At 45.2% G+C, this 72,089-nt stretch overlaps 1 long non-coding RNA gene across 1 annotated transcript; it reads left to right on the forward strand.

Annotated features, from left to right (window-relative positions):
• The first annotated feature begins 3,352 nt into the window (after positions 1 to 3,352).
• LOC138369533 (uncharacterized) lies at positions 3,353 to 51,180 on the forward strand. The gene is made up of 3 exons (XR_011229881.1): positions 3,353 to 3,442; positions 49,797 to 49,926; positions 50,163 to 51,180. It is a non-coding gene; the product is annotated as an uncharacterized lncRNA (long non-coding RNA).
• Positions 51,181 to 72,089: the final 20,909 nt, after the last annotated feature.

Genomic DNA, 72,089 nt, shown 5'->3' on the forward strand with positions numbered 1-72,089 from the left:
TGCACGAAAGAATTTCAAAAGAGATAGGACCGAAGCTAATCTAGGACTTCTTACAGCTGTCCGAGATCATGTGCATGAAGAAACAGCAAAAATCATAGAGGAAAATTGGCACAAGTGGTGAACCAAGCTAAATCAGCATACGTCTCTAGGTGATATCTGGAGGCAGATCAATAAGGCCAAAGGAAAATCGCCTCCTGCTTTGCCCCATCGTGTTCACCCAGAGCAAGAAGCAGAAAGGCAAGCAAATCTATTTGCCTCAAGAACCAGTTCCATTCAACTGCCTCAAGCAACTCTGACTCACCAACAAAGACTTCAAACAGCAAGATGGAAAAAAATTGATAATGCTTTAGCCTTACCTGACGAACTAGACCAATCTTTCAATCTGAAAGAACTCAGAAGAGGTACAAAGAAAACTAAAAACACAGCTCCAGGCGAGGACAAAATCCCTTACAACATGCTGGCCAAGTTAGGAGAAAAGGATGAAGAGAGCCATCTTGAATCTCATCAATAGAGTATGAGAGACAAGAACTCGACCACTCTCTTGGAATAGTGCAATTATAATTCCCATTCTAAACCCAAAGACCCAGGAAATTCAAGACCCATCTCATTAACAAGCTGTCTGACCAAAACTGCAGAAAGAATGGCTCTTAATTGAATTGACTGGAAACCCATTCCACTGCACCAAAATATGTTTGCTTATAGAAAAGGTGTTGGAACCACAGAATGCATTGCCTTCCTCCTTGATCAATTAAATGCCAAACCCGGAATCCTTAATCTTAAAGACCTAGAAAAAACCTTCGAGTTAGCCAATGCTCCAGCAACACTGTGCTGCCTTGTGTATAAGGAAATCATAGGGGATGCTCTTGCCTTTACCAAAGGAAGCCTGCTTAACCGAAGAGCTAAAGTCAAATTCCAAGGAATAACATACTCCTCAAAAAAGCTGGAAAATGAGACTCTGCAGCGAGGAATACTAAACCCCTTCCTCTTCAACTGTCTCATGGAACAATTCATGAAGCTCAAATTACCAAAAGTCAAAATGCTTAACTATGCAGACGACTTTGTGGTCATCATCAACGGCAAAGGAGCAACAAACCATGCACAAAAATGCCTAGATATTATCAGCAGAGAAGCGGAACGCATAGCAGTGAAAATAAACTGAAATAAAACCAAAGTAATGGCCGTTAAAATGAGAACTCAAACATCAGACTCGCAATACAAAAACATGAAATTGAGTGGGATACCTCTTTTCAATATCTAGGAATCATAACAGACAGCCAGTGGAAATTCACTCAAGAAATTTAATATCTTCGGGAACGTTATAAAGCCATAAACTCCGCTTTGCGCTCCCAGACAAATCTTAGAGATGGTGCATCTCTACCAGTACTCAAAATGTACTAAGTTCAAGCCGTTAGTTCACTCACTGACTATGCTGCTCCTGCTCTTACATCCCTCAATGATAACCAATGGGAGAAACTGGAAGTTTCTCAAAATGATGCTCTCAGAACAATGCTGGGAGCACCTATGGACGCGTAGAGAGAATCTAAGAATTAAAACCAACTTACCAGCCTTAGAAAACCGGATCAAACAAAGGATAGCCACCAAAACAGCAAAACTTGTTGGAACCACCGCCAGACTGTCAAAGATAACATAGACAGCGTTACAGAAACACAGAAACGCACAGAAACGTTCAATATGGAACAAGTGCATGGAAGAATAATCTGGTCAGGATTCTAAAGTGGACTTGAAATGGACTATTAAAAACAAAGGGGAAGATAGACCATATCAACACTTTCGGCAGCCACCTTCATGGGAAGAATCGAGTCTAAAGATAATCATTGAAGGATTATCAGTTAAAAAATCAGCATGTGACTCACAGAGGCTCAAACCAGTAATTGAACAACAAATGGAAACCATCTCAAGACCTACAAGTAACCTGGAGTAGTAATCTAGGGGAGTAACCATATATGTTAGGGAAAATTTGAAATGTAGTCTCAAAGAGGGAATCAAAACTGAGCCACACACAGAAACAATTTGGCTAGAATTAAACGAAAAAGCAAATAATCTTATAATAGGAGATATATATAGGCCACCAAATTTAGACAGAATGGAAACAAAGCATCTATTGGATGAAATATCTAGAGCATATCTAGTTTTTACAATGTCCCCAATTTATGCTACCGGATAGCAAACCCATAACTTGTTCCCCCCTGTCTCTAGCACAAAACGCTCTATCCAAAAACCTCACCTAAGAATCACCATTAACTACAAATTCGTTTACCCACTTGCTTTACCGGTGTTCATTTCATTGCCTTGCCTTTCGGGTGAACTGCAGTATCGTCTTCCAGCGGGGAGAATGAGTTGGAGATCTTTAGGATAGCAGTAGGCCGCCTTGTCAGAGTCTTCTTAAGTCTTAGAGGAGTCTTAGCTCCTCCCACAGAGAATCCAACTCTGTCCTCAGAGCTCCACATAGTTTCCTCACACCACCTTCCATTATTAGAATCAAAACATAATCGAAGTTCCAGGTAACACACTCTCACACTGGGAACATCAATGCATTAATGTTCGAAATAAGGAAAACAGGAGTACTAAGACATATTTTAGAAGTGATAGCAACAAAAACCCCTAACAATATACTTCACCAATATCTTCCTCTTGTTAGGCCCCATTTAGATTATGCATTTAAATTATGGTCATCATACTATCGAAAGGACATAAATTCAATTGAAGGCATCAACGAAGGATGACATAGTTAATCCAACTAATTAAATAATGTCAATTCGAGGTGAGACTGAAAAATCTTAATTTACATTATTTAGAAAGGCAAATAATTAAGGTGACTTGATTCAGATGCACATTCTGTGGATGAATGGGCCAAACAAGGGGAATATTAATAAGGTATTAAATATATGATCACATATGAGAACCTTATGCAATGAAAATAAATTGGATAAGTCTAGATATAAGAAAGACCTTGGTCAATACTAGTTTGAAACCAAGATTGCTAATTAATGGTAGAGATTACCAGGTAATTTAAGAAATATATGATAATTTAATTGTTTCAAGTGTAGGTCAGACGTATTTAAGAATGAGTTTGGGTGGACATGAACTGGAGTTACTACGGTTGGACCAATTGGTCTTTTGCTATATTCTATCCTTTCCTATGTTTTATTGTGAAGAGTGTGTTAACACGAAAATTCACAACGCACTGGCTTGTTTACGCAGCAAGACCCTTTTTCATGGTATTCGGATAAACTCTACTTTTTAATTCATATGTATATCATAAGATCATCGAAGGAATGACTTGACGAAACAATTTTTGTTTACAAATTTGTGCTCCTGCAGGTCAGTGTGACTTTTATCTGGCACGTGAGGAGGTCCTGCCCGTGATGTTCCCCATAGCCTGCTCCCGAGGCCACCCTCTGGTGCCCGTCTTCAGCGAGAGGTATGATTTTTATAACCTGATGTAATATACTTATTCAGTTCGTTATTACTCTTCAGTAATGCATCATTTTCGATGAACATGGGAAAACAAGAATAATTATCCTCTCACCAAATGTTCACAAATTATCCAATAAATTACCCTATATAAATAGTTCATATTTTCTATCATGAAATAAATTGTTTACTTTAGCATTAACAACTTAAAATTCTTCTCTTCATATGGCATAAGATCTGGGATCGGCACCAGCTCAAAAACAATGTTTTTTTATTTTTTATTATTTTTTTTTGGGGGGGGGGAGGGGGCTGTTTTGAATGTTATAGGAATAAATGCTAAACAATAGAGGTTGGAAGTGGTAAAAACCTTTATGGAAAGTGTTTAAAGTACAACGTTTACTGTGAAACTAAATTGAGAAGACATGTGAACTAGAAATGGTGTTAGGTAAATGCTGTCAGCGATGGAATGAAAGAATCTGTATAAATAAAAATGAAAATGTTCGTTTGTTCAAAATCGCTAATCTCCGAAAGTTCTTCACCGATTGCTTTGAAACTTTCACACAGCGTTCCATTCGCATCCGAGCGGGTTTTTATATACATATTGTATCGATATCACGTCTGTGACGGGAAAAAAAACATGCTTTTTTGAAAAACGGTGTTTTTCATGTGAGGGAAAACTTCGAAACCGCTTTATGGATTTCTTTGAAATTTTGGCACGACGTTGCATATAAACAGGCGAGTGTTTTTATATATCTATTACATACATGCCTCACCTGTGATAGGAAAAAACGTTTTTTTGAGAAACAGAGCCATCTGTAGGATGCAGGAGCAACACACGCTCTAATCCCCAAAAGTTCTTCACCGATTGCTTTGAAATTTTGACACAACGTTTCATTCGCATACATGCGTGTTTTTATATAACTAATATGTTGATGCCACACCTGTGACAGGTAAAACCATGCGGTTTTTTTAAACAGCACCATCTGTTGCACGTAAGACCAAACACAAGCTATGCAAAATATGTTACGATTCCATATCAATGTTTCCGATTGCATTGATAAATTGAATTTTCATAGATTTTTATTCATTTTAATTTTGATTTAGTTATTTTGTGTGACATTGCACTGGAATTGAGCTGTGTTGTTTTCCATACCGTTCATTTCGTGGGTATAGCTTATTTGTTCCTTTTTTAATTTTTTTCATTTCGTTCTTTTAACTGTTTTTATTTTTCAGTGCAATTGGTGGTGAAATTGAGCTGTGTCGATTGATCTGCATTTGAATTGAATTATTTCGTTAGTATTTTTGTTTTTGTTTTTGTTTTAAAAACATGAAAATGGACAACACGTTTATTTCACAGCTGCAAATGTTCAACAAACAGCTATGAATCTACCGGCTACAGCGTTAACTGCGTTCTTCACGTTATGTCAAAATGACGCGTTTGCCAAAACATTGCTTTATTCGGAAGTGCCTATCTTGAGATGATTTCGGGGCGTTTTAGTGTCCCCGCGGCCCGGTCCTGCCATCATCGAATCGATCTGCTGCTGCTTCGTTCGATGTAGAATTGCGTCATGAACAAAATTATTACACGGGTGATCTGTTGTCGTATGTTTAATCAAATATTCCTAAGTTAACGCTTGAGCGAAAAGGCATTTACAATCAAATATTTCAAACTGTCAATAATGGGTTTGGAGAAATCTTCTTAATTGCTCCAGGAGGAACTGGTAAAACATTTCTAATTAGATTAATTCTGGCAGCATTTCGATCCCAAAATGGCAAACCTTACCTTTTGCATCGTCCGGAATTGCTGCGACATTGCTACCAGGTGGATGAACTGCTACGTCGGCTTTGAAATCACCATTGAACATGCAATTCATTGAAACTCCCACGTGCAACACTTCCAACGCGTCAGACCAGGGAAAAGTATTGCAGAAAGGCAAACTTATTGTTTGGTATGAATGCACAATGCACGGCAAAAAAATCGCTCGAGGCTCTTGATCGATCATTACAAGATTTGCGTAGAAACATCAGACCATTTGTGAACGCGTTAATATTGCTTGCAGTAGATTTCTGCCAAACATTACCTGTAATTCCTTGATCGACACCAGTGGACGAAATAAATGCCGGCCTGAAATACTCTGCTTTGTGGCGCAACGTAGACATTTAAATTAACTACATATATGCAAGTAGTTATGTAGCTACTGCAAAACGATCCATCAGCTGAGATATTCTCACATCAATTTCTGGAAATTGGGAACGTGAACGTGTCGGTTGATCTGACCTCAGGACGAATTTCATTGTCTCATAACTTTTGCAAATTAGTGACGTCGAAAGAAGAATAAGTTGAAAAAGGTTTTCTCAATATTCAATCCAATTATATGAATCACGATTGTCTGAATGAACGAGCTATTCTTGCGGCCAAGAACAAAGACGTCTACGACCTTAACAATATTATTCAGTCTAACATACAAAGCGAGTCAGTCACATACAAGTCCGTCGACACTGTTGAGGAAGCACATGAAGCGGTTAATTATCCAACAGGATTTTCGAATTTACTCGATCTGCCAGGGATACCACCACACATAAGGCAACTGAAAATCGGCTTGCCAATTATCATGTTGCGAAATATCAACCAGCCAAAACTTTGTAACGCCACGCATCTTGCAGTAAAAAAAAAAAAAATCAGCGACGTCGTAGAAGCAACAATCTTGACATAACATTTCGAAGGTGAAGATGTTCTCATTCCTTGCATTCCTATGATTCCAACAGATATTCCATTTCAATTTAAGAGATTGTAATTTCCAATTCGATTGGCGTTTGCAATCACCATCAACAAAGCTCAGGGTCAATCTTTAGAATTGTGCAGTTTATTTCTAGACACGGATTGCTTCTCACATGGACAATTATATGTTGCATGTTCTAGAGTCGGCAAACCAGGCAATCTCTATATCTCCACAGACAATGGAACAACAAAAATATTGTATACCCACAAGCATTGTGAAATTAAACATATTAGAAACGTGCGCTTTCTCTTTTCTTTCTTATTGTGCACCCCATACTCATCCTGTGAGCGGTAGCGCAAAAAGCATTACAGAGGGCACAAAAGGTCTTTATCAGACCTCATCTTAGATTATTACATAAACAATTTCATCTATCATTCACACCTTATAGTTACAATGTCAGCTAGTTACAGAGAAAGGGCTATTTCAAGAGCAATATATTTACAGTAAGTCATTATACATTAATGGTAGGTCATATCGCTAATACATAATAGATTGACCAATGGAGATATTACTGAGTCATAGGAGAGCTTCTGTTTATTATTAGTCTTCACAATACACTACTTTTATTTAATCTCATATGTCGTTTATCTACTGGAAGCGAAATATGGATACAGTGCAAGGATTTCAGGTAATTTATCCATAGTAATAAGATAGGTTGCCATATCATACAGGGTGAGCTTAGATTTATCTCTAAATGGCTCCATTTTATAGAGTCCAAGATATAGTGTTCAAGTGTGTCCCTGTCTTTGTCCACACACTTTACACTTTACTTCATCTAGATCCCTATACAAGCCGAACTGCCAGAGATACTTGTAGCCAAGTCTTATACGAGCTGTGATAACATCTGTTAGTCAACTTACTTTGTTACTTGCCCCATACACATGTTTTGCTTCACACATTTCATCATTGTGATGAACAATGGACCTGCTAGTTCCAGTTTGCACTGTTCTACTTTCTTCAAATTCATCCAGGAGTTCTCGTCTAATGACACTTTTAAGGGACCTATTTGATAACTCCAGATTCCGTTCAATACTATCTTTATTTACTGCAGCCTTAGCAAGGACGTCAACTTTGTCATGTTCCGGCAGGCAAATGTGAGAAGGAATCCACAACATTTTTATATTTAACCTTTTGTTAAGGATTCTTATATATCTACGTCTTGCTTCCAAGATAAGCACGTTATTACTTGATTGCAAACTGTTTATTGCTCGTAGTGAGGAAAGGGAGTCGGAAATAATTAAGCTGTCTACTTCAGTATTGTCTATAATTACGAGTGCTACCTGTATTGCTACCAACTCAACTTGCCGAGTTGCTCCTGAGCTGCCGAGCGGTGAGGACGTGTCGTCTGACGCTCCGGCAGTTTGGGGTGGTTGCAGTTTTCGCCGGCAGGGGGTGGGTGTCTCTACCCTCCCTGCTGTCCCTGCCTGGTGTTGACGTGGTGCTTTTACGATGAGCGGCCATCTTCCCGCTGTTGAGAGGGTAAACTCCGTGGGTTTGGAGTTTACCTGCCGTGCAGGGTATCCTCTCATTGAGCAGGTCATGTGTGACGTGCTACATGTCCCGGTCGAGGAGGTCTACGGGGTTGAGCTGGTGACATCTGGTGATCATCAAGTTTGTGGGTGAGGAGGCATACCGTAAATTTCTCCGGCGGTACGAGGGCCGTACCTTGAAGTTGTTGGATGGCACTGACACTGTGGCCATATCTGATCGGAGTGGTGCCGTGACGTATGTAAGCGTCCATGGGGCCCCCATGGAATTCCCCGAGTCCCTTCTCCGGCGTTTCTTCCAGAGATTTGGCTCCGTCGTCAGTGTGAGGATGCACAAGCTGTCTTCTGGAAAATATGCGGGGTTGAAGACAAACATTCGTTCCCTCGGGATGCGCCTGAGGTCGGACATTCCATCCTCTGTCCGACTTTTAGGGTACTACGTGCGGGTATATTATGCCCGGCAACCCCGTACTTGTTTCCGGTGTGGCATGTTGGGGCATCAGGCTGCCGGATGCACTGCGGATCCGGTTGCTCCAGTCAACTTGTTCTGGGATGAAGATTTCCCTCCGCTCCCTCTGGAGGGGGTCTCCGGGGATGAAGAGGTGAGCGTTCAGTTAGCGGATGCGGCTCTCCCTACGTCGCCGGACGTCCCTCCGGTTGTTACAGACTCTCCTCCGGGTCTTGCAATGCCATCGGTTGGTCTACGTGCTCCTGTCACTGTCTCCGCTGCTCCTGACGGCCTTCCTCGTGATCATTGTGACGCGCCGCCACCTTCTCCCTCGTCTTCGGCTGCTGCGCTTGGCCCTGTGTTCTTGCCTCGGGTCCCGGATGTGCTGGGTGCTGGGGTGGCTGCGGAGCCTCCTGCTGTGTGTGGGCCAGTTCCCCCTGTGGTGGAGGCTGCTGCCGTTCTGCGTCGGGCGTCGGTTCGTCCAGCTGGTGGGACCCGTGTTTTTGGGTCCACTTCCGGCTCTGACGATCTCCGGCCGGAGCCCAAGCGTTCCAGGCGTTCGTCGTCTGCCTGGGCCGATGTTCGGGAATTCGGTGACTGTGGGTCCTTGGGTGTTGACGGTGTGGAACCGGATGTGTCGCTGTCTCCACGGTTGGTGGTGGCAGAGGTTCATGTGCCTGCTGATGCTGGTGCCCAGGTCTCGGGGGGTGCCTTCCATTCCTTCTCCGCCTGGGAATTCTCCGCAGTGGGAGGTGGTGGCTCCCGCTCCCAGGGATGGGGTGGTTGCTGGTGCTGGGCGTGGCCTGGTTGTGACTTTAAGGAAGGATGCGCGCCGCCCTGGTCCTCTGCAGTCGTCTGGTGGTGTGCCCGTGGCTGCTGGTGCCCCGGTGGTGGTGTCCTATGTCCAGCCCCCTCTTGTGAGGGTGTGTGTTGGGGACCTGGGAGACGTGTTGCCGGCGTCGGTGGGGCCACCGAGTCACTGGTCGGCGATTGCTGAGTTACTGCTGAAATACGAGCCGGGGGAATTTCATGGTGGGGGTGTTCCCTTGATGTGGGGGATTGTGGCAGTGACTCGCGTCACGAGTGATACCATTTGGGTCCCCTGCTTGCGAGTGTTTGTAGCTAGGGTTCCGGATGACATGGCGTCCCCGGTGGGTGTACAACACCCTTATCTTGAGATGATTTCGGGGCTTTAGTGTCCCCGCGGCCCGGTCCTCGACCAGGCCTCCACCCCCAGGAAGCAGCCCGTGACAGCTGACTAACTCCCAGGTACCTATTTACTGCTAGGTAACAGGGGCATTCAGGATGAAAGAAACTTTGCCCATTTGTTTCTGCCTCGTGCGGGAATCGAACCCGCGCCACAGAACTACGAGTCCTGCGCGCTATCCACCAGGCTACGAGGCCCCATCCCCTTGGGGATGGTTACGTTGGGAGGCGTTCAATGTGCGTTTCCCCCGGGCTTTGTTCCCGGGCAAGTATGTCCGCTGATTGGCCGGTGTTTTGCAGAGTGTGTATTCTCTTCATGTTTTACCTTGTTGTATTGTGTTTTCTTTTTAATTTTCCTTTTGTTTATATTTTTGATTTGTTTGTGTGTGCATTGTCTTGTGTTATGTTTCATTTTCTAAATTTTGATGTGTTTTGTTGTCCGTCCTTCTGGCCGGTGTTTGTTTTTGTTTATTTGCTTACATTATTTGCTTGTTTGTTATTGTTTTTGTTCTTTAATTTGTCTTGATGTATGCTGTTCCTCCATTTTTGCTAATTATTGTCCTGTGCTGTCGGTCCTTCTGGCCGGTAGCTTCTGTATTTTGTTTTTGGTTTCTCTGATATTTTATTGTATTTATTGTCTTTATCTTGCATGCTTGCATGTAAAAAAAAAAAAAAAAAAAAAAAAAAACTCGCATTGTGGATGCCCAGTTACTAATTCGGATATTCCTTTGAATTGTGCTGCCATCGGGCTGATGAGCAACAACAGCACTTCCTGCCCTCCCTGTGGCTGTATTGAGTGATCCGTCAGTGTATATGGTCTGTGCTATGTTGTTTTCAGCTAGTATATAGTGAATGAGTTCTATGGTGCTTAATTTAGCAGCACGCTGAGCATGAGGGTTGTTTGTGATTAGTTTCTTGTTGGGGTATGCAGGGGTCAGGATGTTAGGATGTCAAAAGGTACTATCTTCCAGGGTGGAAGGAAGTGCTGTACTCTTTCATCTGTATATACATCGTGCAGTCCCATCATTTTAATATGAGTTGCTGTTCTTTGAATCCATTTAGACTCGCTGGTACCATTTCGTATGTGTTCTAACAGTTCAACTGACACAATGTTGTTTTTGTTATCACGCAGAAGCTTTAGTCCCATCATAAGATTAATTTCAAATATTCTATCTCGAATACTAGGTATATTAAATTCTTTCCATATGTTGAGAACTTTGGTAGTTCTAGGACAGGCAAGTAAAATTCTGAGTGCTTCATTTTGCATTTTTTCCAGTCTATCAATAGTTTTCCATTTTGTAGGACTAAAGCTGGTGCATGATAGTCTATCAGAGATCTTATATATGCTAAATACATCATTTTTGCTAGTTGTGCTTCTGGGTTTTGAGCTCTGGCTCTTTGGTCCCGCCTCTCAACTGTTAATCAACTGATGTACAGGTTCCCGAGCCTATTAGTCTCTATTATATCTTCATTTGAAACTGTGTGTGGAGTCTGCGTCCACCTCCTCACTTCCTTATGAATTTCGATGTCAACTGCTCTGACACTAAAAAAGTTCTTTCTAATATCTCTGTGGCTCATATAGGCACTCAATTTCCACCTGTGTTTCTATGTGCACATGCCCCTTGTTGTAAAAATTCTTTGTGTTTATGCATGTTTACTCATCTATTTACTCACCTATTTGTGCTTGCGGGGGTTGAGCTTTGGCTCTTTGGTCCCGCCTCTCAACTGTCAATGAACTGGTGTACAGATTCCTGAGCCTACTGGGCTCTATCATATCTACGTTTAAAACTGTGTATGGAGTCAGCCTCTCCCACATCACTGCCAAATGTATTCCCCCTGTTAACTACTCTGACACTGAAAAAGTTTTTCAAACGCCCCTGTGGCTCATTTGGGTACTCACTTTTTACCTGTGTCCCCTTGTTCGCATTCCACCAGTGTTGAATAGTTTATCCTTGTCTACCCCTGTCAATTCCTCTGAGAATTTTGTAAGTAGTGATCATGTCTCCCCTTATTCTTCTGTCTTCTAGTGTCAAGTGCATTTCTCGCAGTCTTTCTTCGTAACTCAGGCCTCTTAGTTCTGGGACTAGCCTAGTGGCATATCTCTGAACTTTTTCAAGCTTCGCCCTGTGCTTGATAAGATACGGGCTCCATGCTGGGGCCGCATACTCTAGGATTGTTCTTACAACTGTGGTATACAAGGTTCTGAATGATTCCTTACACAGGTTCCTCCATTTTAATCCTCATAATTTGTGCATCATCAGCAAACAATGAGAGGAATGATTCTATACCATCTGGAAGATCATTTACATATATAAGAAACAGTATGGGTCCAAGGACTGGACCCTGATGTACCCCACTGGTTACGTCACACCAATCTGATACGTCACCCCTTACAGTGACTCGCTGCCTTCTGTTACTTAGGTACTCCCTTATCCAATGGAGTACCTTCTCTTTCACTCCTGCCTGCACCTCCAGCTTTAGTCTCTGGTGTTGCACTGTGTCAAAGGTTTTCTGGCAATCCAAAAATATGCAGGTTCCCACCCCTCTCTTTCCTGCCTGATTCTTGTTGCCTGATCGTAGAATTCAATTAATCCTGTGAGGCATGAATTGCCATCCCTGAAACCATGTAGGTGTTGTGGCACAAAGTTCCTTCGCTCCAGATGTTCAACTAGTTTTTTTCTTCATTAGTTTGCATGGTAAGCAAATTAGGAACACTGGCGTGTAGTTCAGTGCCACCTGTCTATTCCCCTTCTTGTATATCGGGACCACGTTTGCCGCCTTCCAAATTTCTGGCAGTTCACCTGTTAACAGTGATTTGTTATACACCATGGAGAGTGGCAGGCACAGTGCTTCTGCTCCTTCCTATAGTATTCATGGTGATATTCCATCCTGGCCTATAGCCTTTGTCACATCCAACTCTAGCAAAAGTTTCCCTACATCTCCACTGGTAATCTCAAATTCGTCTAGTGGTGCCTGGTTAATTATTCCTTCTCATATCTCTGGAACTTCTCCTTGCTCTAATGTGAAGACTTCCTAGAATTTCATATTGAATTCCTCGCACACTTCTTTGTCATTTGTAGTGAATCTGTCTGCCCCTATCCTCAGTTTCATTACCTGTTCAACACTGTTGTCTTTCTCCTGATGTGCCTGTGCAGCAATTTGGGCTGGGTCTTAGCCTTACTTGCTATGTCGTTTTCATATTGCCCTTCTGCCTCTCTTTTCCCCCTGATGTATTCATTCCTGGCTCTCTGGTAACCATCTCTGCTCTCAAGTGTCCGGTTATTTCTATAGTTTCTCCATGCTCTTTTACTTTGTTCCTTAGCTAGCTTACATCTCTGATTAAACCATGTGTTTCTCATCTGCATTTCAGTTTTTACCTTTTAGGCCGAGATAAACTTTTCTGCTGCCTCCTTGCACTTCTGCGTGAGGTATTCCATCATGCCTTTGGACGTCTTTCCCCTTATCTCTGATTCCCATGTTACATCCGTTAGATATTTTCTTATCTCCTCGTAATTTCCCTTATGGAATGCTAGCCTTTTGCTTTCAGTTCCCTTTCTCGAGTACTTTAGCCATTCTTCGACCAGATACTCAAACGTCAGTACACTGTAATCGCTTACTCCTACTGGGGCCTCGAAGTCAATTTCCATTATGTCGGAGTCATTCAGAGTGAAGACTAGGTAGAGTCTCGCTGGCTCATAGTTTCCCCTCATCCTAGTGGGATCCCTGACATGTTGGCTTAGAAAGCTTCTTGTCGCCACCTCCACTTGTTTGGCTCACCATGTATCCTCTCCTCCATGCGGTTCCTTGTTCTCTCAGTCTATCCTTCCGATCGATTTCTACAGGCAGCAGAGGCTGCCCTCTCAATTATGTTATTAACTGCCATGCTGTCTCTGTCATACTCTTGCCTGGGTCTTCTGTCATTTGGTGGAGGGTTATATATCACCGCAACTACTACTCTAGGTCCTCCCATCATCATGGTGCCTGATGTGTAGTCTCTAAACCCTTCACAGCCTGGGATAACCATCTCCTTGGATTCTTTTCTCATGAATAGGGCCACTCTGCTTCCTCCCCTTCCCTCCCTCTCTATCCTTATTACAGTGTAATCCTGGGGGAACACAGCATTTGTTATGATTCCTGAGAGTATTGTTTCTGTGATTCCATTTACATCTGTGTTTACTTCTTGTGCTCTTTCCCTAAATTCCCTCGCCTTGCTTGTAATCCCATCTATGTTCGTGTACATCACTTTGAAGCTGACTCTTTTCTGTCCATCCACAGTTGCTGTTGTTTCCACTGGAGTAGGAAAATATGGAGGTTCTGGGATGGGGAGGAGGAAGGGGGGGGGGGGTCCTGGGTCTTGAGGGGAGCTGAGAGTGAGGGGGGACCTGGGTTGTGGGGGGGGGGGAGAGCTGGGAGGATCTGGTTTGGATAGGGTAGGGGCAAAGTGAGAGCTTGGAAGGGTGAGGGAGAAGGGAGGGCTTGGGGGGATGGGGAGAAGAAGGGGTGATTTGGGGGGGAAGAAGGGTCTTGGAGGGTGGGGGAGAAAGGAGGGTTTGGGGGGGGAGAAGGAAGGGTTTGGGGGAGAGGGGGAGGAGAGAGGGCTTGGGGGTTGGGGGAGAAGGGAGGGCTTGGGGGGGGGTGGGGGAGGAGGAAGGGGATAGGGGGGTGGGGGAGAAGGGAGGGCTTAGAGTGGGGGAGTAGTGTATGGGCTGCAGAAGGTAGGGCTTCTATTGGTTGGAATAAGTGTGATCCTCCTCCCACTGGGGATGTTGAATTGTCTTTGGAGGGTTCCCCTACTCCCTTCTGGGGTCGTAGTTTTCTGGGTTGTGGTTCCCTGATTCCTTTCCCTCTCCTTGCGCTCGTTCCTTGCTGTCTCTCCCTTCCTTCCCTATGTCTCTCCTCCCTGGTCATATCCCTCTGCAGCAATATGTTTTTGAACCTCAGCACCTTGAGTAGACTGATCTTCTTTGCTAAAATTTCCTCTTTTGTGTTCTCGCTTTTTGAAAACCACTTTTATCAATCGATCTTTGTCCTTGTTGTACCGGCCAAGCCTAAAAACCTTTTCTATATTCAGTTCTTCCCCCTCCATCTGTACTCCTTTATGGATTTCTTTGACTGTGGATTTGTCCATATCTCTCCTCACCCTTGGAGTAGCCCCTATTTGCCCCTTAATACCATTTACGACTATTTATCTTTTCCTCTCAATCAGTCGGCTAGTGCATTTTGCTGCTTCCTGAGAAGTAGCAACTTTATGGCAATTTCCTGTACTGCAGAGGCAACTTCTGGGGTCGTTCTAAGTATGTCTGCAAATGAGGGTTGTGTTGTAGAAGTCCCTTCTATAGATACATTACCATCTTCCTGAGGGCTGGTTCGTGGCTGATAATGGGGATTCTCTTTCAGGCTTTTAATCTCCTCATTTGCCACAATCAGTTCATCCTGCAGGTTGGCTACATTTTCCCTCATTACCTATAGTTCCACCCTGATTTCACTCAACATTTGAACGAGTGCCTCCTCAAGCGAGACATTTTGTCCTCTTCCTCCCTCTGTGTTACGTCTGCTCTCTGCCATGTTTGTTTCCAATTCCAGTTCTCCAATCCAATGTGTGTGTTTGTGTGTGTGTGTGTTTGTGTGTGTTTGTGTGTGTGTGTGTGTACTCACCTAGTTGTGTCTGCAGGATCGAGCATTGACTCTTGGATCCCGCCTATCGAGCATCGGTTGTTTACAGCAATGACTCCTGTCCCATTTCCCTATCATACCTGGTTTTAAAATTATGAATAGTATTTGCTTCCACAACCTGTTCCTGAAGTGCATTCCATTTTCCCACTACTCTCACGCTAAAAGAAAACTTCCTAACATCTCTGTGACTCATCTGAGTTTCAAGCTTCCATCCATGTCCCCTCGTTCTGTTACAATTCCGTGTGAACATTTCGTCTATGTCCACTCTGTCAATCCCTCTGAGTATCTTATACGTTTCTATCATGTCGCCCCTCACTCTTCTTCTTTCTAGTGTCGTAAGGCACAGTTCCCTCAGGCGCTTTTCATACCCCATCCCTCGTAGCTCTGGGACGAGTCTCGTTGCAAACCTCTGAACCTTTTCCAGTTTCATTATATGCTTCTTCAGACGGGGACTCCATGATGAGGCGGCATACTCTAAGACTGGCCTCCCGTAGGCAGTGTAAAGCGCCCTAAATGCCTCCTTACTTAGGTTTCTGAATGATGTTCTAACTTTTGCCAGTGTAGAGTACGCTGCTGTCGTTATTATATTTATATGTGCCTCAGGAGATAGATTAGGTGTTACGTCCTCCCCCAGGTCTCTTTCGCACGTCGTCAAAGGTAGGCTGTTCCCCTTCATTGTGTACTGTCCCTTTGGTCTCCTATCTCCTAGTCCCATTTCCATAACTTTACATTTGCTCGTGTTGATTTCCAGTAGCCATTTCTCTGACCATCTCTGCAACCTGTTCAGGTCCTCTTGGAGGATCCTGCAATCCTCATCTGTCAACTCTTCTCATCAACTTTGCATCATCCGCAAACATCGACATGTAGGACTCTACGCATGTAAATATGTCGTTAACATATACAAAAAATAGAATTGGTCCCAGCACCGATGCTTGTGGTACTCCACTTGTTACTGTTCGCCAGTCAGACTTCTCGCCCCTTACCGTAACTCTTTGGCTCCTTCCTGTTAGGTAGTTCCTTATCCATGCTAGGACCTTTCCCCCCACCAACGCTGCCTCTCGAGCTTGAATAGCAGTCTCATGTGCGGTACTGTATCAAAGGCTTTTTGGCAGTCCAGAAATATGCAGTCTGCCCAACCATCTCTGTCCTGTCTTATCCTCGTTATTTTGTCATAGAATTCCAGAAGGTTTGTTAGGCACGATTTCCCTGTCCAGAACGTGTGTGTGTGTGTGTGTGTGTGTGTGTGTGTGTTTGTGTGTACTCACCTAATTGTGCTGGCGGGGGTTGAGCTCTGGCTCTTTGGTCCCGCCTCTCAACCGTCAATCAACAGGTGTACAGGTTCCTGAGCCTATTGGGCTCTATCATATCTACACTTGAAACTGTGTATGGAGTCAGCCTCCACCACATCACTTTCTAATGCATTCTATTTGTCAACCACTCTGACACTAAAAAAGCTCTTTCTAATACCTCTGTGACTCATTTGGGCGCTCAGTTTTCACCTGTGTCCCCTACTGCGTGTACCCCTTGTGTTAAATAGCCTGTCTTTATCTACGCTATCAATTCCCTTGAGAATCTTCAATGTGGTGATCATGTCCTCTCTAACTCTTCTGTCTTCCAGCAAAAAGAGGTTTAATTCCCGTAGCCTCTCTTCGTAGCTCATACCTCTCAGCTCGGGTACTAGTCTGGTGGCAAACCTTTGAACCTTTTCCATTTTAGTCTTATGCTTGACTAGATATGGACTCCATGCTGGTGCCACATACTCCAGGATTGGTCTGACATATGTGGTATATAATGTTCTGAAAGATTCCTCTAAAAGTTGAAAGAAAGTGCCTCTGCACACTTTTTCAGTACCCATGGTGAAATCCCGTCTGGACCAACAGCCTTTCTAACATCCAGATCCAGCAGGTGTCACTTGACCTCCTCTCTCGTAATTTCGAACCCTTCCAAGGCCGCCTGGTTTACTTCCCTTTCTCCTAGCACAGTGACCTCACCTCGTTCTTTTGTGAAGACCTCCTGAAACCTCCTGTTGAGTTCTTCACACACCTCTTCTCTGTATACCTGTCTTCGCCTGTTCTAAGTTTCATTACCTGTTCTTTCACTGTTGTTTTCCTCTTGATGTAACTATGGAGTATCTTTGGTTCGGTCTTGGCATTATTTGCTATATCAATTTCATAATTTTTCTCTGCTTCTCTTCTCACCCTAACATACTTATTCCTGGTTCTCTGGTATCTCTCTTTGCTTTCTGGTGTTCTGTTATTCCGGAAGTTCCTCCACGCCCTTTTGTTCAGTCCTTTTGGTTCCATAGATGCCCTATTATACCATGGACTCTTTTTTTGCTTCTCGGATTTTTCCCTTTGGGACGGGATGAACTTGTTTACTGCCTCCTGACACTTTTGGATGACATAGTCCATCATATCTTGTACAGACTTATCTCTGAGGTATGTGTCCCAAGGTATTTCCCTCAGGAAACGTCTCATCTCCTTTTATTTCCCTTTTCGGTATGCCAGCCTTTTGTTTCCTAGTTCTTTTATTGGGGAGATAATTCCTAGCTCTACCAGGTACTCAAAGTTTAATATACTGTGGCCACTCATTCCGAAGGGTGCTTCCATCTTAACTTCCCTTATATCCCACTATCCTCTATGTGTGTATGTGTGTGTGTGTGTGTGTACTCACCTAGTTGTACTCACCTAGTTGTGCTTGCGGGGGTTGAGCTCTGGCTCTTTGGTCCCGCCTCTCAACTGTCAATCAACAGGTGTACAGGTTCCTGAGCCTATTGGGCTCTCATATCTACACTTGAAACTGTGTATGGAGTCAGCCTCCACCACATCACTTCCTAATGCATTCCATTTGTCAACCACTCTGACACTAAAAAAGTTCTTTCTAATATCTCTGTGGCTCATTTGGGCACTCAGTTTCCACCTGTGTCCCCTAGTGCGTGTGCCCCTTGTGTTAAACAGCCTGTCTTTATCAACCCTGTCAATTCGCTTGAGGATCTTGAATGTGGTGATCATGTCCCCCCTAACTCTTCTGTCTTCCAACGAAGTGAGGTTTAATTCCCGTAGTCTCTCCTCGTAGCTCATACCTCTCAGCTCGGGTACTAGTCTGGTGGCAAACCTTTGAACCTTTTCCATTTTAGTCTTATGCTTGACTAGATATGGACTCCATGCTGGTGCCGCATACTCCAGGATTGGTCTGACATATGTGGTATATAATGTTCTGAAAGATTCCTTACACAAGTTTCTAAAGGTCGTTCTTATGTTAGCCAACCTGGCATATGCTGCTGCTGTTATCCTCTTGATGTGAGCATCAGGGGACAGGTCTGGCGTGATATCAACCCCTAGGTCTTTCTCTCTTTCGGACTCTTGAAGTATTTCATCTCCCAAGTGATACCTTGTATCTGGTCTCCTGCTTCCTACCCCTATCTTCATTACATTACATTTGCTTGGATTAAACTCTAACAGCCATTTGTTCGACCATTCCTGCAGCTTGTCCAGGTCTTCTTGAAGCCTCAAGCTGTCCTCTGTCTTAATCCTGTGTGTGTGTGTGTGTGTGTGTGTGTGTGTGTGTGTGTGTGTGTGTGTGTGTGTGTGTGTGTGTGTGTGTGTGTGTGTGTGTGTGTGAGAGAGAGAGAGTGTGTACTCACATATTTGTTCTCACCGAGTTGTGCTTGCGGGGGTTGAGCTTTGGCTCTTTGGTCACGCCTCTCAACCACCAATCAACTGGTGAACAGATTCCTGAGCCTACTGGGCTCTATCGTATCTACATTTAAAACTGTGTATGGAGTCAGCCTCCACCACATCACTGCCTAATGCAGCCTACTTGTTAACTATTGACACTGAAAAAGTTCTTTCTAACGTCCCTGTGGCTCATTTGGGTTCTCAGTTTCCACTTGTGTTCCCTTGTTCGCATACCAGAAGTGTTGAATAGTTTATCCTTGTCTACCTTGTCAATACCCCTGAGGATTTTGTAGGTAGTGATCATGTCTCCCCTTACTCTTCTGTCTTCCAGTGTTTTAGGTGCATCTCTCGCAGCCTGTCCCCGTAACTCATGCCTCTTAGTTCCGGGACTAGTCTAGTAGCATACCTTTGGACTTTTTCCAGCTTCGTCTTGTGCTTGGCAAGGTACGGGCTCCATGCTGGGGCCGCATACTCCAGGATTGGTCTTACATATGTGGTGTACAAGATTCTGAATGATTCCTTACACAGGTTCCTGAACGCCGTTCTGATGTTAGCCAGCCTCGCATATGCCGCAGACGTTATTCTCTTTATGTGGGCTTCAGGAGACAGGTTTGGTGTGATATCAACTCCTAGATCTTTCTCTCTGTCTGTTTCATTAAGTACTTCATCTCCTATTCTGTATCCTGTGCCTGGCCTCCTGTTTCCACTGCCTAGTTTCATTACTTTGCATTTACTCGGGTTGAACTTCAACAGCCATTTGTTGGACCATTCACTCAGTCTATCCAGGTCATCTTGTAGCCTCCTACTATCATCCTCTGTTTCAATCCTCCTCATAATTTTTGCATCGTCGGCAAACATTGAGAGGAACGAATCTATACCCTCTGGGAGATCATTTACATATACCAGAAACAGTATATGTCCAAGGACTGACCCCTGCGGGACTCCACTTGTGACGTCTCGCCAATCTGAGACCTTACCCCTCACACAGACTCGTTGTCTCCTGTTGCTTAGGTACTCCTCTATCCACCGGAGTACCTTCCCTCTCACTCCAGCCTGCATCTCCAACTTTCGCACTAGCCTCTTGTGTGGCACTGTATCAAAGGCTTTCTGACAATCCAAAAATATGCAGTCTGCCCACCCTTCTCTTTCTTGCCTTATTTTTGTTGCCTGGTCGTAGAATTCAAGTAACCCTGTGAGGCAGGACCTGCCATCCCTGAACCCATGTTGATGCTGTGTTACAAAGTTCCTTCGCTCCAGATGCTCCACTAGTTTTTTTCGCACAATCTTCTCCATCAGCTTGCATGGTATGCAGGTTAGGGACACTGGCCTGTAGTTCAGTGCCTCCTGTCTATCCCCTTTCTTGTATATCGGGACTACGTTAGCTGCTTTCCAAATATCTGGCAGTTCCCCTGTTGCCAGTGATTTGTTATACACTATGGAGAGTGGTAGGCACAGTTCTCTTGCTCCTTCCTTTAGAACCCAAGGGGAGATTCCATCTGGGCCTATAGCCTTCGTCACGTCCAACTCTAGTAAACACTTCCTTACTTCCCCACTGGTAATCTCAAACTCTTCCAGTGGTTCCTGGTTAGCTATTCCCTCACTTACCTCTGGAATTTCTCCTTGCTCTAAGGTGAAGACCTCCTGGAATTTCTTATTCAATTCCTCACACACTTCCTTGTCATTTGTAGTGAATCCTTCCGCTCCTATCCTTAATCTCATAACCTGTTCCTTTACTGTTGTTTTTCTCCTAATGTGGCTATGCAACAATTTAGGCTGAGTCTTTGCCTTGCTTGCGATGTCATTTTCGTATTGTCTTTCTGCCTCTCTTCTCATCCTGACATATTCATTCCTGGCATTCTGGTATCTTTCTCTGCTCTCCAGTGTCCTGTTATTCCTATAGTTTCTCCATGCCCTTTTACTTTGCTGCTTAGCTAGCCTACATCTCTGATTAAACCATGGGTTTCTCATCTTCATTTCTCTGTTTTCCTTTTGGACTGGGACAAACTTGTTTGCTGCGTCCTTGCACTTCTGCGTGATGTAATCCATCATATCTTGGGCCGTCTTTCCCCTGAGCTCTGTTTCCCATGCTATATCTGTTAGGAATTTTCTTATCCCATCATAGTTTCCCTTTCGGTATGCTAACCTTTTGGTTTCGGTATCCCTCCTCGAGTTCAATAACCCTTCTTCAATCAAGTACTCAAACACCAGTACACTGTGGTCGCTCATTCCTACTGGGTCCTCAAAACCGATTTCCCTTATGTCAGAGTCGTTCAGAGTGAAGACTAGGTCGAGTCTCGCTGGTTCGTCATTGCCTCTCATCCTTGTGGGTTCTCCGACATGCTGGGTTAAAAAGATGCTTGTCACCACCTCCAATAGTTTGGCTCTGCACGTATCCTCGCCTCCATGCGGTTCCTTGTTCTCCCACTCAATCTTTCCGTGATTGAAGTCGCCCATGATGAGCAGGTGGGATCTATTTCTACAGGCAGCAGAGGCTGCCCTCTCAATTATAGTGTTAACTGCCTTGTTGTTGTTTTCATACTCTTGACTGGGTCTCCTGTCATTTGGTGGAGGGTTGTATATTACTGCTACTACTATTCTTGGTCCTTCCATTGTTATGGTGCCTGCTATGTAGTCTCTGAACTCCTCACAGCCCGGGATGGCCATCTCCTTAAAACTCCATTCCCTTCTCATGAGTAGGGCCACTCCGCCTCCTCCCCTACCTTCCCTCTCTTTCCTTATTACTGTGTACTCCTGGGGAAACACGGCATTCGTTATGATTCCAGAGAGTTTTGTTTCAGTGAGTCCGATTACATCTGGGTTAACTTCTTGTGCTCTTTCCCTTAGTTCACTTGTCTTGCTTGTGATCCCATCTATGTTCGAGTACATCACCCTGAAACTGACTCTCTTCTGCTTCTTTTCTGGGGGGGGGGGGGGACCTTTGGGATCTGGGGTGAGTGGGAGCTGGGGGGACCTGGCACGGGGGGATTGGTGGAGGAGGGAGGGCTTGGGGTGGTGGGGGAGAGGGGGAGGGTACAGGGGGTGGATAAGAGGGGGAGGGTACAGGGGGTGGATAAGAGGGGGAGGGTACAGGGGGTGGGTAAGAGAGGGAGGGTTGGGGAAGCATGGGGGGAGGAGAGGCTGTGGGGGATAGGGGAGATGGGGGGGCTTGGGGGGAGAGAAAAGGGTGGAGGGCTTGGGGGGCGTGGGGGAAAAGGAAGGGCTGAGGTGGGTGAGGAAGAGGGGAGGGTTTAGGGGAGTGGGGGAGAGGGGAAGACTTAGGTGGGGTGGGGGAGAGTGGGGGGCTTAGGGGGGAGGGGGGGGAAGGGAGGGCATGGGGGTGGGAGAGACGGGAAGGCATGTGGGAGAAGGGAGGGCATGGGGGATGGGGGAGAAGGGAGGTCCTGGGGAGAGGGGTGAGGGGGAGAAGGGGGGTGAGTGGGGGGAGGGGGGTGGGTGGGGGGACGGTGCCCTAGGTGGGTACTTAGTGGGGGGGCTGACAGGGGATGGGGCAGGTTGGGTGTCTGTTGGGTAGAATGTGGGGGTGGTGCCCCAATCCCTGTGGCTGTTGCACTGTTTGAGGAGGGTTCTCCACTTCCCTCTGGGATTGTAGGGTTCTGGGTTGTGGTACCCTGATTTCCTTCTCGCTCCCTGCGCTCCTTCCTCGCGTCTGCTGTCCGTATTCTCTCTTCCCTTGTCATATCCCTCTGCAGGAATATTTTCTTGAACTTCTCTACACCTTTTAGACAACACTTCCTTGCTAACAGTTCCTCTTTCGCGATTTCGCTCATGAAAACCACCTTTATCATTCGGTCTCTGTCCTTGTTGTACTTTCCAAGCCTGAAAACCTTTTCAACATTTCGCTCAGCTCCCTCCATCCTTACCTCTTTAAGGATCTCTTTAATCAGGTTTTTGTCCTTGTCTCTCCGCTCCTTTGGTCTGGTCCCTGTTTGTTCTTTAATGCCTGCTACTACTACTGCTCTATTTCTCTCTATCAGCCGGCTAGTACATCTAGCTGCTTCCTGAGAGGAAGCCACTTCCATGGCAACTTCCTTAACTGCAGACCTAGCTTCAGGGCTCTTTTTAAGCATTTCAGCAAATGAGATCTGGGTTGTGGTGGTCCCCTCCACAGTAGCATTCCCATCTCCCTGGGGTACGGTTTGTGCCTGGTATTGTGGAAGAGTGTCCTTTAGGTATCTTATCTCCTCCTTTGCTGCCCTTAAATCATCTTGTAGGTTGGCTACTGTCTCCCTCATTACCCTCAGTCCTTCACTGAATTCATTCCGCATTTGCTGGAGTACTTCCTTCATCCAGGCTTCCTGTTCCACCCCATCCTCTGTGTTTGTTCCAGTTGCGAATGTCCTGCGTTTGGCAGTCAGAGTTCGTCTCCCTTCCATGATTTCCCTATGAGTGTGTGTGTGTGAGAGAGAGAGAGAGAGAGAGAGACAGAGAGAGAGAGGGGGGAGGAAGAGAGAGAGGGGTGGGAGCGAGAGAGGGGAGGGAGCGAGAGAGGGGAGGGAGCGAGAGAGGGGAGGGAGAGAGAGAGGGGAGGGAGAGAGAGAGGGGAGGGAGAGAGAGAGGGGAGGGAGAGAGAGAGGGGAGGGAGAGAGAGAGGGAGGGAGAGAGAGAGGGGAGGGAGGGAGAGAGAGAAGGGAGGGAGAGAGTGGGGGGGAGGGAGAGAGTGGGGGGGAGGGAGAGAGTGGGGGGGGAGAGAGAGAGAGAGGGGTGGGATAGAGAGAGAGGGGAGGGAGTGAGAGGGGGGAGGGAGAGAGAGAGGGGAGGGAGAGAGAGGGTGAGGGGGAGAGAGGGTGAGGGGGAGAGGAGGTGAGGGAGAGAGAGGGGGAGGGGGAGAGAGAGAGGGGGAGGGGGGGAGAGAGAGGGGGAGGGAGAGAGAGAGAGGGGTGGGATAGAGAGAGAGGGGAGGGAGTGAGAGGGGGGAGGGAGGGAGGGAGAGAGAGAGGGGAGGGAGAGAGAGGGGAGGGAGAGAGGGGGTGAGGGAGAGAGAGGGGGAGGGGGAGAGAGAGAGGGGGAGAGAGAGGGGGGAGGGAGAGAGAGAGGGGGGAGGGAGAGAGAGGGGGAGGGGGAGAGAGAGAGGGGAAGGGAGAGAGAGAGAGGGAGGAGGGGAAGAGAGAGGGGGGAGGGGGAGAGAGAGGGGGGAGGGGGAGAGAGAGGGGGGAGGGGGAGAGAGAGGGGGGAGGGAGAGAGAGGGGGAGGGAGAGAGAGGGGGAGAGGGAGGGAGAGGGTGAGAGGGAGGGAGAGGGTGAGAGGGAGAGAGAGGGGGAGAGGGAGAGAGAGGGGGAGAGGGAGGGAGAGGGGGAGAGGGAGAGAGAGAGGGGGAGAGGGAGAGAGAGGGGGAGAGGGAGAGAAAGGGGGAGGGAGAGAGAGAGAGAGGGGGGAGAGAGAGAGAGAGGGGGAGAGAGAGAGAGAGGGGGAGAGAGAGAGAGAGGAGGTGGGTGAGTATATGGGGAGAGGTGGAAGGTGTGTGTGTGTGTGTGTGTGTGTGTGTGTGTGTGTGTGTGTGTGTGTGTGTGTGCGTGCGCGTTTGTATATGTGTATGTTTCACTGTGTTTCAATGTGTAAATAGGTGTGTGGTTTTGTGTGAGAGAGTGTTTGTGTGTGTTTGTGTGCATGTGCGTGTAAGTGTGTGTGTGTGTGTGTTTGTGTGTTTGTGTGTGTATGTGTGTGTGCGTGTGTGTGTGTGTGCGTGTGTGTGTGTATGTGCGTGTAAATGTGTGTGTGTGTGTGCGCCTTTGTATATGTGTATGTTTCAATGTGTAAATGGGTGTGTGGTTTTGTGTGAGAGTGTGTATGTGTGTGTACTCACCTAGTTGTACTCACCTAGTTGTGTTTGCGGGGGTTGAGCTCTGGCTCTTTAGTCCCGCCTCTCAACCGTCAATCAAGAGGCGTACAGATTCCTGAGCCTATTGGGCTCTATCATATCTACACTTGAAACTGTGTATGGAGTCATCCTCCACCACATCACTTCCTAATGCATTCCATTTGTCAACCACTCTGACACTAAAAAAGTTCTTTCTAATATCTCTGTGGCTCATTTGGGCGCTCAGTTTCCACCTGTGTCCGTTTGTGCGTGTGCCCCTTGTGTTAAATAGCCTGTCTTTATCTACCCTATCAATTCCCTTGAGAATCTTGAATGTAGTGATCATGTCCCCCCTAACTCTTCTGTCTTCCAGCGAAGTGAGGTTCAATTCCCGCAGTCTCTCCTCGTAGCTCATACCTCTCAGCTCGGGTTGTCTTGTGGCAAATCTTTGAACCTTTTCCAGTTTAGTCTTATCCTTGACTAGATATGGACTCCATGCTGGGGCTGCATACTCCAAAATTGGCCTGACATATGTGGTATACAAAGTTCTGAATGATTCTTTACACAAGTTTCTGAATGCCGTTCGTATGTTGGCCGGCCTGGCTTAATGCCGCTGATGTTATCCGCTTGATATGTGCTGCAGGAGACAGGTCTGGCGTGATATCAACCCCCAAGTCTTTTTCCTTCTCTGACCCCTGAAGAATTTCCTCTTCCAGATGATACCTAGTATCTGGCCTCCTGCTCCCTACACCTATCTTCATTACATTACATTTGGTTGGGTTAAACTCTAACAACCATTTGTTCGACCATTCCTTCAGCTTGTCTAGGTCTTCTTGAAGCCTCAAACAGTCCTCTTCTGTTTTAATTCTTCTCATAATTTTAGTATCGTCCACAAACATTGAGAGAAATGAATCGATACCCTCCGGGAGACCATTTACATATATCAGAAACAAGATACGACCGAGTACAGAGCCCTGTGGGACCCACTGGTGACTTCACGCCAATCAGCGGTCTCACCCCTCACCGTAACTCTCTGCTTCCTATTGCTTAGGTACTCCCTTATCCACTGGAGCACCTTACTAGCTACACCTGCCCGTCTCTCCAGCTTATGTATCAGCCTCTTATGCGGTACTGTGTCAAAGGCTTTCAGACAATCCAAGAAAATGCAGTCTGCCCAGCCTTCTCTTTCTTGCTTAATCTGTGTCACCTGGTCATAGAATTCTATTAGGTCAGTCAGGCAAGATTTACCCTCCCTGAACCCATGTTGTCGATTTGTTACGAAGTCCCTTCTCTCCAGATGTGCTACCAGGTTTTTTCTCACGATCTTCTCCATCACTTTGCATGGTATACAAGTCAAGGATACTGGCCTGTAGTTCAGTGCCTCTTGCCTGTCGCCCTTTTTGTATATTGGGACCACATTCGCCGTCTTCCATATTTCTGGTAGGTCTCCCGTCTCCAGTGACCTACTATACACTATGGAGAGAGGCAAGCAAAGTGCGTCTGCACACTCTTTCAGTACCCATGGCGAGATCCCGTCTGGACCAACAGCCTTTCTTACATCCAGATCCAGCAGGTGTCTCTTGACCTCCTCTCTTGTAATTTCAAACTCTTCCAAGGCCGCCTGGTTTACGTCCTTTTCTCCTAGCACAGTGACCTCACCTTGTTCTGTTGTGAAGACCTCTTGGAACCTCTTGAGTTCATCACACACCTCTTTGTCATTTTCTGTATACCTGACCTCGCCTGTTCTAAGTTTCCTAACCTGTTCTTTCACTGTTTTCCTTCTGATGTGACTGTGGAGTAGCTTTGGTTCGGTCTTGGCTTTGTTTGCTATATCATTTTCATAACTTTTCTCTGCTTCTCTTCTCACCCTGACATACTCATTCCTGGTTCTCTGGTATCTCTCTCTGCTTTCTGGTGTTCTGTTATTCCGGAAGTTCCTCCATGCCCTTTTGTTCAGTTTCTTTGCTTCCATACATGCCCTATTATACCATGGATTCTTCTTTTGTTTCTCGGATTTTTCCTTTTGGGCCGGGATGTATCTACTTACTGCCTCCTGACACTTTTGGGTGACATAGTCCATCATATCTTGTGCAGACTTAGCTCTGAGGACTGTGTCCCAAGGTATTTCCCTCAGGAAGCTTCTCATCTCCTCATAATTTCCTTTTCGGTATGCCAGCCTTTTGTTTCCTAGTTCTTTTCTGGGGGGATAATTCCGAGCTCTACCAGGTACTCAAAGTTAAATACACTGTGATCACTCATTCCCAAGGGTGCTTCCATCTTGACTTCCCTTATATCCCACTGATTTAGGGTAAATATCAGATCAAGCATTGCTGGTTCATCCTCTCCTCTCATTCTTGTTGGATCCTTGATGTGCTGGCTTAGAAAGTTTCTTGTTGCCACGTCCAGCAGCTTAGCTCTCCATGTTTCTGGTCCTGCATGTGGGTCTCTGTTCTCCCAATCTATCTTCCCATGGTTGAAGTCTCTCATGATTAGTAGTCCAGATCCATTCCTGCTAGCAACAGAAGCTGCTCTCTCTATTATGTTAATGGTGGCCATATTGTTTCTATCATATTCCTGTCTGGGTTTTCTGTGATTTGGTGGTGGATTATATATGACTACGATTATAATTTTTTGCCCTCCAGTTGTTATTGTTCGTATTATGTAGTCACTGAAACCTTCACATCCCTGAACAACCAACTCCTCAAAATCCCAGCAGAGCTACACCACCACCACCTCTTCCTTCTCTCTCTTTCCTCATAACATAATAGTCCTGTGGGAACACTGCATTTGTTATTGTTTTCGTCAGCTTTGTTTCTGCGAGAGCTATTATGTCTGGGTTTTCCTCTAGTACCCATTCTCCAAGTTCATTTGCCTTATTTGTAATACCATCTGTGTTAGTGAACATTGCCTTGAGGCTCACTTTCTTCTGTCCCTTCTCAAATCTCCTCCTTGGTGAATGTTCTGCTGGTGGAGGAAGCTGTGCCATGGGTGTGAGGATTTGTGAGGTGAATGCCAGGGTTGCAGAGGATACTGGGATGAGGTGTGGGGGGTCAAGTGAAGGGGGAAGGGCAGGGAGGGTATGGGGTGAATGGGGCGGGAGGAAAGGGGGGGTTTTCTATGCAGAGGAGGGTGGTGGGGTTGCCATCCCTGCTCGTGTTACTGGGTAGCTGGTTGTGAGTTCCCCCCTCGCCTCTGGGGGTGATGTGTTGGGAGCTGTGGTTTCCTGGTTTTGTGTGTTTGTGTGTACTCACCTAGTTGTGTTTGCGGGGGTTGAGCTCTGGCTCTTTGGTCCCGCCTCTCAACCGTCAATCAACAGGTGTACAGATTCCTGAGCTATCGGGCTCTATCATATCTACACTTGAAACTGTGTATGGAGTCAGCCTCCACCACATCACCCCCTAATGCATTCCATTTGTCAACCGCTCTGACACTAAAAAAGTTCTTTCTAATATCTCTGTGGCTCATTTGGGCACTCAGTTTCCACCTGTGTCCCCTTGTGCGTGTTCCCCTTGTGTTAAATAGACTGTCTTTATCTACCCTATCAATTCCCTTCAGAATCTTGAATGTGGTGATCATGTTTCCCCTAACTCTTCTGTCTTCCAGCGAAGTGAGGTTTAATTCCCGTAGTCTCTCCTCGTAGCTCATACCTCTCAGCTCGGGTACTAGTCTGGTGGCAAACCTTTGAACCTTTCCCAGTTTAGTCTTATCCTTGACTAGATATGGACTCCATGCTCCAGGAATGGCCTGACATATGTGGTATACAAAGTTCTGAATGATTCTTTACACAAGTTTCTGAATGCCGTTCGTATGTTGGCCGGCCTGGCTTATGCCGCTGATGTTATCCGCTTGATATGTGCTGCAGGAGACAGGTCTGGCGTGATATCAACCCCCAAGTCTTTTTCCTTCTCTGACCCCTGAAGAATTTCCTCTTCCAGATGATACCTAGTATCTGGCCTCCTGCTCCCTACACCTATCTTCATTACATTACATTTGGTTGGGTTAAACTCTAACAACCATTTGTTCGACCATTCCTTCAGCTTGTCTAGGTCTTCTTGAAGCCTCAAACAGTCCTCTTCTGTTTTAATTCTTCTCATAATTTTAGTATCGTCCACAAACATTGAGAGAAATGAATCGATACCCTCCGGGAGACCATTTACATATATCAGAAACAAGATACGACCGAGTACAGAGCCCTGTGGGACTCCACTGGTGACTTCACGCCATCGGAGGTCTCACCCCTCACCGTAACTCTCTGCTTCCTATTGCTTAGATACTCCCTTATCCACTGGAGCACCTTACCAGCTACACCTGCCTGTCTCTCCAGCTTATGTACCAGCCTCTCATGCGGTACTGTGTCAAAGGCTTTCCAACAATCCAAGAAAATGCAGTCCGCCCAGCCTTCTCTTTCTAGCTTAATCTTTGTCACCTGATCGTAAAATTCTATCAAGCCTGTAAGGCAAGATTTACCCTCCCTGAACCCCTGTTGGCGATTTGTCACGAAGTCCCTTCTCTCCAGATGTGTTACCAGGTTTTTTCTCACGATCTTCTCCATCACCTTGCATGGTATACAAGTCAAGGACACTGTCCTGTAGTTCAGTGCCTCTTGCCTGTCGCCCTTTTTGTATATTGGGACCACATTCGCCGTCTTCCATATTTCTGGTAGGTCTCCCGTCTCCAGTGACCTACTATACACTATGGAGAGTGGCAAGCAAAGTGCCTCTGCACACTCTTTCAGTACCCATCTTGAGGTTATCTTGAGATGATTTCGTGGCTTTTTAGTGTCCCCTCGGCCCGGTCCTCGACCAGGCCTCCACTTTAGGAAGCAGCCCGTGACAGCTGATTAACACCCAGGTACCTATTTTACTTCCCATGGTGAGATTCAACTGGACCAACAGCCTTTCTAACATCCAGATCCAGCAGGTGTCTCTTGACCTCCTCTCTCGTAATTTCGAACTCTTCCAAGGCCGCCTGGTTTACGTCCCTTTCTCCTATCACAGTGACCTCACCTTGTTCTATTGTGAAGACCTTCTGGAACCTCTTGTTGAGTTCTTCACACACCTCTCTTTCATTCTCTGTGTACCTGTCCTCGCCTGTTCGAAGTTTCAATACCTGTTCTTTCACTGTTGTTTTCCTCCTGATGTGACTGTGGAGTAGCTATGGTTCGGTCTTGGCTTTGTTTGCTATATCATTTTCAAAACTTTTCTCTGCTTCTCTTCTCACCCTGACGTACTCATTCCTGGTTCTCTAGTATCTCTCTCTGCTTTCTGGTGTTCTGTTATTCCGGAAGTTCCGCCACGCCCTTTTGTTCAGTTTCTTCGCTTCCATACATGCCATATTATACCATGGATTCTTCTGTTGCTTCTCGGATTTTTCCCTTTGGGCCGGGATGAACCTGTTTACTGCCTCCTGACACTTTTGGGTAACATAGTCCATCATACCTTGTACAGACTTATCTCTGAGGTCTGTGTCCCAAGGTATTTCACTTAGGAAACTTCTCATCTGTTCATAATTCCCCTTTTGGTTTGCCAGCCTTTTGATTCCTAGTTCTTTTTTGGGGGAGATAAGTCCTACCTCTACCAGGTACCCAAAGTTCAATACACTGTGGTCACTCATTCCCAAGGGCGCTTCCATCTTAACTTCCCTTATATCCCACTCATTTAGGGTAAATATCAAATCAAGCATTGCTGGTTCATCTTCTCTCATTCTTGTTGGTTCTTTGATGTGCTGGCTTAGAAAGTTTCTTGTTGCCACGTCCAGCAGCTTAGCTCTCCATGTTTCTGGTCCTCCATGCGGGTCTCTGTTCTTCCAATCTATCTTCACATGGTTGAAGTCTCCCATAATTAGTAGTCCAGATCCATTCCTGCTAGCAACAGAAGCTGCTCTTTCTATTATGTTAATGGTGGCCATGTTGTTTCTATCATATTCCTGTCTCGGTCTTCTGTCATTTGGTGGTGGATTATATATGACTTCGACTATAATTTTTTTCCCTCCATTTGTTACAGTACCTGCTATGTAGTCACTGAAACCTTCACAGCCCTGAATATCCATCTCCTCAAAATCCCAGCCTTTTCTTACCAGCAGAGCTACACCACCCCCACCTCTTCCTTCCCTCTCTTTCATCATAACATAATAGTCCTGTGGGAACACTGCGTTTGTTATCGTTTTGGTGATCTTTGTTTCTGTGAGGGTTATTATGTCTGGGTTTTCCTCTAGTACCAGTTCTCCAAGCTCATTTGCTTTATTTGTAATTCCATCTATGTTAGTGCACATCGCTTTGAGGCTCACTTTCTTCTGTCCCTTCTCAAATCGCCTCCTTGGTGAGTGTTCTGCTGGTGGGGGAGGCTGTTCCATGGGTGTGAGGACCTGTGAGGTGGATAACAGGGTCTCAGAGGATACTGGAATGAGGGGCGGGGGATCCAGTGAAGGGGGAGGGACAGGGAGGGTATGGGGTGACAGGGGAGGGAGGACGGGAAGGAAAGGGGGGGAGGGAGGACTCGGGAGGAGGGGAGGGGTAGAAGGGTGGGGATTGGGTGTGGGGGGAGGGAGATTTGGCTGAACATTTGAGTGGGGGCAGGGAGGGTTTGGGGTAGGGGGGTTTTCTATGCAGAGGAGGGAGGCGGGGTTGTCCTCCCTTCTGGTGCTACTGGGTAGCTGGTTGTGGGTTCCCCCCTCGCCTCTGGGGGTGTTGTTATGGGAGCTGTGACTTCCTGGTTTTCCCCTCTCGCCCTGTGCCTCTTCCTTGCTTCTGCCGCCACGGCGCTCTCCTCCCTTGTCATGTCTCTCTGGAGGAATACATTTTTTAATTTTCCCACGTTTTTCAGGGAGCTCTTCCTTGATAGGATCTTCTCCTTTGTGCTCTCGTTTGCAAACACTATCTTTATCATTTGGTCCCGGTCTTTGTTGTTGATAAAGGGAGAGATTAGAGCCCTCAAAGGGAATGGTATCGAGGCTGAGAATCAGAAAACCATCCAGGGAGAAGGTGGTAATAGTTTTTTGGATGAGAATGCCACAATAAAAGCAACATTTGCGGAAATACTAAAAAAAGTGTGTGTGTGTGTGTACTTGCCTAGTTGTGCTTGCGGGGGTTGAGCTCTGGCTCTTTGATCCTGCCTCTCAACTGTCAATCAACTAATGTACAAGTTCCTGAGCCTACTGGGCTTTATCATATCTACACTTGAAACTGTGTATGGAGTCAGCCTCCACCTCATCACTTCCAAATGCATTCCATTTGTCAACTACTCTGACACTGAAAAAATGTTTCTAACGTCTCTATGGCTCATTTGGGCACTCAGTTTCCACCTGTATCCCCTAGTGCATGTGCCCCTTGTGTTAAATAATCGGTTTTTATCCACCCTTTCAATTCCTCTGAGAATCTTGTATGTGGTCATCATGTCCCGTCTAACTCTTCTGTCTCCCAGTGACGTGAGGTTTAATTCCCGTAGTCTCTCCTCGTAGCTCATACCCCTGAGTTTGGGTACTAGTCTGGTGGCAAACCTTTGAACCTTTTCCAGTTTAGTCTTATGCTTGACTAGATATGGACTCCATGCTGGAGCTGCATACTCCAGGATTGGTCTTACATATGTGGTATACAAATTTATGAAAGATTCCTTACACAAGATTCTAAAGGCCGTTCTTATGTTAGCCAACCTGGCATATGTCGCTGATGTTATCCTATTGATATGGGCTTCAAGGGACAGGTCTGGCGTGATCTCAACCCCTGGTCTTTCTCTCTCTTTGAGTCTTGAATTATTTCATTTCCTAAATGACACCTTGTATCTGGTCTCCAGCTCCCTTCACTTGTCTTCATTACATTACATTTCCTTGGGTTAAACTCCAACAACCATTTGTTCGACCATTCCTGCAGCTTGTGCAGGTTTTCTTGAAACCTCAAGCTGTCCTCCTCAGTCTTACTCCTTCATAATTTTGCCATCGTCAGCAAACATTGAAAGGAATGAGTCTGCACCCTCTGGGAGATCATTTACGTGTATCAGAAACAGGATAGGTCTGTTTCTGATATACGTAATCCTTTGATCTGATGATCTCTCTCTTTCTCCCTTCTTTCTTTCCCTTCCCTTCTCTCTGTATCTTTCCTTATCACTGTCTCCATCTGGCTACGTCTTTTGATTGTCTCTCTGTATCCTTGCCTCTCTGCTTCTCTATCTGCTTCTGTCTCTCTCCTTCTCTCTGTTTTATCTCTCATCTTCTCTCCGTCTCCTCACTCTGAACCTCTCTTTCCCTCTGTGTCTCTTTCTCTGTTTATTTCTTTTACAACTCTCTGTTATGACCACACATACACCAGCGTAAATATATTGTGCAAGGTATGTTGCGGTCAAACTATATAGTCACATATTACGTGTTTAGCTTACTCTCGTATTAGTAATATTTTGTGGAATAGCAGAAGCTTATGATCGTTCATACAACTATATTCTTGAAGTATGTGAATATATGGTAATTTAAGTCGTAAACGATCGATCGACTGGTAATTGCTGGAACTCATCCCATATCCCCCTTCTCTCCCTACCCCCCCTTGACCAGGTGAATCGTCTCCAGTTAGTATTGCCAGATGTACATAGAAATGAATCCTTTATGTTTTAACACATATTATTATATATTCTTATGTACCTTGAGGTTTTGTATATACTGTGATGTATTATGTATATATCGAATTTAGTACAATATGAGCCAGATGTAAATATTTATGTTTTGGCTTCTGTTATGCAAAGGAGGAAGGTTGGAGTGAGTTGCCATGTTGGCAACAAAGCCGTTCTCGGCCAGCATGGCCGTTGGCAAGTCACTACTTCCCTGATTTCCCAGAGAAAAGGACGTGACAAGTCCAGTCCTTGGGTTGTTCTATATTTTGCTGCTAATTATTACCAAGGGATATATGATAAGAGTAATGCTGTGCTAAACGGATCAGGCTAACATATATATCAGTAGGTCAGGAGGTAGGTGATTTTAGGTAACGGAAGATCATAGATTATTATTGTGTTTCAAACTGTGACAGATTCCTCACCCACTATTTGTGTCACGCTTCCAAACTGTTACTTGAGTTAGTGTACTACTGCGCCAGGTTGGAGCCTGGTGTCAGCTAGTCCTAGGTATTAGCTGTTGCTGATATTGATAGCAGTGATTAAGTTCTTGAAGTTCGTTGATGTGACTAGTTGAGCTGTGTATTGAAGCTCTTGGTTCTGATGAAAGTATCAGTTGCATACTAGTGTATATCAGTTATATATTAAAGAATGTTAGTTCCCAGTGTTTTACGGTGACCTGTTTTTATGTCCCAGTAAACTGGCGTTGTTTTAACCAGCCTCTTTAACTTACCCTAGACATTTATTGAAAATTGGCCAGGCTTTGGTTGGCCAGTGATGCTGTGGATCATGAAGTCATGACACTCGCCTTGCGTTTGTAGGTAACTATTAAGTCACGTACAGGGGTAGTTAACTCCCTGGCAGAAGTCTCTAGCAACCAACTAGCAGCAGTTCTCAGCAGATGAACACTACTGTCGTCTTGTAACTTCTCTTGGCCAAATGCCGGGTACGTTGGTCCATACAACACTACATAAATCCAGCAGCTAACACACTGCTACTACTGATGACGGCCACTTTGTCCTCTCACAGGACCAAGTCAGGAGTTCTGGACTGCCCAAGGAGAACTGCCCTCCTCAGTGCAGTCGTCTCCTCATGTCACTTATGTGAACATAAACGTCATTAGCTAGACAGACAGTATACTGGGTGACCTTAGAACATAAGAAAAAGGGAACTGCAGAAGGCCTATTTGCCCATATGAGGCAGTTCCTATTTATAACCATCCAATTATATATATATAATAGGGTGGTTATATTAGGATAACACTCTAACACAGGGGAACTAAAATTGTAATTGTATTCACATATGGGGGAGCCGGTCGACCGAGCAGAGAGCACACTGGACTTGTGATCCTGTGGTCCCGGGTTCGATCCCGGGCGCCGGCGAGAAACAAGGGGCAGAGTTTCTTTCACCCTATGCCCCTGTTACCTAGCAGTAAAATAGGTACCTGGGTGTTAGTCAGCTGTCACGGGCTGCTTCCTGGGGATGGAGGCCTGGTCGAGGACCCGGCTGCGGGGACACTAAAGCCCCGAAATCATCTCATGATAACCTCAAGATATCATCCTAGATGACGTGGATATCGTTACGCCACCAACCAGAGGTCATCATCATCGACCTCACCGCCTAACTTGGGCATGAAACAGGAGCCTTTCAGCGATGCCACACCACCGCCAACAGATGACGTGGTCTCTGTCTCGCCTAATACTTGGGAGTTGGAGTGCAGGTCCATAAATGGCGTCGAAATCGCCACTCCCCACTCCGGCGATTGTGCTGATACAGTAACAATGTGTCTCTCTGTCCTTCTCCCCTGTCTGTATCCTTCTGTCTCATTTCTTTGTTCAACTTTATTTCTGCCTTATTTTTTCTCTCCCCTTCTCTCTTTGTTTGTCTCTCCCTTTCTCTACCTCTTTCCTTCTCTCTGCCTCTCTCACTTTCTGTCTCTCTTTGTGTCTCTGTCCATCTCTCTCTGCTCCTGTCTATATTATCTCTTTTCTCTCCCTCTCTCTCTCTCTCTTTCTCTCTCCTTCTCACTTTCTCCATCTGCCCCTCTCGTTTTATTCTCTCTTCTCTCTGCCTCTCTCATTCTGTCTGTTTCTTTACTTCTGTTGCCTCTCGTTCTCTCTTCTTTCTTCTCCCTCTCTTTGCTCTTCTTCTTTCTCTCTTCACACTTTTCCACCTTATCTATCTCTATATCTCACTCTCTCTTTATTTCCTACCTCCTTATGTCCCTCTCCCTTTGTTTATCTCCTCTTTCTTTATTACCTATGTCCTTCTGTCTCACTCCTTTTGTTTTGCTCCTCTATCTTTGTCTGTTCTGCATGTCTCTCCTTTTTTCCATGTCTCTCTTTATCTTTTTAAATGCTATATAAATAAAATAAATAAACAGAAGATATACCAAACAATTATATTAATTAATAATTAGAATTAACGTTTTAAACTGGAAAACGTTATCATAACATTATATGCTCCAAAACGTTATATCATAACATTAAAAACGCGTTTTATTAAAACGTTATGACTTCTGGTTTATATTCGTTTTTATAAATTCAGAAAAACGTTAATAAAAAGTGATTTAAAACATGATTAAACAATAAATTGTCGTTTAAAATGTTTAGTGGGGTGGGCGACCAGGCCTCTGAGTCGGACCGTCCTGGAAGACCAGGATCTGTAGCCCCCATTACAGGATCCGGTTTAGGCCCAGACCGGACTCTTCCTCCCTACTCCCCTCCCTCTTCTGTGGTTGGTTCGAGCCGCCTGCTGTGGTGACCGTCTCGTCCCCTTGCACGGCTCCATCTCTTCTTGTGACTATTGCACCTTTTGACCCATCTCTCTCTAAAGGTTCTCATCGCCGTCCCCGCCACAGCCGCTCTCGTATGCTCCCTTCCCATCCTAATTCGTTCCATGCTTTGTTTGGTCCTGCTACGTGGACTAAGTACTTTGACCTCCATCCTTTGGATTCAACTCCTGACGATTTTTCCTTCATAGGCATCTTGTCGATTCCATGGATGCCTCTGTTACCTTCAACCCCACTCGTCTTGGTACCCCATGTCGTTGCTACTACTCCTCAGGATGCGCGTTGTCTCCTCCTCTTCCTCCTCCTCCGTACCCCGCCCGCCTACCTCTGGTCTGTTCTCCCACTTCCTTCCCTCCGTCTTTGCTCAGTTTACCCATGCCCCCTAACCCTGACTTTGCTGACCCTGATCCCCGACCCTGATATTCTTTAACGTGCTATGTTGCTCTTTCGCCTTTGTTTCTTCCTTGTTCTCTGTTGTTGTCCTTTCTCTTCTCGTCGATGTCTATTCTTCAATGGAACGTTCGAGATTATTACGCCAATTTCCTCGAACTCCAACTTCTAATTTTGCGGTTTTCGCCCCTTTGTGTCTGTCTCCAGGAGCCGATGCTTGGTGCTCGTCCTGGTCGTTTTCGTGGCTATTCCTTTCTCTCTCCCCCCCCCCCCCCAAGCCGTTGCTGGGGCTTCTAATTCTTCTGCTCTCTTGATTCGCGCTGATGTTCCCTTTGTCCCCTTACTTTTTCCTTCGCCTCTCCATTGTTCTGCTGCTCGTATCTTTGTGGGGAAATGGTACACAGTTTGTTCCATTTATCTCCCCCCGAGTGTCCCGCTTTCTCTTCCTGATTTGATACACCTCCTTGACTCCTTGGCAGAGCCTGTGCTCATGCTGGGTGACTTCAATTGTCTTCATTCTCTTTGGGGTGACGTTCTGACGAATACCCGGGGTCGCCTTCTTGAGCCGTTTCTCCTCTCTTCTTCCCTGTCTCTTCTGAATTCTGGTGAGCCCACTCATTTGGACTCTCGGACTCGCACCCTTTCTTGTCTTGATCTTTCTCTCTGCTCTTCTTCTCTTTACTTAGATTTCACGTGGCAGGTTCTTGATGACCTCCATTTAAGTGATCATTTCCCCATCCTTGTTACCTTTTTCTCTTTTCGCCCTTCCCTCTCTTTCCCTAGGTGGCAGTTTGCTAAGGCGGACTGGACCCTATTTACCCTCAGTGCTACTCTCTCTGACCTCTCCCTTCTGCCTCTCTCTCGCGCTCTCCTCCTTTTTCATGACACTGTCTTCAACGCTGCCCTCCGCTCTATCCCTCGCTCTTCCTCTCGGGGTCCACGGAAGTGCGTTCCCTGGTGGAATGCGGACTGAGCTCGGGCTGTCCGCTGTAAGCGTGCAGCCGGGAAGAGGCACCGCCGTAGGCAGTCGACCGATTCTTTTCTTTTCTTTCGGAAAGCGAGTGCGGTGGCCCGTAGGGCCATCCGTACGGCTAAATGTGAATGTTGGGCATCTTATATCTCGACAGTTACGTCCGAAACTCCTCTGGCCCAGATCTGGAAGCGTATCCGCAAGATAGCGGGTAAGTTCGTTCCCGATGTTTCACCGGTCCTTCGCCTCCATAATACTCCTGTGGCGGACCCGTTGCAGGTCGCTTCCGTACTGGGTTCCCTCTTTTCTTCTGTTAGCTCTGGTCTTCATCTTCCCCAATCTTTTCTTCTTCGTAAACCTGTCCTTGAGTCTCGTCCTTTAGATTTCTGCACTCATCTTCAGCTTCCCTATAATGATCCCTTCTCTCTCTCTGAACTTCGTTCTGCCCTGGCCCTCTGCGGTTCTACGGCGGCGGGCTCCGATGGTATTCATTATGAGATGCTTCGCCATCTCCCTCCGTGCACGTCTCAGTATTTACTGAGTCTGTATAATCGGATCTGGGAGTCGTCGTTAGTCCCTGAGGACTGGCTCGATGCCGTTGTCCTCCCTGTTCGCAAACCGGGGTCTCTGGGTACTTCCCCTAAGGACTTTCGCCCTATTGCTCTCACAAGTTGTGTCTGCAAACTCTTTGAACGTATGGTTAACGTTCGTCTGATGTGGTTCCTGGAACACCATCACCTCATCTCCCCTTCTCAATTTGGTTTCCGCAAGTGCCGCAGCACGACAGATGTCCTGGTGAACTTGGAGGTCTATATTCGTACTGCTTTTGCTGCGAAGACCTCCGTTGTTGCCGTCCTTTTTGACCTGGAAAAGGCTTACGACACCACTTGGCGATATCATATTCTATCTCAACTTCATTCTTTTGGCCTTCGTGGTCATCTCCCTCTCTTTCTCCGCAGCTTCCTCTCCCGTCGTTCCTTTCGGGTGCGCCTTGGTACCGCTCTCTGCCTCTTTTCAGCAATACGAAGGTGTGCCCCAGGGTAGTGTTCTGAGCACTACTCTTTTTCTGGTTGCCCTCAATGGTCTTCTTTCCTCTCTTCCTTCTGGTGTCTTCTCCGCTCTCTATGTCGATGATCTTACCCTTTGCTGTCAGAGTGATGATTCGCCTCTCCTTCAGTGCCGGCTTCAACTTGCAATTGATGCCGTGTCGTCTTGGGCCACCGATCATGGCTTCAAGTTCTCTACTTCTAAGACTTGTGCCATGACTTTTACGCGGAAACGGGTTGTTCTTCGTCCCTCTTTGTCACTTTATGGGTCATCCCCTTGAATACAAAGATTCCGCGAAACTTTTGGGGTTATTCCTTGACACTCGTTTGTCTTGGTCTCCCCATATCTCTTACCTCCGTGTTGAGTGCTCTAAGGCCCTTACCTTCCTTCGGGTCTTGTCCCATACTTCTTGGGGGGCAGATAGGAGCACTCTCCTTGCTTTACATTCCTCTCTCGTCCTGTCTAAGCTCGATTATGGTTGCCCTGCTTACTCGTCTGCTTCTCCTTCTACTCTTCGCCGTCTTGATGCTTTGCACAATACTGGGTTGTGCCTCAGTTCTGGTGCCATTCGTTCGACTCCCGTCCTTAGCTTATATGTTGACACTGGCTTCCTGTCTCTCCAGGACCGCCGTGATCGCTACTGTCTTAGCTATCTTGCGCCGTCCTTACAACATCCTTCCTCTCGCCTCTGTTGTGCTTTAACTTTTACCCCTCCTGCGGTTCCTGTTCCTCTTCACCACCTCCCTCTTTCTGTCCGGTTATCTCGCCTCCAGGATTCTCTTTCCGTTCGTATTTCTAATGTTTCTCCTCATGTTGTTCCTTCTTTGCCCCCGTGGAGAGTCCCTCTTCCGCGGTTTTGTACTTCCTTGACCCGTATCACTAAAGCTTTTACCCCTCCTACGGTTCTAAAACTCCTTTTCCTTGAGCACTTTTCTTCTCACTCCCGCTCCGTTTCTGTCTTCACCGATGGGTCAAAGTCGGTGGACGGTGTTGGCTACTCTGTTGTTTTTCCTGATCGCACTTATATGTGTCGCTTACCTCCGGAGACTAGCATCTTTACAGCAGAACTTTATGCTATTCTCTATGCTCTTCGTCTCCTGCTTTCTCGTTGTCAGTCTTCCTTTGTAGTTGTTGTTGACTCTCGTAGTGCCCTCATGGCTCTCGGGTCCTTTAATCTGGTTCATCCAGTAGTTGTCGAGATCCAGCATTGGCTGTTTCTTGTTCACAGTGAATTTAAGTCGGTTGAGTTTTGTTGGGTTCCCAGCCATATTGGTGTGTCTTTAAATGAGCGTGCGGATGCTGCCGCCAAGGAAGCTGTCCGCTCTTGTCCCGTCTCTCGTAAAGGCATTCCGTATTCTGACTTTTACATGGTTATCCATTCCTCAGTCCTTACCCGTTGGCAGGCTTCTTGGCTGTCTGTTACTGGTAACAAGCTCCGTACTCTTAAATGTTGTGTTTCCTCGTGGCCGTCCTCCTTCCACCGTAACCGGCGGTGGAAAACAGATCTGGTGAGGTTGCGTATTGGCCATACTCGCTTAACCCATGGTCACTTGATGGAGCGCCGCCCTGCTCCTTATTGTCCTAGTTGCATTGTCCCTCTTACGGTCGTGCATGTGCTTCTTGAATGTCCTGACTTCCAGGACGAGCGTGTGTCTGGCTTTCCGACCGCCCCTCGCGGTCACCTGTCCCTCAATAGAATTCTTGGTGACTCGGATACTTTTGATATCGTTCGCCTAATGCGTTTTTGTTATCGTATTGTCATCCTTGGTGATATTTAGCGCCCTCTGATTATTTTGCGCATTTGAATGTGCTACATAGCCTTCCCGGTTTGGTGCCTTCTTTTGATAATTACTTACTTACTTACTTACTTTTTCCTTCGCCTCTCCATTGTTCTGCTGCTCGTATCTTTGTGGGGAAATGGTACACAGTTTGTTCCATTTATCTCCCCCCGAGTGTCCCGCTCTCTCTTCCTGATTTGAAACACCTCTTGGACTCCTTGCCGGAGCCTGTGCTCCTGCTGGGTGATTTCAATTGTCGTCATTCTCTTTGGGGTGATGTTCTGACGAATACCCGAGGTCGCCTTCTTGAGCCGTTTATCCTCTCTTCTTCCCTGTTTCTTCTGAATTCTGGTGAGCCCACTCATTTGGACTCTTGGACTCGCACCCTTTCCTGTCTTGATCTTTCTCTCTGCTCTTCTTCTCTTTACTTAGATTTCACGTGCCAGGTTCTTGATGACCTCCATGGCAGTGACCATTTCCCCATCCTTGTTTCCTTTTTCTCTTTTCACCCTTCCCTCTCCTTCCCTAGGTGGCAGTTTGCTAAGGCGGACGGGAACCTATTTACCCTCAGTGCTGCTCTCTCTGACTTCTCCCTTCTGCCTCTCCCTCGTGCTCTCCTCCTTTTTCATGACACTGTCTTCGACGCTGCCCTCTGCTCTATTCCTCGCTCTTCCTTCCTCCGGGTCCGCGGAAGTGCGTTTCCTGGTGGAATGCGGACTGTGCTTGGGCTGTCCGCTGTAAGCATGCAGCCTGGAAGAGGCACCGCCGTCGGCAGACGGCCGATTTTTTTCTTTTCTTTCGGAAAGTGAGTGCGGTGGCCCGTAGGGCCATCCGTACGGCTAAGCGTGAATGTTGGGCATCTTATGTCTCCACAATTATGTCCGAAACTCATCTGCCACAGATCTGGAAGCGTATCCGCAACATAGCGGGTAAGTTCGTTCCCGATGTTTCACCGGTCCTTCACCTCCATGGTACTCTTGTGGCGGACCTGTTGCAGGTCGCTTCCGAACTGGGCTCCCTCTTTTCTTCTGTTAGGTCTGGTCTTCATCTTCCCCAATCTTTCCTTCTTCGTAAACCTATCCCTGAGTCTCGTCCTTTAGATTTCTGCACTGGTCTTCGTCTTCCCTATAATGATCCCTTCTCTCTCTGTGAACTTCGTTCTGCCCTGGCCCTCTGCGGTTTTACGGCGGCGGGCTCCGACGGTATTCATTATGAGATGCTTCGCCATCTCCCTCCGTGCACGTCTCAGTATTTACTGAGTCTGTATAATCGGATCTGGGAGTCGTCGTTAGTCCCTAAGGACTGACTCGATGCCGTTGTCCTCCCTGTTCGCAAACCGAGGTCTCTGTTTACTTCCCCTAAGGACTTTCGCCCTATTGCCCTCACAAGTTGTGTCTGCAAACTCTTTGAACATATGGTTAACGTTCGTCTGATGTGGTTCCTGGAATACCATCACCTCCTCTCCCCTTCTCAATTTGGTTTCCGCAAGTGCCGCAGCACGACAGATGTCCTGGTGAACTTGGAGGTCTATATTCGTACTGCTTTTGCTGCGAAGACCTCCGTTGTTGCCGTCCTTTTTGGCCTGGAAAAGGCTTATGGCACCACTTGGTGATATCATATTCTATTTCAACTTCATTCTTTTGGCCTTCGTGGTCACCCTGGAAACACAAACCGAAACTGTCTCTATTTTCCGATTGTTACAACTTGTAATAAAGTTGTCACATCTTGGCTTAACGTGTTTATGACGTATTAGAACGTTGTTACAACTTGCTATATTGGTTGTTATAACTGGTTAGGAGGTGTTAAAACGTGTTCGAACCTTGTACCAACGTCGTAGTTTCGGTGTGTGTTTGGCAGGATCTCCCTCTCTTTCTCCGCAGCTTCCTCTCTCGTCATTCCTTTCGGGTGCGACTTGGTACCACTCTCTCTGCTTCTTTTCGGCAATACGAAGGTGTGCCCCAGGGTAGTGTTTTGAGCACTACTCTTTTTCTGGTTGCCCTCAATGGTCTTCTTTCCTCTCTTCCTTCTGGTGTCTTCTCCGCTCGCTATGTCGATGATCTTACCCTTTGCTGTCAGGGTGATGATTCGCCTCTCCTTCAGCGCCGGCTTCAACTTGCAATTGATGCCGTGTCGTCTTGGGCTACCGATAATGGCTTCAAGTTCTCTACTGCTAAGACTTGTGCCATGACTTTTACTCGGAAACTGGTCGTTCTTCGTCCATCTTTATCACTTAATGGTCATCCCCTTGAGTACAAAGATTCTGCGAAGGTTTTGGGTTTATTCCTTGACACTCGTTTGTCTTGGTCTCCCCATATCTCTTACCTCCGTGTTGAGTGCTCTAAGGCCCTTACCCTCCTTCGGGTATTGTCCCATACTTCTTGGGGGGGAGGCCGATAGGCGCACTCTCCTTGCTTTACATTCCTCTCTCGTCCTGTCTAAGCTCGATTATGGTTGCCCTGCTTACTCGTCTGCTTCTCCTTCTACTCTTCGTCGTCTTGATGCTTTGCATCATACTGGGTTACGCCTCAGTTCTGGAGCCTTTCGTTCGACTCCCGTCCTTACCTTGTATGTAGACACTGGCTTCTTGTCTCTCCAGGACCGCCGTGATCGCTACTGTCTTCGATATCTTGCACGGTCCTTACAACATCCTTCCTCTCGCCTCTCTTGTGCTTTAACTTTTACCCCTCCTGCGGTTCCTGTTCCTCTTCATCACCTCCCTCTTTCTGTTCGGTTATCTCGCCTACAGGATTCTCTTTCCGTTCGTATTTCTAATGTTTCTCCTCGTGTTGTTCCTTCTTTGCCCCCATGGAGAGTCCCTCTTCCGCGGTTGTGTACATCCTTGACCCGCATCACTAAAGCTTTTACCCCTCCTACGGTTCTAAAACGCCTTTTACTTGAGCACTTTTCTTCTCACTCCCGCTCCGTTTCTGTCTTCACCGATGGGTCTAAGTCTGCGGACGGTGTTGGCTACTCTGTTGTTTTTCCCGATCGCACTTATATGTGTCGCTTACCTCCGGAGACTAGCATCTTTACAGCGGAGCTTTATGCTATTCTCTATGCTCTTCGTCTCCTGCTTTCTCATTGTCAGTCTTCCTTTGAAGTTTTTTTGACTCTCATAGTGCCCTCATGACTCTCGGGTCCTTTAATCTGGTTCATCCAGTAGTTGTCGAGATCCCGCATTGGCTGCTTCTTGTTCACAGTAAATTTAAGTCGGATGAGTTTTGTTGGGTTCCCAGCCATATTGGTGTGTCTTTAAATGAGCGTGCGGATGCTGCCGCCAAGGAAGCTGTCCGCTCTTGTTCCATCTCTCGTAAAGGTTTTCCATATTCCGACTTTTACCCGCATAACCATTCCTCCATCCTCACCCATTGGCAGGGTTCTTGGTCGTCTGTTACTGGTAACAAACTACGTACTCTTAAGTGTTGTGTTTCCTCGTGGCTGTCCTCCTACCACCGTAACCGGCGATGGGAAACAGCTCTGGCGAGGTTGCATATTGGCCATACTCGCTTAACCCATGGTCCCTTGATGGAGCGCCGCCCTGCTCCTTATTGTCCTAATTGCATTGTCCCTCTTATGGTCGTGCATGTCCTTCTTGAATGTCCTGACTTCCAGGATGAGCGTGTCTGGCTTTCCGACCGCCCCTCACGGTCGCCTGTCCTTCAATAGAATTCTTGGTTACTATCTTGATGTTATCTTGAGATGATTTCGGGGCTTTATTGTCGCCCGGTCGGCCGGACTAAAGAAGAGCACCAAGAAGGCACCTTCAAAAGAAGGCACCAAACCGGGAAGGCTATGTAGCACCTTCAAATGTGCAGAATAATCATAGGGCGTTATATATCACCAAGGATGCCAATGCGAGAACAAAAACGCATAAGGCGAACGATATCAAAAGTATCCGAGCCACTAAAGCCCCGAAATCATCTCAAGATAACCTCCCCGCGGCCCGGTCCTCGACCAGGCCTCCACCCTCAGGAAGCAGCCCGTGACAGCTGACTAACTCCCAGGTATCTATTTTACTGCTAGGTAACAGGGGCATAGGGTGAAAGAAATTCTGCCCATTGTTTCTCGCCGGCATCAGGGATCGAACCCAGGACCACAGGATCACAAGTCCAGTGTGCTGTCCGCTCGGCCGACCGGCTCCGTGACTCAGATACTTTTGTTATCGTTCGCCTTATGCGTTTTTGTTCTCGCATTGGCATCCTTGGTGATATTTAGCGCCCTCTGATTATTCTGCACATTTGAAGGTGCTACATAGCCTTCCCGGTTTGGTGCCTTCTTTTGATAATTATTTACTTACTTTGCGGTTCTACTGCAGCGGGCTCCGATGGCATTCATTATGAAATGCTTCACCATCTCCCTCCGTGCACGTCTCTGTATTTACTGAGTCTGTACAATCGGGTCTGGGAGTCGTCGACAGTCCCTGAGGACTGGCTCGATGCTGTTGTCCTCCCTGTTCGGAAACCAGGGTCTCTCGGGTCATCCCCCAAGGACTTCCGCCCTATTGCCCTCACGAGTTGTGTCTGCAAGCTCTTCGAAAGTATGGTTAACGTTCGTTTGATGTGGTTCTTAGAACACTGTCACGAACTCTCCCCTTCTCAATTTGGTTTTCGCAAGTGCCGCAGAACAACGGATGTCCTGGTGGACTTGGAGATCTATATTCGTACTGCTTTTGCTGCGAAGACCTCCGTTGTTGCCGTCCTTTTTGACCTGGAAAAGGCTTACGACACTACGTGGCGGTATCATATTCTGTCTCAACTTCATTCTTTTGGCCTTCGTGGGAATCTCCCTCTCTTCCTCCAGAGCTTCCTCTTTCGTCGTTCCTTTCGTGTGCGGCTTGGTACCACTCTCTCTGCTTCTTTTCGGCAGTATGAAGGGTGTACCACAGGGTAGTGTTCTGAGCACTACTCTTTTTCTAGCTGCCCTCAACGGTCTTCTTTCCTCTCTTCCTTCTGGCGTCTTCTCCACTCTCTATGTTGATGATCTTACCCTTTGCTGTCGGGGTGATGATTCGCTTCTCCTTCAATGGTGGCTTCAACTTGCGATTGATGCCGTGTCGTCTTGGGCCACCGATCATGGCTTCGAGTTCTCGGCGTCTAAGACTTGTGCTATGACTTACTCGGAAGCATGTCGTTCTTCGTCCCTCTTTGTCGCTTTATGGTCATCCCCTTGTGTACAGGGTTCCGCTAAGCTTTTGGGGTTAGTCTTTAACAATCGTTTGTCTAGGTCAGCCCATATCTCTTACCTCCGAGTTGAATGCTCTAAGGCCCTTAACCTACTTAAGGTTTTGTCCCATACTTCTTGGGGAGCGGATAGGCGCACGCTCCTCTATTTGCACTCCTCTCTCGTCCTGTCTAAACTCGATTATGGTTGCCCTGCATACTCTTCTGCTTCCCCTTCTACTCTTCGCCGTCTTGTTGCTTTGCACCATACTGGGTTGCGTCTCAGTTCTGGTGCCTTTTGTTCGACTCCCGCCTTCAGTTTGTATGTTGACACTGGCTTTCTCTCTCTTCAGGACCGCTGTGATCGCTACTGTCTTCGCTATCTTGCGCGGTCCTCACAACATCCTTCCTCTCGCTTCTGTTGTGCTTTGACTTTTCCTCCTCCTGTAGCTCCTGTTCCTCTTCATCGTCTCCCTCTTTCTGTCCGGTTATCTCGCTTACAGGATTCTCTTGCTGTTCATATTTCTAATGTTTCTCCTCATATTGTTCCTTCCTTGCCTCCGTGGAGAGTCTCCCTTCCCAAGATTTGTACGTCTTTGACTTGTATTACTAAAGCCTTTACCCCTCCTACGATTCTGAAAAGCCTCTTCCTTGAGCACTTTTCTTCGCACTCCCACTCTATTTCCATCTTCACCGATGGTTCTAAGTCTGCGGATGGTGTGGGCTACTCTGTTATTTTTTCTGACCGTATTTATATGTGTCGCCTCCCTTCGGAGGCTAGCGTCTTTACAGCAGAACTTTATGCTATTCTGTATGCTCTCCGTCTCTTGCTTGCTCATTATCATTTCTCCTTTGTTGTTGTAGTTGACTCTCGTAGTGCCCTTATGGCTCTAGGGTCCTTTAATCCTTTCCATCCGGTGGTCATCGAGCTTCAACATTGGCTGTTTCTTATTTCTAGTAAATTTAAATCAGTAGAGTTTTGCTGGGTTCCCAGCCATATTGGTGTTTCTCACAATGAGCATGTGGATGCTGCCGCTAAGGAAGCTATCCGTTCTTGTCCCATCTCCCGTAAAGGTATTCCTTATTCCGACTTTTATCCTGTTATTCATTCCTCAATCCTTGCCCGTTGGCAGGGTTGTTGGTCCTCTGTGGTTAGTGTTATGATCTCAGCCTACAGGAGAAACGAGTCTCCCCCTTGAGAGCTATTCAATAAACCTGACCTAACTAGAAAGTATAGGATAAGTAGAGGCGATAACACAGATGTAAAATAGTTTGTTGGATTCAATGAACAATTTAAGATTATGGGCAGTGAATAAGAAAACAGATAAATGCTGGTTAGGAGATGTGGATAATTTGCTGGAGGCGTGAGGATTGCTTCTGGAGGGTTTTGACCTCACTTGAGGCCAGACATCGCAGGGGGAAAGCCGCGCTCCGTTTGAGCTCCCGTCAGAAAGGAACCCCTAGTGATATATCTCCAAGAGAAGAGAAGTGTGCAGATGTGCCAGCTGTAGAATTGAGCTGAGAACGTTGTGGTCTCAAGTCCTGGACGGCGAGGAGAGTTTATTAAGCTGCCCAGAGACATTTTTGTGGGCTGTGTGGAGCGCCCTGACCAGTCTCCGTCAGAGGGATAGCGTCCTCGACTAGACAATCTGTGCTAAGCACGATTTAAGCCAGTTCATAGTGATTGCTTGTAGTTGGTCATGTGCCCAGCGACAGTAGCAATGTTTATTTATAAGTTAGACATGTTTTGATATGGCAGAAGGCCTAAAATAAGAGTGGAGAGGGAGGAACAGCTGGAGGGACGAGCAGCGCGTCCTCTCCCGTCGACCGCCTGAAGCCAACTTCCTGGAGGAGGAGGACCCTTCCAGAGTGAGTGAGGCCCGTCGGGCGAGGTGGAGCATGGACCAGCCCAATGAAGGAGTCCATTCTCACTGCATATAGAGAGCGGATAGATGTTAGATGCAAACACATTGTGTGGATTGTTTCGTCTATGTGTTTATAAGGAAACATTTTTATTGGAGTGTCAATGGGTTGTAGGTTTGTCTTTGGGGAAGAAGTTGCTGAGAACTTCGAAGCCAGCATAGAGGGAGTAGTTGATGAGACTCCAAGCTAGTGGAGGAGAGGACCTCGAGCGGTGAGGAGGAGCAGTGAAGAGTGTCACGTGCTTTTGTAGAGGTGTGAAGCACCATAGTTGCTCGAGGAAACTTCATGGTGTAGCAGCCAGGAGAGCTGTGGAGGACACTAGTAGAAGTAGTGAAGCACCATAGTTGTTCAAGGAAACTTCATCGTAGCAGCCTGGAGGAGCTGCAGAGGATCCTGGTAGTTAAGCCCGGAAGAACTTGAAGATATCAGGGTAGTGAACTTCCAGATGTGGAAGGGAAGTTCTAAATAATCACTTGTAGGGAGTTGATAGTGTTTGTCATTAGCGTGCGAGTCACAGTGAGAGGTGAGTGATTGTTTGCCATTTTTGTACCAAGGAGTGTTTATACTGAAGTATAGAGTTACAGTCGAAGGCTGGATTACCTACAGATGTATGTGTTCTAGGACTGATAGGGTGATCGATGGATCATTGTTGTTTATCAAGGAACGTTTATACTGATATATATATGTTATTGCACTCATACACTGATTTTCCTTGTACATGTTTATAGATATATATATTCTCTTGCTGATGTACAACATTGTATTATAAGACTTGACCTACTTGAGGAGGTTGGTAATATTAGGTGGTGAACCAGGAGATCGGATACCACTTGATAAGCTGAGGATAGAGTTCTGATGTTGGAGTGCAACCTTACTGAAATAGTGTGTAGGATTCATTATTATTATATGTGTGTATGTATTGTGTATGTGCTTCGTCCAGTAAATGTATCACAATTTGCTGGTGTTTGCCCTTGTCCTAGTGAGGCTTCCCAGGAGGTAGTAAAGAAGGAGAGAGAGAGAGAAAGAACCAAGAACCACTGCTGTGGACAGGGTAGAAGGTAATACTAGTAAGTCAAAGGGGATTGAGGAGATCATATCACATAAGGAGAGAGTGGGGAGTCACAGCGGCTCGAGTGGGTCTGTGCACGTGACAACGAGGCTAAGTATTGAAGCCACATCCCCTAAACGTGTGACGTTGAGCCCCTCTCCAAGAGCCAGAAGTGCCCAGTGTGATCTCCTGGTAAAGTATAAGCACTCTACCGAGTTGTGGGTTGGGTTGTCTGGAAAGAAGGATCAACAACGACAACACCACCAACCCACACTATAATATTAGTAAGAAGCTGCGTACTCTCAAACGTAGTGTGTCCCCGTGGCCTTCCTCCTACCACCTTAACAGGCGGTGGGAAACTGCTTTGGCACGGCTGCGGTTTGGCCATACTCGCTTAACCCACGGTCACTTAATGGAGCGCCGCCCAGCTCCTTATTATCCGAATTACGTTGTCCATCTTACAGTTGTGCATATCCTTGTTGAATGTCTTGACTTCTAAGACAAGCGTGTGTCTTGCTTTCTGACTGTCCCTCGCGGTCACTTGTCCCTCGATAGAATTCTAGGTGAATTGGATGCTTTTGATATCGTTCGCCTTATGCGTTTTTGTTCTCGTATTGGCATTCTTGGTGATATTTAGCACCCTCTGATTATTTCGCACTTTGATGGTGCTACATATATAGCCTTTCCGGTTGGGTGCCTTCTTTTGATAATTACCTTAACTTAAAACGTTTAGTAAACTATAAACTGCTTGGTGGATATAGGGTCCACTGCCGCCATTAAGATAGGTATAGGGTGCATAAAAATTGGCAAAATGAGTTAACCCTATTCTTTGTATCTCTAGCATGAATTAAACATTTGTGTCCTACATGATAATGGTTTCTAGTACCTGGAGTTAATTTTGTCCTTTTCCAATGCAGACATCAATTGAGTTTATCTTCATTTTATACTACAGTGGCAAAAACTGAAGTGCATAGTTGAAAGGCAAGAAAAATCTAAAAGTTAATTTAGGCATGTTAATACAAACATATTTAAAAGCATTTTTTCCTTATTCCAAATGTATATTCATTGGTTTTTAGTTTAAAATCCCTACTTATTCTGACTCCCAAGTTCCAGCTAAGCTGTAACTTATCCTAAAGGTCTGTTTAGGATTTGGTGCCTGACAGTTGAGTGAACAGCGCTTTGTATTCGTAGTCCTGAGGTTCCAGTGGAGGTGGAGACAAATGGGGAAAATGTTTCTTTCACCCTGATGCCCCTGTTATCTAATAGTAAATATGTGCCTGGGAGTTAAAGCTGCTACAGACTGCTCCCTGGGGGGGGGGGTGTATCAAAAAGGAGCCCTGGTCAAGGACCGGGCCGCAGGGACGCTAAGTCACGAAATCATCTCAAGGTAACCTTAAGGATATTTAAGTATTTATCAAGAAAATTGTTGTTATACATTAACCATTTTTATTCCAATTCAAATCCACTTACTTTTTCTGGGATGATGTCCCAAGCTCACGAAAGAAATAAAGAATGTAATAATTAATGAAAATTACTTTTCCTAACTAGTTTGGTTTGTTTTAATATGATTTTGTTTACCAGGATCATGAGGATACATGAAGCTGGGCTTTACAATCACTGGCTAAAGCAACTGCATAAAAATTATTCTTCCTGTTCCAATCTACCGACCAAAGTTGTCATCCAAACATCACTCTCCATTAATAACATAAAGGTAATAGTAGGCATCCATCAGTCTCAGGATATTATGCTCTGATTGTCGGTCTGTAGTGGCCTGTCGGCCTCGTGTAGTGGTAATATTTAATAAATAACTCAATTATATTATTACGAGTTACCTTGCCTTACATTATCGATTACGAGAGAATATTGAACTATTCTGTTAAAACAGCTTGATAGAGATTCAACGATCAAATCACAGCCACACTCTCACCTTCAATTATTCTATTTCAGGGCATGTTTCTTGTGCTGGTGAGCGGCCTTGCTCTTAGTCTGCTTGTCTCGGCCATGGAGTTACTGTATAGTCACTGAGCTACTGTGTGATGATGGAGCAACTGCTGTATGCTCATGGAGGTCATTTATGCTACTGGCGTTCATGCATGATCTCATAGATTTTGCATCATAGAGGGGCTACTGAGTAAACCTGTATGATCTTGGAGGATCAGTATGATTAATGAGTTCCTGTATATTAATGGAGCTCTATTATAATCATGGAAGTCCTCTTTGGTCATTGTGCTCTTACATGATCAATGACCTTCTGTATGGGAATAGAGCTACTGTATTATTCTTTACCTCCTGTTTAATAATATAGTATCTGTGTAGTCAGAGAGCTCCTGATTGACTTTAGCGTTAAAATGTGATTAAGGAAAGGTTGTATGATAAATGGGTTCCTTCATGATCAATGAGCTCCTGAATAATTATCGAGCTCCAATATATATGGAACATAAAGAATCAGTACAATCATAGATCTTCTGTATGGCAATGAGGCCCCTGAAAAATTATACAGATTTTGTATGGTAACTGAGCTCTTGTATACTCATAAGTATAGGTGTTGCACGATCAATGAGCTCATTTAATATAAGCAAGTTATCGTGGCAATAGTGTATGACTGAGGAGCACCTGCATAATGATTGGAGCTCCTGGATGACCATTCAGCCCCTGCTTAACAAAGTAGTTCCGGTAAAATTATAAAACTCCTCTGCGAGGCTGTGAATTTAAGTATGACCATTGAGTTACTGGATGATCATTGCCCTCTCTATTATCATTATGCTGGTTTATAACCTTAATCACCAAGGCCCATGCTGGATTATTACTAAGAAAATCTCCCATGGAACAACACAGGTTTAAGGTGCATATTCCCCATCTGATTATTCTCAGTGTGCCACTTACTTCTAACATTGTTAATTACCTACTATGTAACTTATGATATTCGATGTGTTCCTAAAATTCACTAATAAATTTATTATCAGATTGCAAGATTGCAGTACTATTTTCCTCAAGAAGTTTTGTTTCTTAATGGATATACGTATATATAAATATATATGTCGTACCTAGTAGCCAGACGCATTTTTCGGCCTACTATGGAAGGCCCGATTTGCCTAATAGGCAGAGTGATTTTCTTAATTTTCAATAAATTGTTTCCAGTTCGTTTATTTTAAATATTTTTATTAAATAATATTAGGAACATAAATTATAGACTTTTTTATGTTAGTTTAGGTTAGGTTAAGTAAATGTAGGATAGGTTCAGTCATATATCTACGTTAGTTGTAACTCAATTTAAAAAAAAATAAGTGATACATAATGAAATGGATAGCTTAATCATTTCATGAGAAAAATTTTAGAAAAATATTGTAATTCAGGAAAACTTGGCTTATTAGGAAAATCGGGCCTTGCATAATAGGCTGAGAAGTGCATTCTGGCTACTAGGTACGACATTATATATATATATATATATATATATATATATATATATATATATATATATATATATATATATATATATATATATATATATATATATATATATGCGAACAAGCCTGAATGGTCCCCAGGACATATGCAACTGAAAACTCACACCCCAGAAGTGACTCGAACCCATACTCCCAGAAGCAACGCATCTGGTATGTACAAGACGCCTTAATCCACTTGACCATCACGACCGGACATAATGAGGTCATAGCCGAGGCTATTTGAACCACCCCACCGCCGGCACTCGGATAGTTATCTTGGGCATAGCATTTTACCAAATCACCTCATTCTTTGGGGCAACACGTGAGGAACACAAATGCGAACAAGCCTGAATGGTCCCCAGGACATATGCAACTGAAAACTCACACCCCAGAAGTGACTCGAACCCATACTCCCAGAAGCAACGCATCTGGTATGTACAAGACGCCTTAATCCACTTGACCATCACGACCGGACATAATGAGGTGATAGCCGAGGCTATTTGAACCACCCCACCGCCGGCACTCGGATAGTTATCTTGGGCATAGCATTTTACCAAATCACCTCATTCTTTGGGGCAACACGTGAGGAACACAAATGCGAACAAGCCTGAATGGTCCCCAGGACTATATGCGAATGAAAACTCACACCCCAGAAGTGACTCGAACCCATACTCCCAGGAGCAACGCAACTGGTAACTACAGGGCGCCTTAATCCACTTTACCGAAAAAGTAAGATTAATAATTCTAACACGAATTCATGTTAGAATTATTAATCTTACTTTTTCGGTCATATTTAATAATATATGTCTACAGGAAAGACTGCTACCATATTATACTAATATATATATATATATAAGGGCACAACTCTCCTAAACACGAGAGTGAAGTATACAACTTTAGAGGGGTCTCCTGGTGGGAAAGTGTTTCTAAAGTTGTATACTTCACTCTCGTGTTTAGGAGAGTTGTGCCTTAAGCATAGACACAGTGTTCTCCCATATTAACAGGGACTTGATGAAAAAACGTAAAAATGACCCCTCACGTGCTCTAGTGCTCTTGGGAGGTGGTGGTCTTTGGAGTGTTAAATACTCTGAAATTACCATCTCTTTTAAGGGTCTGAGCAGGTGGTGGAGTGGGTTTAGGCGAACCTGTTATGCCAGTTGCTGGAATGCTTCTGTGCTGGCTAGGGTTCGAGTCTCCTGGTGGGAAAGTGTTTCTAAAGTTGTATACTTCACTCTCGTGTTTAGGAGAGTTGTGCCTTAAGCATAGACACAGTGTTCTCCCATATTAACAGGGACTTGATGAAAAAACGTAAAAATGACCCCTCACTTGCTCTAGTGCTCTTGGGAGGTGGTGGTCTTTGGAGTGTTAAATACTCCGAAATTACCATCTCTTTTGAGGGTCTGAGCAGGTTGTGGAGTGGGTTAAGGCGTACCTGTTATGCCAGTTGCTGGAAGGCTTCTGTGCTGGCTAGGGTTCGAGTCTCCTGTGGGAAAGTGTTTCTAAAGTTGTATACTTCACTCTCGTGTTTAGGAGAGTTGTGCCTTAAGCATAGACACAGTGTTCTCCCATATTAACAGGATTACCATCTCTTTTAAGGGTCTGAGCAAATGGTGGAGTGGGTTAAGGCGTACCTGTTATGGCAGTTGCTGGAAGGCTTCTGTGCTGGCTAGGGTTCGAGTCTCCTGGTGGGAAAGTGTTTCTAAAGTTGTATACTTCACTCTCGTGTTTAGGAGAGTTGTGCCTTAAGCATAGACACAGTGTTCTCCCATATTAACAGGGACTTGATGAAAAAACGTAAAAATGACCCCTCACTTGCTCTAGTGCCCTTGGGAGGTGGTGGTCTTTGGAGTGTTAAATACTCCGAAATTACCATCTCTTTTAAGGGTCTGAGCAGGTTGTGGAGTGGGTTAAGGCGTACCTGTTATGACAGTTGCTGGAAGGCTTCTGTGCTGGCTAGGGTTCGAGTCTCCTGGTGGGAAAGTGTTTCTAAAGTTGTATACTTCACTCTCGTGTTTAGGAGAGTTGTGCCTTAAGCATAGACACAGTGTTCTCCCATATTAACAGGGACTTGATGAAAAAACGTAAAAATGACCCCTCACTTGCTCTAGTGCTCTTGGGAGGTGGTGGTCTTTGGAGTGTTAAATACTCCGAAATTACCATCTTTTTTAAGGGTCTGAGCAGGTGGTGGAGTGGGTTAAGGCGTACCTGTTATGCCAGTTGCTGGAAGCCCAGCAAACAATTTTAGGTTGCCACAACATATCTGGAAAGTATGTGAAAGTATTGGAAACGTTTGTTTTATCGTATCAGATACGATATTGTGTGTGGACTTAAATAGGTTTCCAAAACTTATAACCAAGACATATGTATCTAACACTAATTTGAGATGTTGTGGCAACTTTACACTCCTAACATGAGTCATTCATAATCCATTCATATACCAATATGAATCTCTTATGAAAGGTTTGAGCCAATAATCTGAACCCTTTTCACATCTTTGTGTTTAAAGTTAAATTTCTTGAAATTAAATTATATTTTATATTATATTATTTTTATTATTTTTTATATTATATTATTTTTATTATATTTTATATTATATTATTATTTTCAATTTAAATATTAAAACCAATTTAAGGGTAAAAAAATCTAATAATTTATATTTCTTTTATTATTTACTAACAATTATAATTATTTACTAACGGAGAGAGGGGAGGCTGTACGGCGGAGAGTGGCGGCTGTGGCGGACAGTGGCGGCGGTGGCGGATAGTGGCGGCGGGCGGACAGTGGCGGCGGGCAGACAGTGGCGGCGGCGGGCGGACAGTGGCGGCGGTGGCGGATAGTGGCGGCGGGCGGACAGTGGCGGCGGCGGGCGGACAGTGGCGGCGGCGGGCGGACAGTGGCGGCGGTGGCGGATAGTGGCGGCGGTGGCGGATAGTGGCGGCGGGCGGACAGTGGCGGCGGTGACGGATAGTGGCGGCGGGCGGACAGTGGCGGCGGGCGGACAGTGGCGGCTGTGGCGGATAGTGGCAGCGGGCGGACAATGGCGGCTTTGGCGGCAGTGGTGGACAGTGGCGGCGGGCGGACAGTGGCGGTGGCGGGTGGCGGCTGGTGGCTGGTGGTGGCGGCTGGTGGTGGGTGGTGGCGGGTGGCGGCTGGTGGTGGGTGGTGGCGGGTGGCAGCTGGTGGTGGGTGGTGGCAGCTGGTGGTGGGTGGCGGGTGGCGGCGGGTGGTGGGTGGTGGCGGCGGGTGGTGAGTGGCGGTGGTGGGTGGCGGTGGGTGGTGGTGGGTGGTGGCGGGTGGCGGCTGGTGGTGGGTGGTGGCGGGTGGCGGCTGGTGGTGGGTGGTGGCGGGTGGCGGCTGGTGGTGGGTGGCGGCTGGTGGTGGGTGCCGGGTGGCGGCTGGTGGTGGGTGGCGGCGGGTGGCGGCTGGTGGTGGGTGGCGGCTGGTGGTGGGTGGTGGCAGGTGGCGGCTGGTGGCTGGTGGTAGGTGGTGGCGGGTGGCGGGTGGCGGCTGGTGGTGGGTGGTGGCGGGTGGCGGCGGGTGGCGGCGGGTGGCGGCCAGCTGGGACACACCCTTCACCACTGAAGGTCTGAGCTCAACTAACCATATGTCTCTCTCACCCACCAGAACAGTGTTGCCAGCTCGCGCTCTCAAAATGTTTCCTTCAAAGATTGTATATTATCTTTGAACAACAAGTTTGATTATCAAGGAAATAATGCATATATTATTGTCACATTAATACTGTGCAATATCTTATTACATTCCTGCTAAATAATTATAATTTGAAACAGGACAAAAAATCCAACATATATATAAAAACCAACATTAGAGATCACGAGGCCTAGGCCTCGCCTGTGACCACACATCCTGCCTCCCTGGCCTGCTACTCTCTCACACCTCACACTCTTAACTCTCTCATAATCACTGTCACTCTCTTACTCTGTCACTCTTACTCTCTGTCACTCTTACTCTCTGTCACTCTTACTCTGTCACTCTTACTCTCTGTCACTCTTACTCTCTGTCACTCTTACTCTCTGTCACTCTTACTCTCTGTCACTCTTACTCTCTGTCACTCTTACTCTCTGTCACTCTTACTCTCTGTCACTCTTACTCTGTCACTCTTACTCTCTGTCACTCTTACTCTCTGTCACTCTTACTCTCTATCACTCTTACTCTCTGTCACTCTTACTCTGTCACTCTTACTCTGTCACTCTTACACTCTGTCACTCTTACTCTGTCACTCTTACTCTGTCACTCTTACTCTCTGTCACTCTTACTCTCTGTCACTCTTACTCTGTCACTCATACTCTCTGTCACTCTTAATCTGTCACTCTTACTCTGTCACTCTTACTCTCTGTCACTCTTACTCTCTGTCACTCTTACTCTGTCACTCTTACTCTCTGTCACTCTTACTCTCTGTCACTCTTACTCTCTGTCACTCTTACTCTGTCATTCTTACTCACTCTCTCACTCTTACTCTCATACTCTTACTCTCAATTACTCTTACTCTCAATCACTCTTACTCCCAATCACTCTTACTCTCAATCACTCTTACTCTCAATCACTCTTACTCTCAATCACTCTTACTCTCATTCTTACTCTTACTCACTCTTACTCTCAATCACTCTTATTCTCATTCTTACTCCTACTCCCAATCACTCTTACTCCCAATCACTCTTACTCTCAATCACTCTTACTCCCAATCACTCGTACTCTCAATCACTCTTACTCTCAATCACTCTTACTCTCAATCACTCTTACTCTCATTCTTACTCTTACTCACTCTTACTCTCAATCACTCTTATTCTCATTCTTACTCCTACTCCCAATCACTCTTACTCCCAATCACTCTTACTCTCAATCACTCTTATTCCCAATCACTCTTACTCTCAATCACTCTTACTCTCAATCACTTTTACTCTCAATCACTCTTACTCTCAATCACTCTTACTCTCACTAACTCTCAATCACTCTTACTCTCACTCTAACTCTCAATCACTCTTACGCACTATTACTCACTCTTTCTCTCAGTCATCCTTACTCACTCTCATACTCACTCTTACTCTGTCACTCTTACTCTCTGTCACTCTTACTCTCTGTCACTCTTACTCTGTCACTCTTACTCTCTGTCACTCTTACTCTGTCACTCTTACTCTCTGTCACTCTTACTCTCTGTCACTCTTACTCTCTATCACTCTTACTCTGTCATTCTTACTCTGTCACTCTTACTCACTCTCAGTCACCCTTACCCATTCATACTCACTCTCTCACTCTTACTCTCATACTCTTACTCTCAATTACTCTTACTCTCAATCACTCTTACTCCCAATCACTCCTACTCCCAATCACTCCTACTCTCAATCACTCCTACTCTCATTCTTACTCTTACTCCCAATCACTCTTACTCTCAATCACTCTTATTCTCATTCTTACTCTTACTCTCACTCTTACTCTTACTCCCAATCACTCTTACTCCCAATCACTCTTACTCTCAATCACTCTTACTCTCAATCACTCTTACTCTCAATCACTCTTACTCTCATTCTTACTCTTACTCACTCTTACTCTCAATCACTCTTATTCTCATTCTTACTCCTACTGTCACTCTAACTCCTACTCCCAATCACTCTTACTCCCAATCACTCTTACTCTCAATCACTCTTACTCCCAATCACTCTTACTCTCAATCACTCTTACTCTCAATCACTCTTACTCTCAATCACTCTTACTCTCAATCACTCTTACTCTCACTAACTGTCAATCACTCTTACTCTCACTCTAACTCTCAATCACTCTTACTCTCATACTCACCCTTACTCTCAATCACTTTACTCTCACTCTTACTCATTCTGTCACCCTTACTCACTCTGTCACTCTTACTCACTCTCAGTCACTCTTATACTCACTCTTACTCACACTTACACACTCTCTGGCACTCTCACTCACCTTCAGTCACTCTTACTCACTCTTACCCACTCTCGCTCACTCTTACTCACTCTAGTTAATAAGAACACGCCAATATAAGACAACAAAACGTTTTCAGATTCTTTCTCACCACTTTCCAGCAACTTTTATAATTTATATAAATTATCTTAGGGAATAATACATAAATTATATATTTAAACATGATATTAGTGTTTAGTGGAATGCATAAGGAGTCAAATTGTGTTAAAAGGAGCGATTTTTAGAAAATTTGGAAAACTACTTTTTTCTGTTCATATTATAACTAAATGGATTTTAAAGGTTTCACTCAGCCAATATGTATCATTCACAATTTATTAATGAATTTTACCAAAAAACACCATAAATTTTATATTTAAACATGTAAAAACTATTTGTTTTACATTTGGAAGAAAATAATTGTAGAAAAACAATTTATAATTAAACCTTTGTGTTTGGATTTTTTGAGTAAAAGTTTCTCAAAGGCTCTCCTGCACCATTCTCAATGCAAATCATTCCCACACCTATGGGAAGAGATAGGCGAACGTTGTGTAGATGATTTGTGTTTGCTGGGAGGCTTCTGTGCTGGCTAGGGTTCGTGTTTCCTGGTGGGAAAGTGTTTCTAAAGTTCTATACTTCACTCTCGTGTTTAGGAGAGTTGTGCCTTAAGCATAGACACAGTGTTCTCCCATATTAACAGGATTACCATCTCTTTTAAGGGTCTGAGCAGGTGGTGGAGTGGGTTAAGGCGTACCTGTTATGCCAGTTGCTGGAAGGCTTCTGTGCTGGCTAGGGTTCGAGTCTCCTGTGGGAAAGTGTTTCTAAAGTTGTATACTTCACTCTCGTGTTTAGGAGAGTTGTGCCTTAAGCATAGACACAGTGTTCTCCCATATTAACAGGATTACCATCTCTTTTAAGGGTCTGAGCAGGTGGTGGAGTGGGTTAAGGCGTACCTGTTATGCCAGTTTCTGGAAGGCTTCTGTGCTGGCTAGGGTTCGAGTCTCCTGGTGGGAAAGTGTTTCTAAAGTTGTATACTTCCCTCTCGTGTTTAGGAGAGTTGTGCCTTAAGCATAGACACAGTGTTCTCCCATATTAACAGGGACTTGATGAAAAAACGTAAAAATGACCCCTCACTTGCTCTAGTGCTCTTGGGAGGTGGTGGTCTTTGGAGTGTTAAATACTCCGAAATTACCATCTCTTTTAAGGGTCTGAGCAGGTGGTGGAGTGGGTTAAGGCGTACCTGTTATGCCAGTTGCTGGAAGGCTTCTGTGCTGGATAGGGTTCGAGTCTCCTGGTGGGAAAGTGTTTCTAAAGTTGTATACTTCACTCTCGTGTATAGGAGACTTGTGCCTTAAGCATAGACACAGTGTTCTCCCATATTAACAGGGACTTGATGAAAAAACGTAAAAATGACCCCTCACTTGCTCTAGTGCTCTTGGGAGGTGGTGGTCTGTGGAGTGTTAAATACTCCGAAATTACCATCTCTTTTAAGGGTCTGAGCAGGTGGTGGAGTGGGTTAAGGCGTACCTGTTATGCCAGTTGCTGGAAGGCTTCTGTGCTGGCTACGGTTCGAGTCTCCTGTGGGAAAGTGTTTCTAAAGTTGTATACTTCACTCTCGTGTTTAGGAGAGTTGTGCCTTAAGCATAGACACAGTGTTCTCCCATATTAACAGGATTACCATCTCTTTTAAGGGTCTGAGCAAATGGTGGAGTGGGTTAAGGCGTACCTGTTATGCCAGTTGCTGGAAGGCTTCTGTGCTGGCTAGGGTTCGAGTCTCCTGGTGGGAAAGTGTTTCTAAAGTTGTATACTTCACTCTCGTGTTTAGGAGAGTTGTGCCTTAAGCATAGACACAGTGTTCTCCCATATTAACAGGGACTTGATGAAAAAACGTAAAAATGACCCCTCACTTGCTCTAGTGCTCTTGGGAGGTGGTGGTCTTTGGAGTGTTAAATACTCCGAAATTACCATCTTTTTTAAGGGTCTGAGCAGGTGGTGGAGTGGGTTAAGGCGTACCTGTTATGCCAGTTGCTGGAAGGCTTCTGTGCTGGCTAGGGTTCGAGTCTCCTGGTGGGAAAGTGTTTCTAAAGTTGTATACTTCACTCTCGTGTTTAGGAGAGTTGTGCCTTTAGCATAGACACAGTGTTCTCCCATATTAACAGGGACTTGATGAAAAAACGGAAAAATGACCCCTCACTTGCTCTAGTGCTCTTGGGAGGCGGTGGTCTTTGGAGTGTTAAATACTCCGAAATTACCATCTCTTTTAAGGGTCTGAGCAGGTGGTGGAGTGGGTTAAGGCGTACCTGTTATGCCAGTTGCTGGAAGGCTTCTGTGCTGGCTAGGGTTCGAGTCTCCTGGTGGGAAATTGTTTCTAAAGTTGTATACTTCACTCTCGTGTATAGGAGACTTGTGCCTTAAGCATAGACACAGTGTTCTCCCATATTAACAGGGACTTGATGAAAAAACGTAAAAATGACCCCTCACTTGCTCTAGTGCTCTTGGGAGGTGGTGGTCTGTGGAGTGTTAAATACTCCGAAATTACCATCTCTTTTAAGGGTCTGAGCAGGTGGTGGAGTGGGTTAAGGCGTACCTGTTATGCCAGTTGCTGGAAGGTTTCTGTGCTGGCTAGGGTTCGAGTCTCCTGTGGGAAAGTGTTTCTAAAGTTGTATACTTCACTCTCGTGTTTAGGAGAGTTGTGCCTTAAGCATAGACAGAGTGTTCTCCCATATTAACAGGATTACCATCTCTTTTAAGGGTCTGAGCAAATGGTGGAGTGGGTTAAGGCGTACCTGTTATGGCAGTTGCTGGAAGGCTTCTGTGCTGGCTAGGGTTCGAGTCTCCTGGTGGGAAAGTGTTTCTAAAGTTGTATACTTCACTCTCGTGTTTAGGAGAGGTGTGCCTTAAGCATAGACACAGTGTTCTCCCATATTAACAGGGACTTGATGAAAAAACGTAAAAATGACCCCTCACTTGCTCTAGTGCTCTTGGGAGGTGGTGGTCTTTGGAGTGTTAAATACTCCGAAATTACCATCTTTTTTAAGGGTCTGAGCAGGTGGTGGAGTGGGTTAAGGCGTACCTGTTATGCCAGTTGCTGGAAGGCTTCTGTGCTGGCTAGGGTTCTAGTCTCCTGGTGGGAAATTGTTTCTAAAGTTGTATACTTCACTCTCGTGTATAGGAGACTTGTGCCTTAAGCATAGACACAGTGTTCTCCCATATTAACAGGGACTTGATGAAAAAACGTAAAAATGACCCCTCACTTGCTCTGGTGCTCTTGGGAGGTGGTGGTCTGTGGAGTGTTAAATACTCCGAAATTACCATTTCTTTTAAGGGTCTGAGCAGGTGGTGGAGTGGGTTAAGGCGTACCTGTTATGCCAGTTGCTGGAAGGCTTCTGTGCTGGCTAGGGTTCGAGTCTCCTGTGGGAAAGTGTTTCTAAAGTTGTATACTTCACTCTCGTGTTTAGGAGAGTTGTGCCTTAAGCATAGACACAGTGTTCTCCCATATTAACAGGATTACCATCTCTTTTAAGGGTCTGAGCAAATGGTGGAGTGGGTTAAGGCGTACCTGTTATGGCAGTTGCTGGAAGGCTTCTGTGCTGGCTAGGGTTCGAGTCTCCTGGTGGGAAAGTGTTTCTAAAGTTGTATACTTCACTCTCGTGTTTAGGAGAGTTGTGCCTTAAGCATAGACACAGTGTTCTCCCATATTAACAGGGACTTGATGAAAAAACGTAAAAATGACCCCTCACTTGCTCTATTGCTCTTGGGAGATGGTGGTCTTTGGAGTGTTAAATACTCCAAAATTACCATCTTTTTTAAGGGTCTGAGCAGGTGGTGGAGTGGGTTAAGGCGTACCTGTTATGCCAGTTGCTAGAAGGCTTCTGTGCTGGCTAGGGTTCGAGTTTCCTGGTGGGAAAGTGTTTCTAAAGTTCTATACTTCACTCTCGTGTTTAGGAGAGTTGTGCCTTAAGCATAGACACAGTGTTCTCCCATATTAACAGGGACATGATGAAAAAACGTAAAAATGACCCCTCACTTGCTCTAGTGCTCTTGGGAGGTGGTGGTCTTTGGAGTGTTAAATACTCCGAAATTACCATCTTTTTTAAGGGTCTGAGCAGGTGGTGGAGTGGGTTAAGGCGTACCTGTTATGCCAGTTGCTGGAAGGCTTCTATGCTGGCTAGGGTTCGAGTCTCCTGGTGGGAAAGTGTTTCTAAAGTTGTATACTTCACTCTCGTGTTTAGGAGAGTTGTGCCTTTAGCATAGACACAGTGTTCTCCCGTATTAACAGGGACTTGATGAAAAAACGTAAAAATGACCCCTCACTTGCTCTAGTGCTCTTGGGAGGCGGTGGTCTTTGGAGTGTTAAATACTCCGAAATTACCATCTCTTTTAAGGGTCTGAGCAGGTGGTGGAGTGGGTTAAGGCGTACCTGTTATGCCATTTGCTGGAAGGCTTCTGTGCTGGCTAGGGTTCGAGTCTCCTGGTGGGAAATTGTTTCTAAAGTTGTATACTTCACTCTCGTGTATAGGAGACTTGTGCCTTAAGCATAGACACAGTGTTCTCCCATATTAACAGGGACTTGATGAAAAAACGTAAAAATGACCCCTCACTTGCTCTAGTGCTCTTGGGAGGTGGTGGTCTGTGGAGTGTTAAATACTCCGAAATTACCATCTCTTTTAAGGGTCTGAGCAGGTGGTGGAGTGGGTTAAGGCGTACCTGTTGTGCCAGTTGCTGGAAGGCTTCTGTGCTGGCTAGGGTTCGAGTCTCCTGTGGGAAAGTGTTTCTAAAGTTGTATACTTCACTCTCGTGTTTAGGAGAGTTGTGCCTTAAGCATAGACACAGTGTTCTCCCATATTAACAGGATTACCATCTCTTTTAAGGGTCTGAGCAAATGGTGGAGTGGGTTAAGGCGTACCTGTTATGGCAGTTGCTGGAAGGCTTCTGTGCTGGCTAGGGTTCGAGTCTCCTGGTGGGAAAGTGTTTCTAAAGTTGTATACTTCACTCTCGTGTTTAGGAGAGTTGTGCCTTAAGCATAGACACAGTGTTCTCCCATATTAACAGGGACTTGATGAAAAAACGTAAAAATGACCCCTCACTTGCTCTAGTGCTCTTGGGAGGTGGTGGTCTTTGGAGTGTTAAATACTCCGAAATTACCATCTTTTTTTAAGGGATTGAGCAGGTGGTGGAGTGGGTTAAGGCGTACCTGTTATGCCAGTTGCTGGAAGGCTTCTGTGCTGGCTAGGGTTCGAGTCTCCTGGTGGGAAAGTGTTTCTAAAGTTGTATACTTCACTCTTGTGTTTAGGAGAGTTGTGCCTTTAGCATAGACACAGTGTTCTCCCATATTAACAGGGACTTGATGAAAAAACGTAAAAATGACCCCTCACTTGCTCTAGTGCTCTTGGGAGGCGGTGGTCTTTGGAGTGTTAAATACTCCGAAATTACCATCTCTTTTAAGGGTCTGAGCAGGTGGTGGAGTGGGTTAAGGCGTACCTGTTATGCCAGTTGCTGGAAGGCTTCTGTGCTGGCTAGGGTTCGAGTCTCCTGGTGGGAAATTGTTTCTAAAGTTGTATACTTCACTCTCGTGTATAGGAGACTTGTGCCTTAAGCATAGACACAGTGTTCTCCCATATTAACAGGGACTTGATGAAAAAACGTAAAAATAACCCCTCACTTGCTCTAGTGCTCTTGGGAGGTGGTGGTCTGTGGAGTGTTAAATACTCCGAAATTACCATCTCTTTTAAGGGTCTGAGCAGGTGGTGGAGTGGGTTAAGGCGTACCTGTTATTCCAGTTGCTGGAAGGCTTCTGTGCTGGCTAGGGTTCGAGTCTCCTGTGGGAAAGTGTTTCTAAAGTTGTATACTTCACTCTCGTGTTTAGGAGAGTTGTGCCTTAAGCATAGACACAGTGTTCTTCCATATTAACAGGATTACCATCTCTTTTAAGGGTCTGAGCAAATGGTGGAGTGGGTTAAGGCGTACCTGTTATGCCAGTTGCTGGAAGGCTTCTGTGATGGCTAGGGTTCGAGTCTCCTGGTGGGAAAGTGTTTCTAAAGTTGTATACTTCACTCTCGTGTTTAGGAGAGTTGTGCCTTAAGCATAGACACAGTGTTCTCCCATATTAACAGGGACTTGATGAAAAAACGTAAAAATGACCCCTCACTTGCTCAAGTGCTCTTGGGAGGTGGTGGTCTTTGGAGTGTTAAATACTCCGAAATTACCATCTTTTTTAAGGGTCTGAGCAGGTGGTGGAGTGGGTTAAGGCGTACCTGTTATGCCAGTTGCTGGAAGGCTTCTGTGCTGGCTAGGGTTTGAGTCTCCTGGTGGGAAAGTGTTTCTAAAGTTGTATACTTCACTCTCGTGTTTAGGAGAGTTGTGCCTTAAGCATAGACACAGTGTTCTCCCATATTAACAGGGACTTGATGAAAAACGTAAAAATGACCCCTCACTTGCTCTAGTGCTCTTGGGAGGTGGTGGTCTTTGGAGTGTTAAATACTCCGAAATTACCATCTCTTTTAAGGGTCTGAGCATGTGGTGGAGTGGGTTAAGGCGTACCTGTTATGCCAGTTGCTGGAAGGCTTCTGTGCTGGCTAGGGTTCGAGTCTCCTGGTGGGAAAGTGTTTCTAAAGGTTATACTTCACTCTCGTGTTTAGGAGACTTGTGCCTTAAGCATAGACACTGTGTTCTCCCATATTAACAGGGACTTTATGACAAAACGTATAAATGACCCCTCACTTGCTCTAGTGCTCTTGGGAGGTGGTGGTCTTTGGAGTGTTAAATACTCCGAAATTACCATCTCTTTTAAGGGTCTGAGCAGGTGGTGGAGTGGGTTAAGGCGTACCTGTTATGCCAGTTGCTGGAAGGCTTCTTTGCTGGCTAGGGTTCGAGTCTCCTGGTGGGAAAGTGTTTCTAAAGTTGTATACTTCACTCTCGTGTTTAGGAGAGTTGTGCCTTAAGCTTAGACACAGTGTTCTCCCATATTAACAGGGACTTGATGAAAAAACGTAAAAATGACCCCTCACTTTCTCTAGTGCTCTTGGGAGGTGGTGGTCTTTGGAGTGTTAAATACTCCGAAATTACCATCTCTTTTAAGGGTCTGAGCAGGTGGTGGAGTGGGTTAAGGCGTACCTGTTATGCCAGTTGCTGGAAGGCTTCTGTGCTGGCTAGGGTTCGAGTCTCCTGGTGGGAAAGTGTTTCTAAAGTTGTATACTTCACTCTCGTGTTTAGGAGAGTTGTGCCTTAAGCATAGACACAGTGTTCTCCCATATTAACAGGGACTTGATGAAAAAACGTAAAAATGACCCCTCACTTGCTCTAGTGCTCTTGGGAGGTGGTGGTCTTTGGAGTGTTAAATACTCCGAAATTACCATCTCTTTTAAGGGTCTGAGCAGGTGGTGGAGTGGGTTAAGGCGTACCTGTTATGCCAGTTGCTGGAAGGCTTCTGTGCTGGCTAGGGTTCGAGTCTCCTGGTGGGAAAGTGTTTCTAAAGTTATATATATATATATATATATATATATATATATATATATATATATATATATATATATATATATATATATATATATATTAGTATATTTTGGTAGCAGTCTTTCCTGTAGACATATATTATTAAATATGACCGAAAAAGTAAGATTAATAATTCTAACACGAATTTTCTCAATCTTTCGTACATTACGCTTCACTGTTGGAGGTAAATCAAAAATCACTTCTCCAAAATTCATTTTTATTTCTAGTCTGACGCGACACGGGCGCGTTTCGTAAAACTTATTACATTTTCAAAGACTTCACAAATACACAACTGATTAGAACTTACGTATCTCTGATTTTATATCTACATTTGAGTGAGGTGGGAGGGGTGATGTGGCATTAACACAAGACAGAACAAGAGGGGATATTAATAGGGTATTAAAAGTATCAACACAAGACAGAACAGAAACAATGGGTATTGAATAGAAGTGTTTGTAGAAAGCCTATTGGTTCATATTTCTTGATGCTTCTATATTGGAGCGGAGTCTTGAGGTGGGTAGAATATAGTTGTGCAATAATTGGCTGTTGATTGCTGGTGTTGACTTCTTGATGTGTAGTGCCTCGCAAACGTCAAGCCGCCTGCTATTGCTGTATCTATCGATGATTTCTGTGTTGTTTACTAGGATTTCTCTGGCGATGGTTTGGTTATGGGAAGAGATTATATGTTCCTTAATGGAGCCCTGTTGCTTATGCATCGTTAAACGCCTAGAAAGAGATGTTGTTGTCTTGCCTATATACTGGGTTTTTTGGAGCTTACAGTCCCCAAGTGGGCATTTGAAGGCATAGACGACGTTAGTCTCTTTTAAAGCGTTCTGTTTTGTGTCTGGAGAGTTTCTCATGAGTAGGCTGGCCGTTTTTCTGGTTTTATAGTAAATCGTCAGTTGTATCCTCTGATTTTTGTCTGTAGGGATAACGTTTCTATTAACAATATCTTTCAGGACCCTTTCCTCCGTTTTATGAGCTGTGGAAAAGAAGTTCCTGTAAAATAGTCTAATAGGGGGTATAGGTGTTGTGTTAGTTGTCTCTTCAGAGGTTGCATATATATATATATATATATATATATATATATATATATATATATATATATATATATATATATATATATATATATATATCAGTGCTATGATGTTATCAAAACCTTTGATGTAGAAGATCTCCAGGTTGACATTCAGCAGATATAAAGCCCATCGTAGAAGTCGCTGATTGTTGAATTGGGCTTGCTGCAGGAAGCGTAGGGGGATTGTGGTCCGAGTAGATGGTGTAGACCGAGCACCTTCAAATTCTAGAAAGGTGGTGGTACTTACCTTAAGATGATCACGGAATTTTCGTCTGTAGCTTTCGGTGGAGAGAAGGTAGGCGTCCAAAACTGCTTGCTTCAGGGTCTGGTAGTCATTCTCAGACGCTAAGGTACTGAGAGTAACTGCAGCTCTACCTGTGAGATGCACTCTGAGAAGGGTAGTCCATTGATCAGCAGGCCAGCTAAGTTTATAAGCTAGGGTCTCAAAGGTGGTAAAAAAGACATCAATCTCTGTCTCAACGAATGGTGGCATTAACTTACTTGCATGGGAGATATTGAAACTTACGGGAAGACTAGAGGTAGCTTGCTGGCGTTGAGTGTGATATGTAGTTTCCAACGTGAGTTCTTGTTGACGACATTCTTTAGCCATAGCCACTTGCTGTTTGTCATGCTCGCGTTGTATCTCCAGGTGGCGTTGTTTTCCTTCAAGCTGTACTCGCTGACGCTCTCTGAATAGGACCATCTCACGTTCTTGCTCTTCTTTCCTCATTGCAGCCTCTCTTTCCTGCTCTTCTTTTCTTATTCCAGCTTCTTCTTTCCTCATTTGTAGAGCTTCTTTCGCCAGGGCAGCCTCTCTTTCTCTCATGTGGATAGCGTCTTGCTGTTGCTCCCTCTCGAGCTTTGCGGTTTCGAGTTTGAGTTTCATAGTTGCCAGAGCATTTTTATCTGCAATAGAATGAGTTTCGTGAGTTTCAGAGTCAATCTTCCCTTCATCTTTAATAAGTTGTGCAAGTCATTTTTGTTGGCTCCTTGGGGAACCTCTAGTTCAGGGGTCTCCAAACTATGGCCCGCGGGCCACATCCGGCCCGCCACATAATTTCATCCGGCCCTCCAAACAAATCCCTGTGTGGTGGCCTTGAAAAAATAATTATTGTACGAATGGCATCGCAGAATTATTCAAAGCTGGGGCTGCAAACTGGTGACGCTCAACCCGAGTCAGTTTTCCTCTCTCTCGATAGTGTGACGCACAGATACTAATACTGGTAGGTATGTGTTGTGCATTATAACCAATCAGTTGTGTATAACTGTATATTGTGGGGATGGAGGGCGAGTGGGGCTTCGCTGCTTCCGTTTCAGGGAGCACAAACACTGTACAATATTCTTTTCTCTGTACTTTGACAATGCCTTTATCTTAGTTATACAAAATAGCAATAATACTATTGTAGCCAAAAATATTGCATGTTTAAAATAGTTAAAATGGTAACCATTAAGTTTATCAACGAAAGCTGTTGCCATAATATTTACCAATTTATAATAATATGCTATGCTTTTAAACACCACATACAAGCTGTTTTTTTCCTGTAGAATTTATTTCATTTATTTTACATTTTCAATGAAGTAAGTAAAACTATGACAGAATATAACCTGGAATGGAAACAAGTGCAGTGTGTGACAATTGATGGAGGAAAGAATATGTCTGGGACAAAGAAGGGTTTGGTTGGGCAAATTACAACAGCTTGTGAGGTTGGAGGATTCTCAAAACCCATTTTTCTGCATTGCCTTATCCATCAACACGCATTGTGCCTAAAATATGTTGATATGTCTTGTGTCATGAAACCTGTTGTTTCTGTGGTTAATTTTATTAGATCTCATGCACTCAACCATCGCCAGTTCCGTGATTTCTTGAAAGAAATTGATGCGGAGTTTGTTAACTTGCCTTATTATACAGCAGTTAGATGGCTTAGTTGTGGAAAGGTTTTGCTGCATTTCTTTGAGCTCAGATTAGAAATTGATTTATTTCTCACAGAGAAAAATAAACCTCAGCCATTATTATCAGAATGTGAATGGATTTGGAAATTGGCATTTTTTGCAGATATGACAGGTCATATGAATAACTTGAATCTGAAATTGCAAGGCAAAACAAATTTGATCAGTGACTACTTTGTTCATGTCAAGGCATTCAGAGCAAAACTTGCGCTACTTGAAGGCCAGGTGAAGGTTAAGAATTTTGCTCATTTTCCATGTTGTGAAAAATTTCATGCAGAAAGTAAAGTTGAATTTCCTTTTTCATTTGCAAATGAAATAATTTCAGATTTGAAAAAACAGTTTCAGAAGCGATTTGCTGACCTTGATGCCAAAGCAAATGAAATCAGGCTCTTTCATAATCCATTTGACTGCAATGCTGAAAATCTTCCAACTCAATTTCAAATGGAAATTATTGATCTCCAGGCAGATGACAGACTGAAAGATAAGTATAGAGAAGGAAATCTGAGTTTTATAAATGGCTGCAGCCAGATCAGTTTCCAAATTTGATAAAGTTTGCTTGTAGTTTTGTGTCCATTTTTGGTTCAACATACTTGTGTGAACAAACTTTTTCCAAAATGAAGTATGTGAAATCTAACTATCGAGCAAATTTGTCTGATGATCACTTGAAATCAATTCTTACAATTGGCTCATCTAATCTGGAACCTGATTTTAATGAAATTTTGAAGTCAAAACGACAGTATCATTCGTCACACTAATTTGGTTATTATTACTGGCTTATTATTTGGTTAAATTACTGGCACTGATTTGTTTTTAGTTTTTTTTTCATTTTTTATTCCTCCGGCCCGCATAAATATGGGAAATATATAATGTGGCCCTTACATTGAAAAGTTTGGAGACCCCTGCTCTAGTTGATACTCGTGGGCAAGAGCTTGTAATTCAGTCCTCTTGGCACGACATAAGGTCCCTATTTCACCTGCTGGATCGTTACGAAAAGCTTGGAGACGAAACATGGTGAAAGATAGCAAATAAATGTACACGAATATAGTTGTGATATAGTAAATGTCAGAAACAGGATAACGTGGCAACTGGTAACTATCCTGTGGAATTTTAATCTTTAACAATTAACGTTAATTTTAGGATGGTAAATGATTAGTCAATCAAAATTGCAGGAAATCTTGTACCCGGTACTCAATGTAAGAGAATAAGGGCAAGAAATCCTACTAAAAAATTGAGTTTCTAAAACAAATGAAACACTTAATTGCTCCAAAAGTGAATTTGGTAGTCCAAGAATGTAGGCATACCTTGCCGAGTCTCTATATGACATAAGCAAGGGTTTCCCACTAAATGAAATATGATACTTACAGAATTAGCGAACTTTGTGCTCTGAAAAAAGAAAGCTAATTCCCTATCTAAGTAAATATAATCATCTCTGACTGACTGTAGGGGTGCGGGTGTCAACTTGTGACGAGAACTGCTGCTGAGGTCCCAACTCAGCAACGTAGTCCGTGCTAGAGGAACTATGGCCCTCTGTGTTCTCCTTCGGTCGGATAGCAGAAGATAGGGTGCTTTGACCCGAAGACAAACCAAAGTACCAGGGTACCACAATGATGATCTGCCGATAATGTGAAAAATATCCCAGGGACAAAAGGTGGTAAACACGAGTAATAACACTGAGGGAGGGATGACCAATTAAGAGAATGACTGAGGCCTCCAGTCACCACGTAATCCAAAGTTATTCCACACTCACCATATGCTACTCTCGGAATGCACAATACACACAGCACCATATAAATATGAAAAGTAATGAAAATATTGAAAAGCAACTGTAGCAAAGCTAAGTACGCTTACTAAAAATTGATGTTCTAGTACCTGAGTGAAGCTCCCGGATCGGGCCCCCATTAAATGTGACGGGAAAGTGTTGGAGTGTAGAGGTTCGGCAGTCCTCCTAATGGCCAGTGTCAATGCCTGTCACAAAAAAAAAAGATAGACTGCTTGCCTGTTTGTCTGTGGTAAAGTAAGGGAAGACACGCAAAACACAAAGTATGAACAATGAAACTTTAATTATTATAGAAAACAAAATATGAACAAAGACAATCCCTTGGTTTATGTACAGTGCAAATGAACAAGTCAAAAAACAATATAACATAAATGAGTAATAGGGATGAAGTTTACTCTACAATAAAATAAATATACAGTGAAAAATAATCAGGTGCTGAGAATATTGGCTATGGCTGAGACCTCCCCTAGTATACAGAGCCAGAGAGCTTAGTATGCCAGAGAGAGATGTCAACTCTTAGAGCACAAAGAATATTCTGAAGTTGATGGCTGGTCCAACCTCAGACATCGACTCAGGTAAATGGCGCTGACATGCGGTGTGCAGGTGTGCAGTCGGCAAGTCACCAATCAGGAGCAGGCAGGCTGGGATGGGTAGTTGGCTAGTTGATGACGAGCCGGCATGGAGGGAGGACAACATCATAGCACTGTTAAATGTGACGATAATCTCTTTCAAGAGAGATTGAGCCTGGTCTTCCCTACCTAAAGTTACGTCTTCAGGTGGTAGAGTAGTAGGTGGAGTTGTCTCTATTTCATAAACTCTGGAGAGGGCGTCTGCTATGATGTTGTCAGAACCTTTGATGTAGAAGATCTCCAGGTTGAAATTCTGCAGATATAAAGCCCATCGTAGAAGCCGTTGATTGTTGAATTGGGCTTGCTGCAGGAAGTGTAGGGGATTGTGGTCCGAGTAGATGGTGGTAGACCGAGCACCTTTAGGTATGATTCAAAGTGCTGCAAGTTCAGGACGATGGAGAGTAGCTCCTTTTCGATCGTGCTGTAATTCTTCTGGTGGGTTTTTAACTTGTAGCTGTAGTAGCTAACAGGTAAAACATCCTCGCCTCGTTGTTGCATCAGGACACCCCCCGATGCCGGTACCACTGGCGTCGACATGGAGGACGAAAGGTTTCGTGATATCTGGCGAGGCGAGAATAGGATTAGAACAGAGCAGGAATTTAAGTTGTTCAAAAGCAATGGTCTGCTGAATGATCCAATTATACCGTTGCTTGGGGCTGGTTAAAGTGATCAAAGGTGTCGCCACCGTACTAAAATTCTTCACAAACCTACGGTAGTAGGAGGCAAGACCAAGGAAGCGCAGGAGCTGCTTCCTGGTGGTAGGCTGTGAGTAATGCTGGATGACTTGGGTATGTATGTTTAACGGAGCTATGCTGCCACTCCCTATCTCATGACCAAGATAACGCACTTTACCTTTGGCAAAGGTGGACTTGCCCAAGTTGATGGTGAGGCCGGCTGTCAGGAGCTTGACAAACAATCGTTGCAGCTGGAGCAGATGTTCGCTCCAGGTATTGGTCGCCACAACGATGTCATCCAAGTAGGCGTAGGTGTTATCTAAGCCCTGGATGACGCGGTTGACAGCTAGCTGGAAGGTGGCCGGGGCATTACATAGTCCAAATGGAAGACGTTCTTATCTGTAAAGGCCAAAGGGAGTGGTAAAGACAGATATTTCCTTAGCTCGCTCTGTCAAACATACTTGGTAGTATCCCTTGAGCAAGTCTAACTTTGATAGATACCGAGCATTACCAATGGCATCAAGGATGTCATCTATTCTAGGTAATGGATAAGCATTCTTGATAGTCACAAGATTCAATTTCCGGTAATCAGTACACGACCTCACTTTACCGTGAGGTTTCGGCACCAAGATGCAGGGTTAGGCCCAAGGGGACTCACAAGGGTGTGGCCAGCCTATGATCCAGGAGGTACTGTACCTCAGCACGCATGACTTCCTTTTTGCTCGGGATGATTCTGTAAAAAGGTTGACGAATCGGCCGGGTGTCAGGGAGTAGCTGGATGTCGTGCTGAAGCACATTACACTCCTGTGGGTAATCGCTGAACAACTTCTGATGTTCCTTGAAGATTCTGATGAGAGGAGCACTATTACTGTCCTGCAAATAGGTATGAAGATCATTA

The sequence above is a fragment of the Procambarus clarkii genome, chromosome 28 (genome assembly GCF_040958095.1).
Source record: "Procambarus clarkii isolate CNS0578487 chromosome 28, FALCON_Pclarkii_2.0, whole genome shotgun sequence".
NCBI lineage: Eukaryota > Metazoa > Arthropoda > Malacostraca > Decapoda > Cambaridae > Procambarus > Procambarus clarkii.